The sequence below is a fragment of the Halichoerus grypus genome, chromosome 15 (genome assembly GCF_964656455.1).
Source record: "Halichoerus grypus chromosome 15, mHalGry1.hap1.1, whole genome shotgun sequence".
In the NCBI taxonomy this organism is placed as follows: Eukaryota; Metazoa; Chordata; class Mammalia; order Carnivora; family Phocidae; genus Halichoerus; species Halichoerus grypus.
Window position 1 is genome coordinate 41,686,345 of NC_135726.1, and position 72,089 is coordinate 41,758,433.

Consider the following 72,089-nt stretch of genomic DNA (forward strand, 5'->3'; position numbering starts at 1 on the left):
ATCCTCTGCTCTCAGGTCCCTCAATTTCCCTGGAGGTTCTGTCACCAACCCAGAGAAAGGAATGGATGCCCTGTCCCTTCCACATAGCTCTTACCCTTCAGCCTGGGGAGAGTGTTCACCTCTTCTCTTTTGGCATGTTGGGGAGGAAGAATTTACTATGCCTTTCAAGGTCCTTCTAGCTGGACCAAGAATCAAATTGACATGAGACAGGTTAACAAGAGAAAATCAAGTTTAGTTTCAGACATACAGGAAATCCACACAGACATGGCAGTCCGGTGACATGAGGCTTATGTGAGCTCAGGAGAGCTTCAGGGTCTGGGGAATGCAAAGGGGAGGAAGACCATTAGCAGGAAGGTGAGAGGAGATGTTTGGAAAATCAAGGTTTCCCTGTTATGCAAATAAGTTTCCTGGGTTAAAAGAGGAATCCCTGTGTTAGGGGCACCTGGGTGATCTCAGGGTCCTAGGATGGAGCCCCACATCAGGCTCCATGCTCAGTGGGGAATGTTTGTCCTTCTCCTTCTCCCTTTGCCCCTCCCCCTGTTCATAATCTCTCTAATAAATAAATAAAATATTTTTTAAAAGAGGAATCCCTGTTAATAACTCTCTGCCTGCTACAAGGCAGACAATTGAAGAGGAGGTAAAGAGCTTTTCCTGAACCTTCTGGGTTTTAATTGCATTTAACTCAAAATAATGCTTATGCCAAAGTGGCCCATCTTGGCACTGCCTGCCTTTGGTCCCTACAGAAGTGAGGACTGGGCCGAGCAAATTCTCCTTTACACTTATTTTTAGGCCAAAACATTGGCCCATAGAGGCTCGAAATCTAAGGAAATAACTACCTGAGGTTGCCATTGAATTCCTGTTCTGGATGTGTACATGGGTGTAGGGAGACACAGAAGGCCTGAGGGCAGTGGGGGATGGGAGAGCTAATGCCTGACAATATCATCCCCTGATAGTGAAATTGTGCGAGTTTCTAAGGACTCAGGGTGAGCAGGTAGAAGAATTTGGGCCAAAACTTAGGGGTCCTGACCAGGAGCTAGGAGTCTGTGGGCTAGTCCTCATCTTCAGTTACTTGTGCCTCTGTCTCTACCTTCCCTCTGGTGAGCCCTCCAGGGTAGGGCATTACTGACTCCCTCTGCACCATCAAAACATGTAGGATAGCAAGGAGGCTTCTTCTGCCCTAGACGGGCATTCTGGGTGAGTCCTGGAGAGTAGTAAGGGTACTGCTCCCTTTGTGAGCTCAAACAAGCTGCTCAGAACAAGGGCCCCTGCAGGCTCACCACCTCCACCATGTAGAAAGTCAGCTCGTGATCAGACACCTCCTGCCTCCCCATCCAGGAAGACTGACAGGCCTCACATACTGCATGCTGGCCAGGTGAGAATGAGTGACAGCTGGCTCTGTCAGGAGATTAATTCTGAGCTAGGTGGTATTCACTTTTTGCTCTGCCACTCACTTGCTCTACAGTGCCACCATCGACTGACAGAGCACATTGTCCTGATCTTGCATATCACTGGGTAAAATTGCCAGGGTCTTATTAATCATTATCATTCATGCTTGTGTGCACAGAAGGGAGTGCCTTTTGCCCCAACTCACTCATTATAATAAAGGCGGCAACTGTGAGGGGACTCCTAAAAGACTGGCATCTGGGACTTAGTAGTGACTTTTGGGGCCAGGCTGTGGAAAGGCTGAAGCCACTTTCTAGAATTTGAAAGTCCCTCAGAAGTATTCATTACACTTAAATTTTCAAAGTAAGAACTGTTTTCTTTTGTTATTGTTGCATTTATTGTTTTTTAATTTTATTTTCCAAAAATTGGGAATTATTATTTGTTGTTTTGTTGTTTTTAAATGCATACAGTTTGCCAGATGCTATTTTAGGTACTTAACCTTTTTTTTTTTAAAACTTTGTTTAATCCTCCTGGCAATTCTGTAAGTTATGTGCTATTCTCGTTTCATACTATTTATATCATTTTCATTTCATGAAGCAACTGAGGCACAGAAATGATAAAAGACTTGCCCAAGGTCATTGAATTACCAAGTTTGCATAGACAGAATTAAATGCAGGCACTCTAGTTTCAGAGTCTGCACTCTTAATCATTACCTTATATCGTCAGAAGAGTAACATCTATTAATTTAATTAATAAACAACTGTATGTATGGGTCATCTGTTGTGTGGATGTTAGTCTATATGATGGGAATACAGTGGAAAACAAGATAGATAAGATCTCTGCCCTCATGGAACTTGTATTCTAACAAGGAAGATTGAAAATAAATAAATTAATAAACATAAATAACAATTTCAAAGAGTGAGAAGTATCTAAAAAGAATAAAACAAGGTGATGTGACAGTAACTCCAAGGAAATTCATTTAGATACAATTATTAGGAGAGGTTTTGTTGAAGAAATGACAAAAAGGAGACAACCACATGAAAAGTCAAGGAAAGAGCCTTCCAGAAAGAGGAACAGCAAATGAAAGGATCCTAAGTTGATAATGAGGTTGGCAAGTATGATGACCAAGAACAGATAATAGAAAAATCAGTGGATGGACGGACAGATGGATGGATGGATAATAGATATGAACAGGGGATGAACTTAGAATCTCAGAACACCTTCATCCTCCTCTTCCTCCTAATCATCATCTAAACATCATCACCATCCCATAAAATGAAAAGCAGAGGCAATTATCTAAATATCTATAGCCAAAAGAAACCATTTTCAATAAAGAGGGTGTAACCATAACCTTAGTTAACAATTGCTGTATTTGAGTTGTGAATGTTGCTCAAATGTTCACATCTCCAAATCAGTAGCCAAGTACCACCACAATCTCATAATCTGCACCCTCAATACCCTATAAGAACATTTGTTTTCAGCAATTTATGCTAACGGGGCAGAATTCAGAATGGGAGACACAACAACACAGTGAGTGAAGGGATTTGCGGGCTCTGGGTCCAGGAAGACCCTGCACATGAGTACAGAGTATGGTGCTCTGGGAAAGACGATGAGCAATGTTTTGAACAACTGAATGACTGAATGAGTGGATTTATTAATGCTCCTAATTGAGGGATGTCTAAGAAGTAAAGGAAGCAAATGTTTCCCTTGGGTTTCTTTTAGAGGTATTCCTGTATTCATGTAGATTTCCCAAGGGTATGTAAAACCCTTATGTGAGCATGAAGGCTTATATCATTACTTTCTCAAAGCAAACCTCGCAAATTTTCTATTTCAAGGAGTCAATACATTTTTCCCTCCAACCCGCATTTGGAAATTAAACATACTTCTAAATTCCATGGGTCAAAGAAGTCTTAAGAGAAATTTAAAATACATAAAAATGAATGAAAATTAAAATATAATATATCAAAATATGTGGTATCAGCTAAAGCAATGCTGAGATTTTACTGCATTAAATTACTTTAGAAAAGAGGAAAAGTCACAAATCAAAATTCCTACCTCAAGAAAACAAAAAAGGAAGAGTAAACACAAAGCAAACAAAAGGAAGGAAATAATAAAGATCAGAGCAGAAATCAATGAAATTAAAAACAGGAAAACAATAATGAAAAGCAACTACATGATCTGAAGGGGTACATGCACCCCAATGTTTATAGCAGCAATGTCCTCAATAGCCAAACTATAGAAAGAGCCAAGATGTCCATCAACAGATGAATGGATAAAGAAGATGCGGTATATATATACAATGGAATATTATGTAGCCATCAAAAAAAAAAAAAAAAAAAAAAAACGAAATCTTGCCATTTGCAATGACGTGGATGGAACTAGAGGGTATTATGCTAAGCGAAATAAGTCGATCAGGGAAAGACATGTATCATATGATCTCACTGATATGAGGAATTCTTAATCTCAGGAAACAAACTGAGGGTTGCTGTAGGGGTGGGGGTGGGAAGGATGGGGTGACTGCGTGATAGACATGGGGGAGGGTATGTGCTATGGTGAGCGCTGTGAATTGTGTAAGACTGTTGAATCACAGACCTGTACCTCTGAAACAAATAATACATTATATGTTAAAAAGAAAAAAAAAAAAAGAAGAAGATAGTAGGAAGGGAAAAATGAAGGGGGGGAAATCGGAGGGGGAGATGAACTATGAGAGACTATGGACTCTGAGAAACAAACTGAGGGTTTTAGAGGGGAGGGGGGTGGGGGGATGAGTTAACCTGGTGATGGGTATTAAAGAGGGCATGTACTGAATGGAGCACTGGGTGTTATACGCAAACAATGAATCATGGAACACTACATCAAAAACTAATGATGTAATGTGGTGGCACCTTGGTGGCTCAGTCATTAAGTGTCTGCCTTCGGCTCAGGTCATCATTCCAGGGTCCTGGGATTGAGCCCCACATCTGTTCCACGGGAAGCCTGCTTCTCCCTCTCCCACTCCCCCTGCTTGTGTTCCCTCTCTCACTGTGTCTCTCTCTGTCAAATAAATAAACAAAATCTTAAAAAAAAAAAAAAAAACTAATGATGTAATGTATGGTGATTAACATAACATAATAAAATAAAATTTTAAAAAAGTGGTAAAATTAAAAAAAGCAACTACAATAGAAAGCTATTTCTTTAAAAAAAATTTAATGATAAACCTCTATTAAGACTGACCAAGATACTAGGACACCTGGGTGACTTTTGGCCTTTGGCTCAGGTCATGATCCCAGGGTCCTGGGATCGAGTCCCACATTGGGCTCCCTGCTCAGCGGGGAGCCTGCTTCTCCCTCTGCCTGCCACTCCCCCTGTGTGTACTCATTCTCTCTCTCTCTCTCTGACAAATAAATAAAGTTTTTAAAAAAATTTTAAAAAAAAGACTGACCAAGATAAAATTTGAGAAGACACAAATCATCAATATCAGGAATGAAATGGGGTATTACAATAGATCCTGTGGCCATTAAAAGAACAAATGGAATACTATGAACAATTGTACACTCATAAATTCAGTAGGTTAGAAGAAATAGACCAATTCTTTAAAAACTACAAACTACCAAAACCAAGATGAAATGGATAACCCAGCAGGTCCGCAAACCATTGAATAGATTGAATTTTTCATTATACATCTCCTAAAAAAATAAATGGTTGGTTTACTGGAAAATTCTACCAAATATTTAAAGAAGAATTAAAAACAATTTTATGTAATCTTTCCCAGAAAATAGAAGAGGAGCAAATACTACTCATTTTATGAGGCTAGTATTACCTTGATACTAAAACCGCTCCATGACAGTACAAAATAAGACAACGACAGAACACTATCTCTTTTGAATTTAGCAACAAAAATCTTCAACAAAGTATTAGCAAATCAACCCAGCAATATAAAGAACAGAATGAGACAGCATGTTCCCCTTGAATTTCTTCCAGATATGCAATGTGGGTTCAACATACAAAAATCAATCAATGTAATCTAGCATCTCAGCAGGCTGAAGAGAAAAATCACATGATCATATCAGTTGACACAGATAGGCCTTTTTTTTTTAACATAAGCTCCATGAGCAGCGTGGAGCTCAACATGGAGCTTGAACTCAAGACCCTGAGATCAAGACCTGAGTTGAGATCAAGAGTTGGACACTTAAGCGACTGAGCCACCCAAGCACCCCAACACAGATAGTACATTTGACAAGAGCCAACACCCATTCATGATGCAAATTCTCAGCCAAATAGAAGCAAGAGACCATCCTCAATCTCATAAAGGCAACCACAAAAAAATTTACAGGTAAGTGAACATAATGCTGACCATGAAGGATGGACTGCTTTCCCTCTAAGGCTGGGAACAAGGGCAGGAAGGTCTACCCTCACCATTCATAGTCAGTACAGTGCTGCAAATTCTACCCACTGCAAGGCAGGAAAAATGGAATAGACAGTGGATAGAAAATAAAACTGTTCCTCTTTGCATATGACATATTGCCTACATAGAAAGTCCCAGGATATCTTAAAAAAACAAACTAACTAACTAACTAATAGCTAGAATGAGTAAGCAAGATCTGCAAGGTGCAGAGTAGGAGATTCACACATAAAAGTCAATTCCCATTTTGTAGAGTGAACATGCATGAACCAAAATAAAAATTAAAATACCTCTGGTGCTTGTTCCAAAGAAAATGAGATACTTAGGTGTAAACTTAAAAAAACCATGTACAAAATCTAAAAACTACCAAATGCAGATGAAAGAATCCCAGGAAGATCTAAAGAAAGGGGGAGACATGCTGTGTTCACACACTGGAAGACTAAACATAGCAAAGACGTCAATTTTCCCCAAATTGATTTTTCCCTTACAAAAAGCACATATGGACAAAATATTTGAATTAGGCACTTCACCAAAGACATATAAAAGGCATAGAAACATGTAAAAAATATTCAATATTGTTAATCATCAGAAAAATGTAAATTAAAATCACGATGAAAAACCACTGAATACCTACTAAAATAGCTTAAAAAAATAGCAATCAAGGGCTGCCAAAGAGATGAAATCACTGGAAATCCCATAAATTGCTGCTCAGAGTATAAAATGGCATGGTCATTTTGTAATTTAGCATCTCTCCTAAATTCAAAGATGCATGTATTATACAACCCAGCAATCCCATCCCTAGATATTTATGTATCTATAAAGCAACCTTTTTGTAAATGCTTATAGCAAATTTATTCATCATTTCGTAAAACTGGAAATAATACAGATGTCCATCAATTTGTAAATGGATAAATCATGATCTATCCATACAATAGAACGCTACTCAGCCAGGAAAAAAGAATAAGCCGCTGATAGACAAGAAACATGACTTGTACATCTGAAATTGACATAATGTTATGTGTCAACCATACGTCAATTAAAAACTAATTAATTAATCATTTTAAAAGTAGCAAATTAAAAAAAAAGAATCAGGTGAGTCTCAAACACATTATAATAGGCATTTCTAGTGAAAAAAGCCAGACACAAAAGACTGCCTACTGCATGATTCATTCTATGTAAAATTTTAGAAAAGGTGAAATTATAGCAACAGAAAACCAAACAGTGGTTGCTAATGACTAGGTCTGGGAGGGGGAATGGCTTTTAAGAGACACAAGGGAACTTTTAGGGGGTGATGTAAATGTTCTACTGTATGACTAAGGAGGTAAATGTATATTTGACTGTATTCATCTACCAAAACTCATTAAAGTAGGCTCTTGCATTCAACAAATTATAAATTTACTTCAATTTAAGGTAAATTATAGTTCACTAAAACTGATGTGTCATTTACAATTTACATAAAATGAAGACAAAGAATTTTTAGGAAATCTGTACACAATGACACCAAGTTGGGAAGAGAGAAAATGGTGCACAAAAGAGACAATTTGATAATGGGCAAGAAGGAGAAAGTTCTGGAGTCACACTGGCCTTCGTGGGTCAAGGCAAGTGTTCATCAGTATTGCATGCACTCCAGCCGGGGTTTCCAGGAGCCAGGTTGCCTGAATCACTTGAGGGACTCATAGAATCAGAATCTACAGACTCCAGGCCCTAGACTGGAGCTTTGGGAAGTTCACCAGGTGATTCTGTGGCACGGCCCAGAATCAGCTCTAACTATGCAAAGGCTCATGCATGGGATGCTATCGACCCAAATCCACTTAGTGAAGTTTTCCTGACATGATCTGGTGCTAAAGCTGCTGGATGAAGATAACCAGCATTAAGTGGTTGGGAATTTCATGTGCATGGCAAGAAGGCTGTCGGACATGTCTGAGGATGTGGATGATGATTCTTGGTGAAGAATGGGGTCAGCCTACAGGAGGCCCATGCCACCTCCATGCTACCCTGTGATCCTCCAGCACATGGGTCCTCTTTGTGCAGAAAGGCCATCTCTAAACACAGTAGAAGTGTCAGAAAACTTATGTTTTCTTAGAGGGCGACTTACTGACATACCATTTGTTGTGTTTCTTCTTTTCCCTCAGTTGCAAGTAGATCTTTTCAAAGCAGAAGCTCCTGGATGTGTTCCTGAGTCTTGCTAGCAGGGTTGTTGGTAATGAGCCATCTGCTGGCTGTGTGAATGTCCACCCAGTCCTCCCGACAGGGGGGTTTGCCTGATGGGAGAACTTGCATAAAACACTTGGAAGTTAGAACAGCAAATATCATTCAGACACAAATAGTTGCTATTGGGAAAGTCATTTTCTGAAATGGATAGATCTCTTCAAAAGTATTTTTACCGACATAAAACCTCCATCCCCTTCCTTCACTGCTGCTCTTTTAGGTATGGCTAATCAGTGCATAGAAAAGTTGCAAGCAGAAGCCAAGTTTCTGATCACTTGTTAATAGCTGCTCAACCCTGGAACTAGTCCTACAGGAAACAGTGGCTCTTTAAAACACGCATATGTTAGCTGTGCCTGGGGCAAGGATCTCAATCCTTCCTGCCCGTTGGAACCATCTGGAAGCCCCATCCAGAGAGGTGCAAATTTCATTGCTCTGACATGAGACCAGGCATGAGAATCCTTTTTTTTTTTTTTTAAAGATACATGTTTTCTTATGTGCATCTGGGACTGAGGACCACTGGCCTAGAGATATGAGACAAGATGAGAAGTATTCATCAAGCTAACTTTATCGAGCACTTACTACGTGTCAGGCAGAATGGTTGAAGGTGGCGGGTTTCCCACAATGGAATTCTAAGACCTATGTTCTTTGGCTGGTACTACGATCAGACAAAAGACAAAGCCATTTTGAAACCCATCTGTGCACACACTTCTTCAGGAAGGAGCTGAATGAACTCCTAGAGGTTCTATTTTATTCAAGCAAGGCTGTGGTGCTTGACACAACGTGCAGCAGCAAAGAGTAAATCTGCAAGCGACAGGGGAGGATCAGCGACAGGGAGAGACCTGAGCACAGAGATTGTACATTAACGAAATCTCTACAATTCCAGGATATTGACAAAGGTACATGCTGATAGCCAAAGAGCATGTAAGGATTTTAATACCGCATTTCCAGTTATGACTAGAGAAGCATAATTAGGTACTAAATTACAATGTTAATATTCATTTGAACACATAAGTACTTGTAGTGGTAGCATCAGGGCCCTGGGAGGGCAGCAGAGGAGTTGATTAAATGGACAGAGAGTTTCTTCGAACAAGTTTCATCCTGGGTTCTGTGAGGTCAGCTCCCAGTAAAGTCTTCAGGGGTCAAGACGTGGACTGTGAATGGTGGCTTTTCTCCTTTTGTAGCTGCGCTCAAGGGGTTCAGAACTAAGCAAGTAAATAGACAAGTCACTGCAAATTACGGTTCAGAACACACGCTAGAACAGAATGGGGAGAGAGCCCCCAGAGGGGAGCTTGCTGGGGAAGGCCACCCGGGACACAGACGCTCAGTGCGGGAGGAAGTGGTGGGCTCTACTCTGCACACAATTTTTCTAGCAAAAATAGAAGGAAAGGCTCTTGCTTAGGTCTCCTATTACTGGGGACTTATCTATTTATACCTCCATTTCATCCAAAAAGAGTCTGAGGTGGGGCTTACCTGTCATCTGCAAGAAAATTAAAGTCGTTTCCTAAAAGGGGCAAAAGCAAATTGAAGTAATGAGAAGGAAGGGAGAGGGAGGAGGCTTAAGAGAGAACGAGAGAGAAATAAAACACACACACACACATGCACGCACACGCACACACATGCATGCATGCAGCTACACATGTGAGTGCCTTTTGGAAGTCCAAATCTTAAATAGAGCATGGATCCCCCTTTTGCCCATCTCCCCGGGTCTCAGTTGTCTTCCTACAGAATTTCCCTGGGCTTTATACAAAAGGTAAGATTCCAGATTGAGCAATCCTAATTAGCTGGGGCCATCTCCAGCACGTAACAGAAGCAAATCTGTCACCAGCTGTGGAAAACAACAGTCCTCAGCTCCCCCAAACCCCAAAACACATAAGCTCAGCATTTTAACTGGCTGGGGTAAGAGCCATTATTTTCATTAATGGAGCTCATTTTTATTTTATTGGGCTTTTTTACTATCAGATTAAAAGCATGTTTTTATTGTAGTTTTTTCTAATGCAATCTTGGATGATGTGCTCAGAATGAATGGAATAGTTATTGTTTTAATTATTTTTTCATTTTGTGTTTTTATTTCGTTTGTTCCTTTTATTTACTACTCTTAAGTTTGCCGTAATAACACGGACGCAGGGTGCTCGGAGGCCTCCCGTCAGCACCCTGCGGCGGTTTGCCTCAGCTAAAGGCCAGGGAAGAGGAAAAGCACCAGCACAATGATGCTTTCAGAATCGAGGGGCAGCAAAGCCCTCCAGTCCAATCACAGTGACACAGGGCACATGGGCAAATCCAAGGGCATGGGCCCCTCAGGGCTGAGAGGAACAACACAAGACATCATTGCAGGTCACTTCTGTTCCTGTTCCTTTGCTAAAGCCACCCTGGTTCACTGGGTGAAGAAAAGGTTGGAAAGAGTCTCAAGGTAGAAAAGCCACAGGGCACGTTCCTCACTCCCAGCTACACATCACCGATGCCCAGGTCCACAGAGGCTGCCTATAAGAACCCACAGGTATTAACATGCAGAGACACTCAGCTGTACCTGGACACCTGTTCCCTGCCCATGAAGAGGAGGGGACAAAAACAATGCCTTTCCCAGAGGTCCAGATGTCTCTGCAACCCTGTGGGCTTGGGCAGGATAAGATTTCTAGATTCCTCACTTAGCACTAGAAGCTGAGCATGTGAGTTTGCTGTCCAGAAAACTTGCTGAAAAAATATTGCACACATAGAAGCCCATACCTGTTGATGAAGAGCTCCTTTGGGCCACTCGTATGCCAATACTCTTGATCTCCCTGGATCTTACTGAAGAAAGTATCCGTCCCCTGCAGAGAAGCTGAGACCCGTGCTTGGGTTTGCCACGGCCCCATGCTCGCTCTCTGGCCTCACTCCTTCTTCTCTTGACTGATTCCCTTTGCCTGCCCAGCCCCCATTCTCAGGGTGGTCCCCAGAGTGTTCTCTAGGTTCCCAAACTGTTTGGCCTGTGAAGGTAAATCTAGCAAAGGTCCAAAGATCATGTTAGTACCCTCCTCAAAGGGCTTCCCATCACATTCACAATAAAATCCAAACTCCTTGCAGACCCCATGAAGTCACTATGATCTGACCCGTCCTGTCCTCTGGGCTCATCTGCCCTGTCTCTGCCCCACCGGCCTCACTCTGGCCAAACCAGTCAGCCCCGAAGGAACCCAGGCTGTCCCCTGCCTGGGGGCTCCCCCACACTTTTCATGACTCCGTTCCTACAGGGGATTCCCAGAGAGGCCACCCTGCTCACCCTCTGCCTCCCCCTATCACTCTCTGTGTCCTCACCTGCCTTCACTTTCACTGTGACAAGTGTCACTGCTGAACTTACATCACTTATGCTCTTGCTGATTGCCTCTCCACCTGAGAATGAGCACAGTGAAGGGAACTGCTGTGTTGCTAGGCCCAGCATGGCAGCCCTGGGCACTTGGCAGGTAGTCAAGAAGTTTTTGGTAGCAGACATCTCAGACTCTTTTTACTGCTGTATCCCCAGCATAGAGAAAGTTTTGGCATATAGTAGATAGTCAATAAATGCTTGCTGCCTGGGGAGAAATGCATGAAAAAACACACATCAATGCCCAGAAGAGCCTGATCAAGGACCTGTTCACTGCCACTTGCGTTCCAATGGATGAATCAGGAATTTCCAGAGTGAGGGTGAGCTCAGGACTCATCTGTCTCCTTCCAGCCCTCCTGAAACCAATAGAATACTGCCAAGACCACTTTATTTTGTGTCTAAACAAAGATAAGGTGGATAATGCTTTCGAAACCCACAAATGTTTACTTCTTAATGAATGTTGAATCACTAACTCTCTTGCATCCTTTGCTTCATATATGTGCTGTTTCTCAAAACATATTCTATGGATAGATAAACAAAATGTGATACACAGAGAGAGAGAGAGAGAGAGAGAGAAATATTACTCAGCCATAAAAAAGAATGAGATCTTGCCATTTGCAACAACATGGATAGACCTAGAAGGGATTAAGCTAAGTGAAATAAGTCAGAGGGAGAATGACAAATACCATATGATTTCACTTAGATGTGAAATCTAAAAAAGCAAAGCAAATGAACAAAGGAAAAGCAGAAATAGACCATAAATAAGGAGAACAAACGGGTGGTTGCCAGAGGGTAACGGGGTGTGGGGATGGGCAAAATGAGCGAAGGGGAGTGGGAGATACGGGCTTCCAGGTATGGAATGAGTAAGTCAGGGGACAAAAGGCACAGCAGCACGGGGAACATAGTCAATGGTATTGTAACAGCATTGAGTGGTGACAGATGGTAGCCACCCTTGTGTTGAGTGCAGCTTCATGTATAGACTTGTCCAATCATCATACTGTACACCCCAGAACTAATGCAACATTGTGAGTCAACTGTACTCAAGTAAAAAATAAATAAAACAAAGACTGATCCATAGTGAAAGTAAGAAGATTCAGGTCTTATCCAAGGCTATGCCATTCAATTTTCAACTATTTTTTAGAAATAGAAAAATAAAATATCAAAGAAGTTATTTTCGGTTATGAATGAAATTATTGGGGTGGAAGGAATGAGAGGCAGAAAACCAACACAAGACCTTTCACTGCATCCCTTTTTTTTTTTAATTTTTTTATTGTTATGTTAATCCCCATACATTACATCATTAGTTTTAGATATAGTGTTCCATGATTCATTGTTTGTGCATAACACCCAGTGCTCCATGCAGAACGTGCCCTCCTCAATACCCATCACCAGGCTAACCCATCCTCCCAACCCCCTCCCCTCTAGAACCTCAGTTTGTTTTTCAGAGTCCATTGTCTCTCATGGTTCTTCTCCCCCTCCGATTTCCCCCCCTTCATTCTTCCCCTCCTGCTACATTCTTCTTCTTTTTTTCTTTCTTAACATATATTGCATTATTTGTTTCAGAGGTACAGATCTGAGATTCAACAGTCTTGCACAATTCACAGCGCTTACCAGAACACATACCCTCCCCAGTGTCCATCACCCAGTCACCCCATCCCTCCCACCCCACCCCCCACTCCAGCAACCCTCAGTTTGTTTCCTGAGATTAAGAATTCCCTTTTTATATCATTTTATCTTTGAACTCTGTGATGTTACACAGAGTACATTCATCAAATACAACTTAAAGGGCTTAAGAATCAAGAAATGGTGAGTAAAACAAAGAAACAGAGCAGGGAGCACAGTTGAACAAAATCCCAGCACTAAATTCTAGAAACAACACCTCACAAAAGATGTTGTTCCCTTAAGGGAAGTGAATGCTGCATCTAAAGAACTTTTTTTTTTTTTTTTTTTTGCCTAAAGACAATTTGGAAGGAGCTCTCCTGCCTTGGAGAGAACACCCAGATTTAAGTTATGTAAACAAAAGAAGTCCATTTATCACGACCCACACTCAAGTGCCAGGGCTCCGTGGCATCCTGAGCATGAGACATGAAGTCGCCAGCGCCGCGCACTGCTAAATTGTCCTTCCCACGCTGCACTTGTGAATCCCATAGCCAACGCAATTATATTTCTCAGAGAATTTTGGAACAAAATGGAGCCAGTCAGGCAGGGGGTTCTTGACTTAAGTTAGGTAGACGGTGGGTTACTTTTGCCAAATATCCCTTCATTTTAAAAAGTGCTGCAGGGGATAACAAAGTTGGGGGTCATACGTTTATAAAAAGATAATATTCCACACTCATGCAAAATCGTGTGTCATTTGGCTGGCACGACATGGAATATAGGTTGGGATGTGCGGTTCCATCCCTAGTTTGAGTTGCGTGCAGGCTTCAGCTTTGGTTCATAGGAAATAACATACTACTACTAATCAGTATTACATATTAAAGGTATACTATACACATTATATAATTACATATTATATAAATGTAATCATAAAAAAGTTAATGATTCTCTCTGCCAAATGCCATTCTAAGCCCTTTACAGGTGTTGTCTCTTTTGATCCCTTATACCCACGGTATGAGACAGTACTGTCTTCTCTCATTTCAGATGAGGAGAGTGGGACATGGAAGGGCTAGGTGACTTGCTCAAGATCATAGAGCTGGAGGGGGGCAGACTTCCATCAGAACCCCCAGTCTCGGGCCTAAGGTCGGCAGTGGCAGGTGCCGTGATGGCATGAAGGCAGGTGAGGGCACACAGAGCCATGGGGGTGAGCAGGGTGGCCCCTCTGGGAATCCCCTCTAGGATCTGAGTCATGAAGAGGTGTTGGGGAGCCCCCAGGCAGGGCACAGCCTGGGCTCCTTAAGGGCTGGCTGGTGTGGCCAGAGTGAGATCAGTGGGGCAGAGACGGGGCAGATGAGCCCAGAGGACAGGACGGGTCAGATCACAGTGACTTCATGGGGTCTGCAAAGAGTTTGGATTTTATTGTGAATGTGATGGGAAGCCCTTTATGGAGAGTATTAACATGACCTTTGGACCTTTGCTAGATTTACCTTCACAGGCCAAACAGTTTGGGAACCTAGAGAACACTCTGGGGACCACCCTGGGAATGGGGGTCAGGCAGGCAAAGGGAATCAGTCAAGGGAAGGAGGTGTGAGGCAGCAGAGCTTCAAGGTAGCGTGGCACTTGTTGAGAGTATGTGGCGGCTTACTGAGGCAAACTGTTGTGCCAAATGCCCAACATCCAAACCCTGCCTGGTTTTGCGCTCTCAGAAACAGTGGCTCATCTGGGGTCTTACCTTTTATTTCTCACTCACCTTCTATGCAGGAACTGTCCACTCTAAGCTGAAGAAGCAAAGCTGGGCTGGTCAGTGGGCTCAGGGCAGCTCTTGTATCTGGGGGTAGGAGCTTTAGGTTTCATTCAGGGGAAGGATTGTCCCCGTGGGCCATATGCTCAGGCATCTAGCTCTGAAGACCCTGCAGTGATGATCCAGGGAGCCCCATGGACTGGAATTCCCATTCTCTTCACACTTGTCTTCTTCATCTTTAGGGCCTTCTCACTCTCAGCCCCTGGCCCTGCCCCAGTGTAAAGGAATGAGAACATGGGTGTGCACACCCAGAACATGACACCATGTGTGTGCATGCCCATAACATGAGGACATGTGTGGGCACACCTAGGACATGAGGACATGTGCATGCACACCCAGAACATGAGAGCATGTGTGTGCACGCCCAAAACATGAGGACATGTGCATGTGCACCCAGAACATGAGAGTATTACATGCACACCCAGAATGTGCGTGCACACCCAGAACATGACAGCACGTGCATGCACATCCAGAACATGAGAGCATGTGCGTGCACACCCAGAACGTGAGTGTGTGTGTGTGCACACCCAGAACGTGAGAGCATTGCGTGCACACCCAGAGCGTGAGAGCATTGTGTGCACACCCAGAATGTGAGAGCATTGCGTGCACACCCAGAACCTGAGAGCATGTGTGTGCATGCCCAGAACATGAAAACAAAGTTAGCTGGTGCATTCATCACAACTCAGAGATATGTGTTGGAGAGAATGTGAGGTCTCCATTCAGGGAACATGGCAGAATGGGCCAAGCTCACCCCATATCTACCTGAAAGATGAAACTGGCTTGGAGGTCAGTATTTGTTCCTCTATGCTGCTCCCTCCTTATTTCTATCTTCTGATTGGATCTGTTTATTCTGACCCAACGGGAAACAAGCAGGAGATAAAAACAGAGCATATTGCTTATCCTGTTTTGAACTGGCATCTCAAGTCCTGCTGGGCTACAAAGCACATGCCCAGGGCCACAGAGGACACTTGATGAAAGAGAGCTTCTCTCCCAAAGAATGCTGCTCCACACCCTCCCCCACATCCACACACACACACACACACACGCGCGCGCACACACACACACACACACACACACACACACTGCTGTAGAGCCTCTAGCACAAACTACTACCTCATGCACACAGGAAGTCCTGGATTTAATGGCTGGGCTTATCTTGTGCGACATTCCCAAGGCTCCATTTTTCATTAAGCAATTTTTAAAGAGTTTTATGACCCCATGAACAATAATTTTTTTTAGTGAAAGCAGACTGAATTGTAAGTGGCGGTAATTACACCAAACTAATTGTAGGCAAAATTAGTAAGAGGTCAGATCCGTTTGGTCGCAAAAGAAAATATATGCCTGGATCACACCTTAAATGATCTCTAGGAAATTAATTCATCATGGAAAAAAGGAATCTTCCTAAATTAACAGTGGGTCTCTCCTAGAAGCTGGACTTGTAATCCCAAAGGCCCTTAGGGGTCAGAGACACTTTTTGGTATTGCTTTTGGCTCTCCTCATAAAGGATGTTATTGGGGTACACATTAGCCATTTATGCCCCCTGCAGTGGCAGATCTCTCTTATTAGTCCCACCCCTCACCCCTAGCTTCCAACAGCCATTATCTGAGCATCTAGACACTATCAGGGCACCATGCGTCCCTCTAACAGACCCACAAACCAAGGTCTTCCCCACTGGAACCCCGGGGCTAATTCAAAGTAATCACATGGAAATGGAGGTCAGAGATGCCAGTCTGTGCCAGGATTTCAATAGGACCAGGGACCGGGGAATTTAGTCCAATGCAAGGAGGTACCCATGACTTTTTCCCATGACAGAGTCATTAACTGAGCCATTTCCTTCAGTTTCGTTCATAGGATCCTTCATGGCCCAGCCTGCCGATTGCATGTGGTTTCATTTCCCACCACACTCTGTCACCTGAGACCACCTCTTTCCCTTTGACTTGAACATGGTTTTCCTTTTGGAACTCCCTGCTTCGTCTCCACCCACCTAAATAATTCCCCCCTCTCATCCTTCAAAACAACTCAGGTACCGGGGCACCTGGGTGGCTCAGTCGGCTAAGCATCTGCCTTCGGCTCAGGTCATGATCTCAGGGTCCTGGGATCGAGCCCCGCACCAGGCTCGATCAGAGAGCCTGCTTCTCCCTCTCCCTCTGCCCCTCCTCCACCCCTGCTCATGCTCATGCTTGCTCTCTCTCACTCTCTCTATCTAAAATAAATAAATAAAATATTAAAAAAAACAATTCAGGTATCATAGGCTAAGGTGGAGGTAAGTGGAGGTAGATATTTCTCACCTCTTACATGGGATGGGTGTCATGCTCTGTTACTCATAGGACACAGAGGTTTACCCCACAGTGTACTCTAACTATCTGTTCCATGGTTGCCCCACATGCGCCAGACCTTGAGTCTCCACTCCCAGCAGGTATGTGTCTGTGAACCCACCATCCAGCCTCAAGCCTGGCAGGGTGGGCAGTCAATACATGTTTGTTAAATGAAAGAATGGGTCCTGCTATCTCCAAGTTACTGCTGTGGCCACATTTGACATGGCCAGTTTTCTCTGTTCAAAGATAAGCAGTCCTTACAGGAAAGCACCCCCTAGCATGTCTGCACTTCTAGAAAATGCCACACCAGGGTTGAAAGCCTGGTTTTGACCACCATTCTGGGCCCCCAAATCAGGGTGATACCCAAGACTCGACATCAAGGAAGAAGAGGAGGAGGGAAAAAGAAGGAGGAAGGGGAGGAGGGAAAAAGAGGGAGGAAGGGGAGGAAGATGAGGGGTAGAAGCAGCCAGACAGACACACAAAGAAACTGACCTTTGTACTTCAGGGGTACAAGGTGTGCACGCACATGCTGTCACGTTCTGGGTGTGCACGCACATGTCCTCATGTTCTGGGTGTGCATGCAATACTCTCATGTTCTGGGTGTGCATGCACATGTCCTCATGTGCATGTACAACCTGAGCTTCCCAGGCAGTGAAGGCAGGGATGGCAGCAGACCCCCAGGCCCAAGGGAGAAAACCCCCAGCAAGTCCAGAACATGGGCTCTGGCTGAGAAAGGTTCCCAGTCAGAAGCTCAAGTTTTGCAAGAGACAATATGGCTGCAACGACTCAGATCCATTCTGCAATCTTTTAGCAGTGGCTTCAGCCAAGTAGCTACAAGAAGGGCCCTCAGAGATACAAAATCTAAGAAAAATAGTCCTGGCATCTAATTACAACAGTGCAGTTTGCTGCTTTTATCTGTAATTGGACTGTATAGTCTTTCATTCTAATTTACTTTACATCTAAACTGTGATAATCAAGACAAGCAGAACAGAATGGTCTCTAACTGGCTATCGTACTGACACCCGTTAATGCCTAATTATAACAACTAAATTAAAGATGCGACTGTAAAGAGGTGGAATATCAGTTTGAAGCATTTAATTCTGTGGAAAGAAGTAGAGATTTTAAATCCTAAGTAAGAAAATCAATATTATGCCTCATTATATTGGTATTGCTAAACAGATTAATGAAATTAAGCATTTTGTTGTGTTGCTTTTCTGTTTTCCAATGTTATCCTGATGCAATGATGGTTTGTAATGAAGGAGTACTGCAGAGGAGGAAGTCTAAATGGAGAGCCAATTTATACACCGAAATTGGGAGATAGCTAATCTTGTTTATAGAGCAAAGGTTTTCTTTTGATATGGTTAGATTTTTAGATAGGCATTATGGGTCTAGACTTTTGCAGCTCATAGGACAAAAATACATTCAACTCAAAGCTAAGGGAAGGTGCTGTCTTTCCTCTTATGGGCGGATGTGTCAGCCGGGACAACCTTGGCAATGCCAGTGTTCACAAACACTCTGGCTCAGGATGAGCATCCTTGGAGCTTCTTGCGTCAGTGGCCACCCAGTGAAAATGCAGAACAAAAGGGGCAGAGGGAAGCTGGGCAGACGAATGGAAGTTGTGCCAGGTCCCCAGAGCCTTTCAGTGCACTGGAAGCTGGAGGAGAAGCTGTGAGAATAAGCTGTGGTTCAGGTTTGACAACAAAGCTCAGAAGTAGAAGGACCGAGGTTTGCAGAGAGAGGGAAGGCGTGCAATTCCTGGGATCAGTGAGGCAGCGCACACATGTCCCTGACTAGGCGGCAGCATATGCCCACCCAACCTGCCCAATGAAATTCTAGACTTTTCTTCATTTGCTCGTTTCTTTGATTGATTTTCACTGCTCATCCTGACTTCTAATTCTTTTAACTCATAGTTTACATAGGACTCAAAAAACTAAAAAGTGCCAAATGCTGACAGTGTGAGTCATCATGTGGGTCACCCCCTGGGTCCCCCTGCCGCAGAGGTGCACAAATGCAGATCTTTGAAGAATCAGAAGACCTTGCAAGAGACACTGACCGTTTGAAGGAATCTCTAGAAATCCTCTGGAGTTGAGTTTACTGACCAGTGAGTTACTGAATGAATGACCTGAGGACAGTGGAGCTCCAGACCTCTTCCGAGGTGGGGGGACCCGTTCAAGTACAAAGCAGGCTGAGCTCCTGCACCGCCGAGCTGCCCCATTTACAAATGTGTGGGCCGCACAGGGCTGCAAGCAAGGAAAGCACAGCTGTAGTGACCTTACCCAGAACGTCCAGATCCCCAAATCAGGAAGGAAGACATGTTAATTCCAACTTACATTTGCATGGTTGTTTTTGGAAAAGAGAACTTGATTTTGAATTTTGTCTCATCATCTTTGCGGATTCCCAGGGACCTTCCCCATCTTGTAAGCCTGTGCACAATGTGAAGGCAGGGGTGATGGTGCCCTGGGGGCAGCAATCAGCTGGGGCCAGGGGCAGGTCACCAGCCCCCTCAGAAAGGGCCGGTACGGCTCGTGATCCTGCAGGGCCGGGCATGGCTCTAATCGTCTCCTACTGCTGGCACTCAGGAAGCCAGCACTGTAACCTCCCAGCAGGCCCGCCTCTCAGCTGCACAAACAAAGCCAAATAAAAACTGCTGGCGGCCGCTTGTCCCACTGCGACAGATGTGGTTCCTCTGCACCATCTTGTCTGTTCTTAAGGGTTTTTCTTTTTATTACAAACAGACAGATGTAGCTGGTCCCTTCCATCTTGTTTACGATGCTGCAGGAGCACCTGTGGAAGCTGGGTCCCTGCAGAAATCCTTGACTTCCGTTCAGATGGCCTGAGACTAAGCCAGCCGGCTCTGCAACCCCATCTGCACATGATTCTGGGTTCTTCTGTACACATTTGCTCTAAGCCCAGAGAAACTTGAATCACCCAGAGTATAATCCCAGGCACCTTAGCATCACCACACCCCAAGTGCACATGATGTTTCCCATGTGTACGCATTCATCGACATGTGTAGAGGACCCACTGTGGACCACTTGGCCTTGAGATCAGTCTGTGAGCTGACTCTTGGTTCAGTCGGACTCCTCACTGTGCAGATCGCTTCCCTTACCTGGCCTCGTATCCACTTAGTCCTAGGACCCTCGCATGGAGAGCAGGGTCCTGACCATCCCCTTGTTGACCATCCTGTCCTCGGAGAAAGTGGCCCATAAACCCATGTGAAAAACAGACATAGGGCAGGAAGAAGAGGGGATGCCATAAAGGCTATGTCCTGCTCTTAGCCTGACCCTGGGCACCTGCGTAGAATTCCGTAGCCCATTAAAAGACCGTTTGCATAGCATCTCATTTCCTTAACACAGACAGTGCAAGAGCAATGACACCTGTGGACTTTCTGTGACAACTGCCTTTTCTTTTTACCCTTATGTTTTCATGCCACTGCCTTTGCTGTGCAGCAAACCACCCCAAGACACATGACTTAAATACAACCAGCGTGCATTGAGCTCACACTTCTGTGGGTTGGCTGAGTGGTTCTTCTGGTCCAGACTGTCTCAGCTCATCACCGCTCGGCTCGGTCCTGCATCTCTGATCGGCTGGTGAGTGGGCGGGTGTCTGGAAGATCTAAGGTGGCCTCGGTCATGTGGCTAGCAGGTGGCAGGCTCTTGGCCAGGGTGACGAGGTTGACTGGGCCACATGGTGGTCATCACGCAGCCGCCTAACCCTGGCCTCATTACATGGTGGTCCGAGCAAGACAGTGAGGCCGGATGTGCTTCTCAAGTCTCAGCGTGGAGCATATCTCCCACTGTCCATTGGCTAAAGCAGGTCTCGTGGCCGAGAGCAGCCAGCATGGGAGGACCCACCTGAGAGCGTGGACACCGGGAGGGGAGGAATTTGTGGCCATGTCTGCATGCACCACAGTGTTTTGTTTTTCTTTTTGCAATTTATAGCCTCTTTAATGGAATAACTCAATCGTTTACTTTCAACATTTAGTGTTTACAAATGAAGCATGCCTTCAGCTTGGGTTCCTTCTTTAATATATGAGGATTCAGAAAACTATTTTCAAATTGCAATCAGACTGAATTTTTTTCAGCCCAAAGTTTTCTTGTTTTCTGCTTTGACTACATCATGGTCTGATAATTTGGGTTGAATGGTTTCTATTCTTTAGGTTTTTTAAAGTTGTCTGCTGTGTGTGTGTTTAATTCTTAACATCCCACAGACATGTGAAAGTGAGTAATTTTGGTTATTTGATACAAATATACAGATACCGTCACATACAGGTTTTGATTTAGACACGGAATCAACCTTGTTGGTAGTATTTTAAGTGTTTCTCTACTGTTATTATCTGCCTGATCTGCTAATTTCTAAAAAGAAAATGCCATGTTATTGTCATGGAGTTTTACTTGATACATGTCTGCGATGTCATGGAAGGAATTAAAAAGTCATTAATTATATAAGAATTGTGTAATTCTTATACAATTATGGAGAAGTGAATTTGTTATCAGTACGAAACAACTTTCTTTTCCTGCTTCATGTTGGTTGCATAGAATTTCCTATCATATTAACATGGGCTAAGAATCGACAGAGCTGTAATAGCAAGCGAGCTGGTGAACTAACTCATTTATATGGTGAGTAGAAGTAAAAACTATTGTGTTCTTCTTGGAGTAAAATTTGTCTATATGTTTAAAAGTATAAAAATGCTCATCCCATTTTAAAATGGGAAGTTTTATTGAGATAAATGTAGACTCACATTCAGTTGAGAGTAATAATAGAGAGGGATCCATGTGCCTCTTCCCTAGTTTCCACCAGTGGCAACATCTTGCGAACTAATATCACAACCAAGATATTGACATTGATACAATCCACTAATGCCATTCAGATACTCCCAGTTTTACCTGTGTTCATTTGAGTGTAGATGTGTATTTAGTTCTATACCCTTTAATCACATGTATAGGTTTATATATCTATCCCCACAGTCAAGATACAGAATGATTCCAGCAACACCAGAATCCCTCATTTTGCCCTTTTACAATCCTATTCTTTTCCCCCCCATTCCCTGTTCCCCCATCCCGAACCCCTTGAAACTACTATGTTCTCCATTTATAAAATTTTGTCATCTCAAAAATGTTATATCAAAGAATCACATGGTGTGTGGCATTTGGAGATTAGATTTTTTTTCACTCAGAATAATTCCCTAGAGACCCATATAAGTCATTGCATGTATCAACAGTTCTCTTATTTGTATTGCTGAGTAATAGTCCATGTATATATGTACCACAATTTAACCATTCACTCACTGACAGACATCAGAGCTGTTTCTAGTTTGGGGCTATTATGAATAAAGCCACTCTGAGCATTGACCTACAGGTGCTTTTATGAATACAGTTTTTATTTCTCTGGGATAAATGTCCAAGAGTAGAGTTTTTTATTCATATGGTAATTTCATGTTTAGTTTTATAAGAAACTGCCAAACTGTTTTCAAGAGTGGGTATATCATCTTATATTCCTACCAACAATGTATTAGTAATCGAGTGCCTCGGCATGCTTGCCAGCATTTGGTAATGTCACTGTTTTTTATTTTCTCCATTCTGATCCATATGTAGTGATATCTCATTATGGTTTTAATTTGCATTCCCTGATGGCTCATAATGCTGAACATCTTTCATATGTGTGTTTGCCATCTGCATATCATCTTCATTGAAAAGTCTGTTTGTGCCTTTTGCCCATTTTCTAATTTGATTTTTTTTTTCTACTGAGTTTTCAGTGTTCTTTATATATTCTAGATACTATTCCTTTGTGGGACATGTGATTTATAAATATCTCCTCCCAGTATGTTGCTTGTTTTCATCTTCTTCACTTAGACTTTCACAAAAGATAAATTTTTAGCTTTGATGAGGTTTAATTGATCTTTTTTTTTTCTTTCTAGACTGTGCTTTTGGTGTCAAGTCTAAGAACTCTTTGATAGTCCTAGATGCCAAAGTGTTTTTCTTTCTGTTTTTCCTAAAGGTTTTATAATTTCATGTTTTTAATTGAAGTCCAGCAACCATTTTGAGTTAATTTTTTGTACAAGACATGAAGTTCAGGTTGAGGTTCATTTTCTTACTTATGGATGTCCCATCACTACAGCACCATTTGTTGAGAAGACTATCCTTCCTCCACTGAATTGCTTTTAGGGCTTTGTAAAAACTATGGAACACTTTATGAATTTGCATATCATCCTTATGCAGGGGCCATGTTAATCTTCTCTGAATCATTTCAAGTTTTTATTAGATACACTACTAAAGTGAGCACCGCTCGTACCTTTAGACTCAGCTCCACTTCTGGAAATTCAGTTCTGAAGATAAAGAAGATGTGCCCAAGGCTATTTACTTCAGCTTTATTTATTTATTTATTTATTTATTTATTTATTTATTTATTTTTGAGAGCGAGAGAGCGAGCCTGCACATGAGCAGGAGCAGGGGCAGAGGGAGAGGAAGAGAGCGAATCTTAAGCAGGCTCTATGCCCAGTGTGGAGCCCAATGCACTGCTCGATCTCACACCCTAAGATCATGACCTGAGCCAAAATCAAGAGTCAGATGTTTAACTGATTGAGCCACCCAGGCACCCCCTCAGCATTATTTTTAACAGCAAATAAAACTGTGGGGAGTTATCTATTGTTGTGTAACAAATTATCCCAAAATTTAGTGAATTAAGGCAACAACATTTATAATATCACAATGTTTGTGAGATCTGGTCATGGCTTTTCTGGGTTCCCTAAATGAGAGTTTCTCATAAGACTACTCTTAGATGACAGCTGAGGCTGAGGTTTTCTTTGAAGGCTCAACCAGAGAAGGATCCACGTCCAAGCTCTCTGATATGGTTGTTGGGAAGATTCAGTTCTTTGCAACCTCTTGCAAATGGAGCTTCACTTTCTCTTTGGTTGTTGCTAAAAGCCTACCCTCGGTTTATTGCCATATGGGCCTCTCTGTAGTGCAGTTTACTTCATCATAACAAGCAAGCAGAGGAAGTGCAAAAGAGTGCTAGGAATTCTTTGTAAACTAATCATAGAAGTGATTTCCCATTACCCTCCTACACTGTTGGTGGGAATGCAAGCTGGTGCAGCCACTCTGGAAAACAGTATGGAGGTTCCTCAAAAAGTTGAAAATAGAGCTACCATATGATCCAGCAATTGCACTACTGGGTATTTACCCCAAAGATACAAAAGTAGGGACCCGAAAGGGTACGTGCACCCCGATGTTTATAGCAGCAATGTCCACAATAGCCAAACTGTGGAAAGAGCCAAGATGTCCATCAACAGATGAATGGATAAAGAAGAGGTGGTATATATATACAATGGAATATTATGCAGCCATCAAAAGGAATGAGATCTTGCCATTTGCAACGACATGGATGGAACTGGAGGGTATTATGCTGAGCGAAATAAGTCAATCAGAGAAAGACATGTATCATATGACCTCACTGATATGAGGAATTCTTAATCTCAGGAAACAAACTGAGGGTTGCTGGAGTGGGGGGTGGGGTGGGAGGGATGGGGTGACTGGGTGATGGACACTGGAGAGGGTATGTGTTCTGGTAAGTGCTGTGAATTGTGCAAGACTGTTGAATCTCAGATCTGTACCTCTGAAACAAATAATGCAATATATGTTAAGAAAGAAAAAAAGAAGAAGAAGAATGTAGCAGGAGGGGAAGAATGAAGGGGGGGAAATCGGAGGGGGAGAAGAACCATGAGAGACGATGGACTCTGAAAAACAAACTGAGGGTTCTAGAGGGGAGGGGGGTGGGAGGATGGGTTAGCCTGGTGATGGGTATTGAGGAGGGCACGTTCTGCATGGAGCACTGGGTGTTATGCACAAACAATGAATCATGGAACACTATATCTAAAACTAATGATGTAATGTATGGGGATTAACATAACAATAAAAAATTTTAAAAAAAAAGAAGTGATTTCCCATTAATTTTGCTGTATTTTATTCATTCAAAGCAACTTGTTAAGTCCAGCTTACACTCAAGAGTAGGGGATTACATAAAAGTGTGATACCAGGAGGGAGAGATTTGGAGGATTTATATAAGAAGTTGCCCACACAATAAGTAAATTATTATACACTCAGTCAGTTAAAAATCATACATCCAATGATTTTGCTACACTAATTACTTGGAGTATGGCATTGCTGTCATGGTTGACAAGGGCCTCAGTGACAGCCACATGTAAAAACTATGAAACTGGACCACTATCTTACACCATACACAAAAATTAACTCAAAATGGATTGAAGACTTTAATGTAAGACTAGAAACAATAAAAATCCTAGAAGAAAAAAAAGCAATAAACTCCTTGGCATCACTTCTGGAGATGTTCTTTTGGTTCCTACTCCAAAGGCAATGACAACAAAAGCAAAGAAAAACAAATAGGACTACATCAAAGTAAGACACTGTATACAGCAAGTAAATCATCAACAAAATAAAAGGGCAACCTACTGAAAGGGAGAAGATATTTGCAAATCATACATATAATAAGAAGTTAATATCTAAAATATATAAAGAAATCATATAGCTCAATAACAAAACAAAACAAACAAGCAAAAAACAATCCAATTAAAAAATAGGTAGAGGACCTGAATAGACATTTTTCCAGAGAAAGCATACAGATGACCAACAGGCACATGAAAAGATGCTCAACTCATTAATCATCAGGAAAATGCAAATCAAAACCACATCTCACACCTGTCAGAATGGTTATTATCAAAAGGATAAGAAATTGCAAGTGTTGGCAAAGAGGTGGAAAAAAGAGAACTTTCATGCAGTATTGGTGGGAGTGGAAAATGATGTAGCCCCAATGGAAAACAGTATGGAGATTTCTCAAAAACTAAAAATAAAACTATCATATGATCCATCAATATACTTCTGGGTATATATCTGAAGAAAATGAATACACTAATTGAAAAGATATATGTACCCTTATGCTTATTGAAGCATTATTTACAATAGCCAAGATGTAGAAACAACCCAAGTGTCCATTAATGGATGAACAGATAAAGAAAATGTGAGATAGATACACATATAGGTACAAGGAAATACTACTCAGCCATAAAAAAGAATGAAATCTTTCCATTTGAGACAACATGGATGGACCTTGAGAATAAGTGAAATAAGTGAATGCTATGCTAAGTGAAATAAGTCTGACAGAGAAAGATAAATACCATATGAATTCACTTACAGATGGAATCAGAAAACAAAACAAAAAAAATGAATAAACTAAACAAAGTAAAACTTATGGATACAGAGATTAGATTTGTGGTTGCCAGATGGGAGAGAGTGGGGGTGGTGAAATGAGTGAAGGCAATCAAAAGGTAAAACTTCTAGTTATAAAATAAATAAGTCAAGGGGATATAATGTACAGCATGGTGACAATAGTCAATAATATTGTATTGCAAATTTGAAAGTTGCTAAGAAAATCTTAAAAGTTCTCATCACAAGAAAAAAAACCTGTAACTTGTATAGTGATAGATGGTAACTAGACTTATAGTGGTGATGATTTTACAAAGTATACAAATGTTGAATCATGATGTTGTACACCTGAAACTAACATTATATGTCAATTATACTTCAATTAAAAAATGAAACCCTATATTATGCTGAGCGAAATAGGTCAATCAGAGAAAGACATGTATCATATGACCTCACTGATATGAGGAATTCTTAATCTCAGGAAACAAACTGAGGGTTGCTGGAGTGGGGGGTGGGGTGGGAGGGATGGACTGACTGGGTGATAGACACTGGGGAGGGTATGTGCTCTGGTAAGCGCTGTGAATTGTGCAAGACTGTTGAATCTCAGATCTGTACCTCTGAAACAATAATGCAATATATGTTAAGAAAAAAAAAAAAAAGAAGAAGATAGCAGGAGGGGAAGAATGAAGGGGGGAAATCGGAGGGGTAGACAAACCATGAGAGACGATGGACTCTGAAAAACAAACTGAGGGTTCTAGAGGGGAGGGGGGAGGATGGGTTAGCCTGGTGATGGGTATTAAAGAGGGCACGTTCTGCATGGAGCACTGGGTGTTATGCACAAACAATGAATCATGGAACACTACATCTAAAACTAATGATGTAATGTATGGGGATTAATATAACAATAAAAAAATTTTTAAAAAAATGAAACCCTAAAAATTCTCAATTAATCCAAAAGTGGAAAAAAATGAACAATTAGCAAATTAAAAAATACATTGGTAGACTTAAACCCAACATCAATAATACCACTAAATATAATTAATGTTAGAGTAAAATATTGAGGGCAAACTATATGCTGCCTATAGGAAACACTGTTTAACATGACACAGATAAGTTAAAAGTAAAAGTGAGAAAAGATATGTAAATAATAAGAATGAGAAAGATGATGCAACTATATTATAATCAGATAAAGGTTTCAAAATAAAAAATATTCCTAAAGATAAAGAAAGACATCTATTAGATAAAGGGTCAATTCATGAAAAAGATACCCTGAATGAATGTGCACATAACAACATATTTTTAAAATACATGAAACATAAATTTACAAAACTAGTGGGAGAAATAGACAAATTTAGAAATATAACTGAAGACTTTTATTCTCTCTCAGTGGTTAATAGAACAAGTAAACAAACAAACAAAAACTATAAGGAAAATTAATATCTAGATATGATCAACCAATTTAACCTGAACTGTATAAAACACTACATCAAATAGCAAAATGCATATTCATTTCAAGTACACATGGAACATTCACCAAGATAGATCATTTGTTGATTTAAAAAGACTCAGGAAATACTATACATTGAAATCATAGTGTATTTTCCCTGAATATAATAGAATTAAATTATTAGAATTAAATTAGAAATTAACAAATATAAAATATGTTTTTTAAGTCCACGGTGTTTAGAAATAAAACAAAATCTTCTAAATATGTCATGGATCTATTCCCAAAAAACAAAGAGGAAGGAAAACTTCCAAATTCATTCTATGAGGCCAGCATTACTCTGATACCAAAACCAGACAAAGATACTACATAAAAAGAAAATAAAAAACTACAAGCCAACATCCCTGATGAACATAGATTCAAAAGTCCTCAACAAAATACTAGCAAACTGAATTCAGCGATACTTGAAAAGAATCATTCACCACAATCGAGTGGGATTTATTCCAGGAATGCAAATGGTTAATAGTCACAAATCAATTGATGTGATACAACACATTAACAAGAGGAAGAATTAAAAACCATATGATCATCACAACAGTTGCAGAAAAAGCATCTGACAAAGTACAACATCCATTCATGATAAAAACTCTCAACAAAGTAGGTTTAGAGGGAACATACCTCAATATAATAAAGACCATATATGAAAAACCCACAGCTAACATCACACTCAATGGTAAAAAACTGAGAGTTTTTACTCTAAGATCAGGAACAAGACAAGGATATCCATTCTTACCACTTTTATTTGACATAGTATTGGAAGTCAGTAATCAGACAAGAAAAAAAAAAGCATCCAAATTGGTAAGGAAGAAGTAAAACTTTCACTATTTGTGGATGACATGACATTTCCATAGTTCTGAATTAGCAGAAGGAGAAATTAGGAAAACAATCCCATTTAAAATTGCACCCCCCAAAAAAAATCTAAACCTAGGAATAAATTTGACCAAGGAGGTAAAATACTCTGAAAATTATAAGGCATTGATGAAAGAAATTGAAGATGATGCAAACAAATGGAGATATATACCATGCTCGTGGATTGGAAGAATTAATATTGTTAAATTGTGACTTTATTTTACAGGAAATAATGTCCATATTACCCAAGGCAATCCTTATCAAAATACCAATAGCATTTTTCACAGGACTAGAACAAATAATCCTAAAATTTGTATGAAACCACACAAAAAACTCAAATATCCAAAGCAGTCTTGGGAAAGAAGAACACAGCTGGAGGTATCACAATCTCATATTTCAAGATATACTACAAAGCTACAGTAATCAAAACAGTATGGTACTAGCACAAAAACAGACATAGATCAATGAAACAGAATAGAGAGCCCAGAAATAAACCCACACTAATATGGTCAATTAATCTACAACAGAGGAGGAAAGAATCTACAAGGGGAAAAAAAACAGTCTTTTCAATAAATGGTGTTGGGAAAATAGGACAACTACATGCAAAAGAATGAAACTCGACCAATTCTTACACAATACACAAAAGTCAACAAAATGGATTTAAAGACCTAAATGTGAGACCTGAAACCATAAAACTCCTAAAAGAAAACATAGGCAATAATCTCCTTGACATCAACCTTAGCAACATTTTTATAAATATTTCTCTTCAAGCAAAGGAAACAAAAGCAAAATTAAACCATTAGGACTACACCAAAATAAAAGGCTTTTGCATAGCAAAGGAAACCAACAAAAGAAAAATGCAACTTACAGAATGGGAGAAGCTAATTGCAAATGATATATCAATAAGGAGTTAATATCCAAAATATGTAAAGAACTTATACAACTTATACCAACAGCAACAACAACAAAGAATAATTTTTTTTTTTTTATTTGAGACAGAATGAGAGAGAGAGAGCACATGAGAGGGGGGAGGGTCAGAGGGAGAAGCAGGCTCCCTGCCGAGCAGGGAGCCCGATGCGGGACTCGATCCAGGGACTCCAGGATCATGACCTGAGCCGAAGGCAGTCGCTTAACCAACTGAGCCACCCAGGCGCCCAACAAAGAATAATTTTAAAAATCCAATTAAAAAAATGGGCACTGGACCTGAATAGACATTTTTCCAAAGAAGACATCCAGAGGACCAACAGGCACATGAAAAGATGTTCAACATCACTAATCATCAGGGAAATGCAAATCAAAACCACAGGGAGATATCATCTCATACCTCTCAGAATAGCTATCATCACACAACTAACAAATAGCAAGTGTTAGTAAGGATGTGGAGAAAGGGAAACCCTCATGCACTTGGTATGTAAATTGGTGCCACCACTATGGAAAACTGTATGTGGGTTCCTCAAAAAATTGAAAGTAGAAAGTAGAAATACTATACGATCCAGTAATTCCACTACTGAGTATTTACCCGAAGAAAATGAAAACACTAATTCAGAACGATATATGCACTCCTATGTTCACTACAGTATTACTTACAATAGCCAAGATATGGAAACAACTCACATGTCCATAGATGAATGAATAAAGAAGATGTAGTGTATATATACATACACACATACAATGTAATATTTACTAAGCCATGAAAGAGGAAGAGATCTTGCCATTTGGGAGAACATGAATGGACCTAGAAGGTATTATGCTAAGTGAAATAAGTCAGATTGAGAAAGGCAATTACCGTATGATTTCACTTATATGTGAAATTTAAAAAACAAAGCAAACAAACAACCACAAAAACAGACTCATAAATGCAGAGAACAAACTGGTGGTTGCCAGAGGGGTGGGAGGAGAGGGTGAAAAAATAGATGAGGATTAGGAGGTATGAATTTCCACTCATAAAATTAAAAAGTTACAGAGGTGAAAAGTACAGCATAGGGAATATAGTCAGTAATATTATAATAATATTACAATTACAAAAGATGACTACACTTACCACAGTGAGCACTGAGTAATGTATAGAATTGCCAAATCACAATGTGTACACCTGAAACTAATATAACATTGTATGTGAACTACACTACAATAATAATATTTTTAAAAGAATTATACGATTACTTTTTGTAAAGATTCCTAAAAATATAAGCCAACTAAGGGGACCTACCTTAATGTTCCCCATCAAGCTCTCAAATTTACCTGCATCTGATTCCTCCTTCCTTCTTTCCTGTTACAATGAGCAGCTTTCCTCACACCTAAGGCAAACTGCTTCTTCTATGATTAGGATCCCAGGTCGTATCTTCCAGAACAATGGTTCCTTTTTTATTTTTTTTTTAGTATAATTGACACACAATGTTCAGTGTTACATTAGTTTCTGGTGTACAACATAGTGATTTGACAAGTTTGTACATTATGCTCTGCTCACCACAAGTGTAAGCTACCATCTGTTACCATACAACACTATTACAATATCATTGACTATATTCCTTATGCTGTGCCTTTTATTCCTGTGACTTATTCACTCCATAACTGGAAGTCTGTACTTCCTACTCCCCTTCACTCATTTAGCCCATCCCCCAAGGACAGTGGTTCTTAACCATGGTTGCACATTTGAATACCTGGTGAGCTTTTATGTAAAAGGAAAAGAAAGAAAGAAAAGAAAAGAAAGAAGAAGAAAGAAAGAAAGAAAGAAAGAAAGAAAGAAAGAAAGAAAGAAAGAAAGAAAGAAAAAGAGAAAGAAAGAGAGAAAGAAAGAAAGAAAAAGAAAGAAAGAAAGAAAAAGAGAAAGAAAGAAAGAAAGAGAAAGAGAAAGAAAGAAAGAAAGAAAAAGAAAGAAAGAAAGAAAAGAGAAAGAAAGAAAGAAAAAGAAATGGAGGGAGGGAGGGAGGGAGAGAGAGCGAGAAAGAAAAAGAAAGAAAGAGAAGAGAAGGAGGGAGGGAGGGAGGAAGGAGGAAGGAGGGAAGGAAGGAAGGATTCCCAGACTCATTCCAGGAGGGAGTGATAGCTTGGGGAGGGGGCGGGGAGGGATAGGGACAGTGGCTGGGGCATCAGCATTTTTTCAAAGTTCTCCAGGAAATTTGAATGCACAACCAGAGTTGAGAAGCTCCACTCTAGAAAAGATTGGGTCATGTGTTATTCCCTCTGTGGGTGGTGGTTCTTTCCCATTGGTATTTAGACACAATTAAGTCTCCCATTACAAAAATTCCTCCCTCAACACTGCTCCCCTCAATATATCCCAAATCTCTCCTCACGATGTATTACCCTTTATACTTTTGAATTCTATTTACTAAAAAATTTTAATAACCTTTGCATCTATGTTCGTGTGGAATATTGGACTGTAATTATCTTATATATTCTTGTCTGTGTAGTATCTGGGTCATTCTGGTCTTATGGAATATGTTGGGAAGCATCCTCTCCTCTTCCATTTTGTACAGACACTTGTATACAATTGGTACCATTTCTTCCTTCAATGCCTGGTAGATCTTACAAGTGTAACTGGATGGCCTGAAGTTTTCTTGACGGAAAGGTTGTTAACTAAAATTTTCTTTAATAGATATAGGGCTATTCATGCTCTCTAATTCTTCCTGAGTAATCTTTGGTGGTTTGTGTCTTTTTAGAAATCCATTTCATTTAAGTTGGTTAATTTATTTATAGTTATTTATTTATAGTTATTTATATATAGTTATTTATAATTGTCCTTTATTAACTTCTTAATATCTATAGAAAGTATATTCTCACTTCTGATATTGATAATTATTGCCTTAATTATTGCTTTTGCTCTTTATTTTTTCCAGACCAGAATAGCTGGAAATTTACTGATTTTATTCAACTTCTCAGAGAAACTGGTTTTTGTTCCATTTATTTTTTTGTATACTTTTTCTGTTATCTGGTTATTGATTTCCACTCTGATTTATAGTATTTCATTTTTTCTGCTTACTTTGAGTTTCATTTGTTTTTCTTATTCTAGTTTCTTAAGCTGAAAATGAGGTAATTTGTTTGAGATCTTTCTTCTTTTCTAAATATAGATGTTTAATGTTATAAATTTCCCTCTAAATGCTGTTCTATTTTTTCCTCTAAGTGCTGTTTTAATCAGCTTCTCACAAACATTCATATACTGTGTTTTTATTCCATTCAGTTCAAAATCCTTCCATGTTTCTATTTTTATTTATTTTCTGACAAATAGGTTATTTAGAAGTGTGTTGTTTATTTTCCAAATATTGGGAGATCTTTCACATATTTGTCTGTTGTTATTTCTAATTTACTTCTACTGTGGTTAGAGAACATGTATTTGACATGATCCAAATCCTTCAACATTCACTGGGCTTATTGTTGTGGCCCAGCATATGTTCTGTCTTGGTAAAGTCCCATGTACACTTAAAAAGTGTGTTCCACTGTTGTTTGATGGAGTGTTCTATAGATGTCAACCACGTAAAGTTCGTTGGTAGTACTGTTCAAATCTTCTACATCCCTAATGATTTTCTCCCAACTTCTCTTATCAACTACTGAGAGAGGGGTGTGAGATCTCTGATTACATTTATGGATTTGTCCATTTTGCCCTGCTGCTCTCTTTCCCTTCACCATGGCCTGGAACCTCTTCCCAGGCAGCAAGCTGGGGCATCTCATTTAGGAATCATCTCATTTACTTTCCATCTCTTAGCAGGGAGTCTGCTTGAGATTCTCTCTCTCCCTCTGCCCCTCCCTGAATACTCTCTTTCTCAAATAAATAAATAAATCTTTAAAAAATTCCATAATGCTTCTGTTCATTCAAAGACACCATAAAAGGATGAGTAGATAAGCCACAAACTAGAAGCTATTTCTAGTATCTGTCTAATATATGTCTAATCAGCAAATACTTATTCACAGAATATTGGAAGGTTTAAAAAAAAATCAAAAAGAGAACAAAATCAACCCCAAAGAAAAACTGTAAACCAGCCATTCACAAAAATGACTCCATACATATGAAAAGAGGCTCTACCTCTTATTAACCAAGGAAATGCAATTTGAAAGTATAATGACACCTCCCAGTAAAAAGGAAGGTATTAGAAAGTCTGACAATATCAAGTGTTGGCAGGATAGAGAGCAAAAGGAATCACAAAATATCATATGATACAGCATATCATTTGATACAACCACGCTAAGGAACAACTGAATTTGAAAATTTGTATTCCCCTCGAACCCAACAATTTCTACTCTTAGGTTTTTAGCCAAGAAAACCTTGCACATAGATATATAAAGACACAAATATAAGAATGTTCATAGCGGTATTGCTTCAAAAAGCAAAAGAAATGTTTATGGGCTCATCAAAGGAGAATGACTACTCACGCAATGGAATATAATGCAACAGTGAAAAATGAACGAACTACAGAAACTGATACCATTATGGGTGAATCTAGCAAACATGATAGAGAGCAGATGCAAGTTACAGAAAATTACAGGTGGTGTAATATCAATTCTATAAAGCCTATAAGTAAGTATAATACTGTGTTTGCTTATAGACACATCCATCTTATTGCAGTTTCCACAAAAGGGAATGTGAGATAAAATTAAGAGCTGATCTTACAAAACACTAGTTGGGGAAGGGAAGTGGGAGGGATGGGGAAGCAACCAGTGAGAGGTACAATGTCAAGCCAGCTTCCATCATGGATAGGTAGAGTTGAATCCTACAAAGAAACCCTGTGCCCCAGGATATCTCATCAGAGAGGTGAGGGAGCTTGAGTATTTATGCACCAGCTCCTGTCCATCTTTGTTTGAAGGCTGCTGGGAGGAGGTATTAATTACCTGGTACTTCTGGCCTGGGGACCAGTGATGGGGACAAAGTAGACTTTGATGGCCAGAGAAAGTCCTTGGGCAAAACAAAAACGTTATTGCTGGAAACTGGGAGTTGATATCAAGACCGCACCAAACTAGAAAGGGCAGGGCAGAGCACTGGCAGTGGCTGCTATAAGGAAGGGATTAAGAGCATAAGACCGAGCAGGGGACTGAGAACACAGCATGAAGTATAGTGGTTACTTCTAAGGGATGAGAAGAGCTTTAACCAAGGAGAGGTACACAAATGCTCTGGTCTTTATTCCTAAGGACAGGAGGTGGGTACCTGCTGTCTCCGACTGAGTAAGTTGTGCGGTCCTGTTCACAAAGGTGAGGTCATCATGCTGGGATACTACAGGGGCCCTCGGGATGCTTCCCACTGGCTGAGCTAAGGAGGCAAGGGGGAAGCCGTTACAGGAACCTGGGGCCAGGAAGAACACAGCTGCAGAGACAGAGCCGGGCCCTAAGCAGGCCCTCACTCCCTGCATCCTCCAGCCTCCTGCTGGAACTCCCCCTGAACGGACCCAAGAGGACACCAGCTGGAGGTGAGGAGGGGTCAGCCCTCTGGAGCCCAGGTCAGCCCAACAAGAGTAGAGACTCCACCTGGAGGCAAAGAGATGTCGAACACAGGTGGGGTGGGTTCTATTATTTCTCATATTTTTGAATACCTCAAATACTGCCGACTACATATTAAAAACATAGCTCTCACATGTTAAATTGCCTTGTATATAAACACCAAAGCCTGATATGGCCTCCTGGTCTGCATCCCGACCCAGCCCTTCAGTCTCAGCTAGTGTGGACTCACTGTCTCTCTCTTTTGTCACCACTTGGCTCCTTGGAGGTCCTATGCATCCTCTGTCCTCTCCTGCCTTGGGGTTTCCATGCATGCTGTTCCTTTGGCATGAAACAGTTTTCTCACCCCATCTTTGCTCATCCACTGTTACGTACACCTTAGGCTCCAGTTTCAATGTCCCTGTGCCCTCAGACCGCCGAGGTCCACTGGTGGATACACCCACGTGTGTGAGCCTCCTTGCTAGGTACACTTTCACAGCTTGTTTATGAAATCACCAGCACCGGCACCATGCCCCCAGTGGCCATGATCTCCTTGGGTTCTGGGGAAACACAGGCAAAACAAGAAACCTGATTTTATTCATCATAGAGTATTTGCCGCCCCCATGGAGACAGACACCATGAGTGAGCCTCACTCAGAGAGGGAAGATGGCCACTCTGGAATTAGCATTGTATTGTACTGGAACCACTATTTTATGAGTGTTGGGAACCCTAGTATTAAAATATCTTGTCCAGATGTCTCACCTCATGATTGCCACACAACAATGCTTATTCAGCTCCAGCACCTTTGCTCCTTCTAGAATCAATACCTATCATCACTACCCCCAAGAAAGGCAGCAAGGAGCTGGGAAGGTCTCAAGTTACCAAAGCAATGCTTACCTCTCAGGGAATCTGGGTTGCCATTGGAAGGTGAGCAGCGTGGCTCTGGGAGTCCAGAAGATCAGTTAAGGTACCAAGCAAACAGAACAAATTATAAAGCCAGAATGTGAATGCCTACTCGTTTGTGCTCTTCGGCCTCCTGGAGGTGATGTGTGAGAATATGGGAGACAAAGTGTGCCATCCTTAACTGCAATTCTGTTTGAGGATTATGCATCATTGTGGCTAATAGTCTTATCGGGTCGGCCCTCTGCAATTGTAAATAATGAATATATTTCAGTAGTTCAGAGCCTGCTTTTCCCCTGATCTACTGCCATTTTCCTAGAGCCTAGCACAGTGCCTGATTCACAGCCGGTGACTATTTACTGAAATACAGAGTCTGAAATTGGGTGCCTGCCCACAGTTGAGGGTCTGTTGAATCCAGGCACAGAAATAATCATGGAGAATGAGAGGGGGATTCAAAGTTCCTCTAGGGCCATTAATAGGCACATTCTCAAAGGTCGGTGAGAGGACAGAGGACACTGTAACAGCTTCAGTGAAATGAAGTGGTAGGAAAGTGATAGGGGCCACGTCAGGGTGGTGGGAGTGAGGCAGAGGCCCTGCAGGGAGCCAGAGCCTGGGACCTCCTACCCTGGCATTCTTGGAGCCAAATTAACTTTGGGGCCAGGCAGATGGTGGGGCCCAAGGCTGAGTGATACCCTCTCAGAAAATCCCTGGATTCCTCAGGCCACTGGCTCCTTCCTCTGACAGGATCCCAACATGATGGGCATCAGGCCACCGATCCACGGGGGCCGGGGACTGCCACAGGAAGGAACCATCGGCTTGCAAAATGGTGATCCTCTTTTAAAGTTGCAAATCAATACCTGTTCCTGTGTAGGAAATTGAGACAATGCAGAAAAGAACCACAAAGAAACTGACAATTACCCAAAATACCACCACCTAAAGGTGATTCCTGCTCGCATTTGGAGTTTTCCTTACACATTTCTTTTTCTTAAGCGTGTGGACGCTGTGTGTGTACGCATGCACATTGCATGTGCTGTGACCTGTGGTGTCTGTGGCTGGGTTGTACGTCAGTGTTACAAGAGTTAGGTGGCTGTGTGTTCTGTGTGCCACAGCATTAAGTGCATGTGTGTTGTGTATGGAGGGTGTGAGTGTGAGCATGGCTGTTGCACGTGAGTGTGTGTTGTGTCTACTGCACATACCCTGTGTGCATCATGTGGGATGTGTGGGATGAGTGGGTCTCGTACACGCTGTACTACCCGGGGTGTGCATGCAGGACTCTGCGTGTGGCTGGAGCCTCTGCGGGCAGCGGAGTGGGCAGATGGGCCAGGCATCATGGCCATTTCAGAACTCCCCCCCTCTTTATGGCAAATGCTAGGGATCCAGGTACCAAATTGGCATATATTTTCCTTTAAAACTAAATGTAAACATTTAAAAGGAAGTTCAATTTTAAAAAAATATAAAGTGAATAATCCTTGAGGGGTAAGTTTGGACAAACTGCCCTAGAGGAACTTTGAATCCCCCTCTCATTCTCCATGATTCAGTGATACCAATTCTGAGTGTTTCTTCCAGAAACTTAAGATCTATGACAGGAGGTTACTATCAATATTCATAAATAGATCAGACGGATCTACAACCCTCTGAAGAGCCAGCCTGGAACTGGATCGTCCTCTGGCCTCTGGGCAGGCGGAACCCAGGAGCACATCTAACTTGGGGTGCATCCCGATGGGATGTGGGAACAGCCCACGCCCTGGCACCGATACCCTGCTAACTGGCGTCTCCTGAGAGGCCCACAGGCAGCCGGCCCCCTCTTGGGTGAAAGCCCATGACCCTGATGACCGCACAGAGCCTCTCCACACTCTCTCTGCCTTTGCAAGGGGAAGAGATGGTTCAGGGGCTGTGGGAAAGAAGCATCGCAGGCTTTGACCTCAGTGTGACCCTGAGGTGCCCTGCCCAGGGCCACAGTCACCTGGACACCACCACTGGTGCTCCTCAGACTTCTGTGCATGTCACTGTCCAGACCCCACAGCAAACACTGTATAGGATGCCTGGCAGCGTACACACTGCTTTTATCCACATGCATGAATCCCCCTGAGCCAACCTGCGTGGGAGATGTGCTCATCATTTTGCCAAACCAGAGGCCACATGTGTGTCTCGGGAGAGCTGAGGCAGTGGGCGACTCCAGATGACTTTGGGTATCTGGAGAACTGGGTCAGGTTGGTTTACGTGGGAGTTTCTGATGTTTTAATTGCCAGGTAAGACCCTTCTCTAGCATCACATGGTTATTTGGGGACAGAACTGGCATTTAACCCAGGTGTTCTGATCCCCACACCCTATACCTTCTGCTCTTCCAAGGCCACCCCGAGTGGGTGTGGGCTCCTGGTGGTACCCAGCGCCCACATTCTCCATTCGCCCAAGTGCAACCCTGCATCCACCAAGAGTCCCCAGCTCCATGGAGACGCCAGCTCCCAGGTGCTCCCTCTGGAGAGCTCTGAGCCAGCCACACCTTTCCAGGTGGAGAGCAATTTCTCTCCGAGACAGGCAGGGAACATAATGAATGAACAAGACCTTAAGGAAAAAGGAGAGCAAACCATATTTTTCTTTCTTTCGAGATAAAAATAATATGCCTACATGTCAGAATATCCCATGACAGAGCTAATGTCCAGGAGCAAAACAAGAAAAAAAAAAAAAAACCTGCTCTTGCTAATGCGAACATAACGACAGACCCCTCTGACAACCACAAAGCTCCCCAAATCCCTCCCGAGTAGAGCTGAGCCGGGAGACCTCTGAAAGCTCTAGAGGAAATTCTTTCTTTTGCTTCATCTTGCCCCTCTTCGTTAAGTGTGGCGGGAAAATATCTGTAAAAATTAACCTAAAACTTAATGGCTTATGTAAGAATGCCTTAATAAAAATATGTTGGCAAGGTTATTGAACTGTACAGTTAAACTCCTCCCACTCGGTTCTTTTCAGTCTAATTTCTGTCTAAAGCTTATTCAGCAAACCAAAATGCCAATGTCCTCTTTCAATTTCCACTTCTTTGAACCTGCTAATTTACGAAGAAGAAAGGATTTATTTGTGTTATTAGCTACTTGCAACCTCTTGTTGAAGAAGTAGTTTTAAATACTGAAATCCTGAGATGCCCCAAGATCCACCAAATATCTGAAGAATGACTTTGATTTTTTTCTGCAAGCTGTGTTTGATTTACATCAATTAGGGCCTCCACATAAGGTATCATATAACAGGAAGGCTAATAACCCAGAAATAACCTCATTAAATGAGACAGCATATCAGTCTAAACAGAATGAACTCTAAGCAGAAAAATTAGTGACCTGGAAAGTAGCAGGAAGAGGTAATAGCAGTACCAAGAAAAAAATACATTCCCGTTAGCGAGTCAAAGGAGAAATCACCAGCAATAAAGTAAAAATACAATAGAAGCAGAAGCAGAACATTTTTTTTAATGTTTTTAATCTATTCAAATCCTGGAACATACAATCTATTTTGCCCCAGTCAAAATTAATCTCTGAAATCATGCGTGTGTTCCTCGTAGCCTCAGGCAGAGACTCTACACCCAGGGTGCTCGTGTGTTGGGTCCGCTGCCTGCATCACCATGGCCCAGCAGGTGCCGGGGCTCTGAGTGTTCCCACCATCATGAACAGCTTTGCAGGTTGGCAAGCCTTTCTTTGACTGTTACCCACCTGATCCCAGCCCATACAAGGTCTTTTTTCTCACACTGTGCTCTGTTCTACAGCACAAACCATCAGAGAAACAACGTTCTCCCCTCTGCCTGTCCATATGGATTCCAAGTGCCCTCCCCTGGATTCCCACACTGTGGTAATTTTATGAATAAAAAGTTTGCCAAGAAAATGACTGCATGAAGTCTCACACATGTGGTTTGGCTGATGAGAGAAAGAAAGAGGAAAGAAGAAAGAAAGAAAGAAAGAAAGAAAGAAAGAAAGAAAGAAAGAAAGAAAGAAAGAAAGAAAGAAAGAAAGAAAGGAAAGGAAGGAAGGAAGGAAGGAAGGAAGGAAGGAAGGAAGAAAGAAAGAAAGAAAGAAAGAAAGAAAGAAAGAAAGAAAGAAAGAAAGAAAGAAAAAGAAAGAAAGAGAAAGAAAGAAAGAAAAAGAAAGAAAGAAGAAAGAAAGAAAGAAGAAAGAAAGGAGGAAGGAAGGAAGGAAGGAAGAAAGAAAGAGAAAGAAAGAAAGAAAGAAAGAAAGAAAGAAAGAAAGAGAAAGAAAGAAGAAAGAAAGAAAGAAAGAAAGAAAAAGAAAGAAAGAAAGAAAGAAAGAAAGAAAGAAAGAAAGAAAGAAAGAGAAAGAAAGAAAGAAAGAAAGAAAGAAAGAAAGAAAGAAAGAAAGAAAGAAAGAAAGAAAAAGAAAGAAGGAAGGAAGGAGAGGAAGGAAGGAAAAAAGAAGGAGGGAAGGAAGGAAAAAAGAAGGAGGGAGGGAAGGAGGGAAGAAAGGGGGGATTGCATCAGAGGTAGATCATTTCTAAGTGCAAGAATTGGAAGGAGGAACTAGACATGTCACCCTTGAACTACTGGTTTCTGGAGAGTCTGGCTCCCCATGGGCGATCCTACAAGACTGTATTCAAGCAGTGCCCAGGTCCTGAGCTAGCAGAGCCAGGCCTAAGCAGAGAAAAAGCTAAGCTTTCCATTGATAAGTTTTCTATGTAGCAGATTAAGAGTGTGATTGCAATTGAGTTAGTGAGAACATCCTAATCATCTCTTACTCAGAATTCCCAATGGCTATTCCTGGACAGGTAGAGCCACCAGACACAAGTCTCTTCTCTGGGACCCTTGGCTTTGGAGCAACTCCTCAGCAGCAGGAAACTCAAGACCCTACATCCTTGCTCAAGCCAAACAAAGAAAGAGGAGGGGCACCATGAAGAGCAGGAATCAGACACCACACTGGGGCCACCTCCAGGGCCTCTTGGTCTTGAGACCAATAAGGACCTCCCCTGGTCATTTAGTCCATGTCATTCCTCCCCTACACCACCCCTTTCCAGCAGGTGGGTCCATCAGCTGGCCCAGCCCATCCCTGCCTTCTCCCCTTTATCCTCATGCCCTTTCCTGACCCCAACATCCCCATCCAGAGCCCTCCTTCCCGGCCTCCTATCCCCATCGACACAACGCTCAAGCACCCGCTCCCCTCCCTTCCTGACCGCTCAGGACAACGTGCTCTCCATCACTTCCAGCCTCACCATCTGCCCTAACTCCTGAATCATGAGATCCCCTCCCTTCTTTTATTTGCCATTGTTGTTGCTGTCGTCGTTATTCCTTAACTATTCCCGAATGGTGGCTAAAGCAAATGCTGCTTCTCTAGGACAGCGACCACAGACTAGGGCCCTGGCGTGGGCTAGGCAGGGGGTTCCGTACAGGGGCCTGAGTGAGGACAGAGGGAGTGGAGGGGCTAAAGGGGGCAGCTGAGGCCAGGTGGTAAGGTTGGACCAATGCTGCCAAGTGTTCTCTTTTATGAAAAGAAAAAAAAAATTAAAACGACAAATCAGGATTTTTGAAATCTCCTAGGATTGGCAACGAATCCAATAGCGGCTTTATGCACATGTTGGCCAACGAGAGTCTGCTGGTGGCCAGCCCAGCCCTTGGCCTGGAGGCTGTATGCTCCCTCCCAGGAGACGGAGAGCAGCTCCCAAGGGGCGGCAGGTGCCCACCTCTCCCACAGCCCCCCTGGCGATGGCCCAGGGCTGGGCAGATGTCACAGGCTGGGGATAAGCGGGGGGTCAGGAGGAGACGAGGCTTCCTCCCCATGCTCCCACCCTGAGGGTGGGGCCATCTTGGCTTTGCTTGCAGCATCATTAAGGCAAAGAAAACAACCATAAAGTGTTTCATTCGACTCCGAGGATTGCCAGAAGAGCTAAGAGCTTCTTAAGTAGATCCCTTCCAAGCCATTTGGGCCCCTCTATAAATAAAGCTTTAGACAATTTCGGAAAGGCATATTTATTTATCTGATAGATCACAACAGCTCTTTCAGTGCTGTTAGCCCTGTGGTGTGATCCTCAAGCACTTAGCTCCCTTCCACCTAGTTAGGCCTCTTCCTGGGCAGCAAACATGGAGGTTAACCCCTCGGACGAGCAGGCGCCTGACATGAAGCAGTCCTCCTCACAGTGGGCCCCGCTCCGATCCGAGCCATTAACACGGAGGCGGCAGCAGATGCCAAGGGGAAATTATTAATAAGCAGTGGCTGAATGACTCCAAGCCAGCGAAAACATTTCGAAAGTGGCTAACGGCTAAAGGAAAGGGGCGGGAAGAAGGGAGGAGGAGACCAGGCTTGTGTTTTTCTCCAAACAGCGCGCGGGGGGGGGGGGGGGGGGGAAGGGGGGAGAAAAGGAAGTAGGAAAGAAGAACAGGGAGATGCAGACACTGATTACGAAGAAAAAATTCTCTCCCCCCTCCCCCGATCTGGGTTTCACCTGCCTCGATTTCTGGCACTGCAAGCTTTTCTTGGGTCAAATTGGGTGGAGGAAAGCCTTCTCAGCCTCAGCTACCCTGTACCCTCTAGATTCCAGTAGCAGCCCCCTCTCCTGGCAGGACAGCCAAAATGTCTCCGGACAGGGACAAACGTCCCCTGGGGAACAGAATCACCCCTGGCTGAGAACCACTGCACAGACTTAAAAGATAAACTTGAAAATGAATGCAGGAAAAATAAATAGTGGACCAAGGGCCTTGGAGAGAGCCGGCCTGGATTCAAGCCCCAAATCTACCACTTCCACAGTGACCTTGATCAAATTACTTCACATCTGGGTCTCGATTTTCTCATCCACAAAATGGGATGATACCTAGTATCATAAGCCATAAAGCAACCACATAAGGTTTTTGTGAGAGTGAAAATGTTTTTCATATCATGTCCTTAGCACAAAGTTGACCACACAATAAGAGATCAGATATCACCCACTATGGCTGTAATCCTTATCATCAGCATATGCAAATGGTCTCTGTCACAATCTAACACACTTTTTCCCATCCCAGTAGCCAGTCCTCCTCTGTCACAGGAGGCCTTTGCTGTGTTGGAGATTGATTAGTAATACCAAGCCCTCCCTTTCTTCCTCCCCCAAACAAAAAGTTATATTCAAACAAAGGTTTGCCACAGACCCTTAAAACATTTGTATTAGTCATGGAGTGGTCAGTTGTAAGCGACTAGAATCAACTCTTAGAAGAATGTTCCAGAATGCTGTGGGTCAGCTCCCAGATTCCAGAATCACAAAGGAAGGCTGTGGAACCAGGCTCAGCAAAGGGCAGGACCAGGGTGAATCTGGGGGCTCAGTAGCAGGGACTACTCCACACTCCCATCAGAGCATGGCCTTTGAAAATAATCTGTGCCAATTTTTTTTCCCCTCTGTTCTTGAATCACCCTGCTCAAGTTTCAAAATCCCAGGAGAGAGTGTAAAAATTGGCTAGGCTGGGGCCACATGCTCACCCCTGGCCTGGGTGGGATGCAGGGCACTTTGTTAAAAGGCCTGCTAAGGCTATCCACAGTGGGTAAGGGGAAGGGTCCTTTGCTGAAAGGAGATTAGAGAGTTGTTACCCTCTGAAAAACAACAGAATGGTGGGCACTGGGTGGGCTGAAGCAATGAATGTTTGCCCCACTCTGTACCCAAGGACGCACCCATCTGCCCTGCCCAGAAAGCAGAAGTATTCCACCTGTTCGGATTCACTGCACTCTTCATCAGGACCTCCCAGATAAGTCCCCAGCCTGAGACTGGCCTGACATCCCAACAAAAGCAGGGGGCATAGTCCGAGAAGGTCCTAGGCTAAGGCCAGCCTCTCAACTCAGCTTCCTCCCATCCCACTCCATCCTCCCCACACACTTCATTCTCATCTCCATCTACGAATAGGAGCTTGATGAAACCACACCCAGAAATAAGTCCCCGGAGCTGATTAATCCACTGTCTCCTGCCAGAAGTAAACCCACGGGGGGGGGGGGGCACAGGAACGAACACGGCCTCCGTGGGGCTGCAGCTAATACTAAGCCAGGCGAAAATGAGGGTTGGCAGGTTTGGAACTATTGATCCGTCAGGACGTGAAACAACCTGAGAGGCATCTTTCTGCTGAGGTTACCACTTATCCCGGAAGATGCTCTTGGCACTAAAGCATGGCATGAAAGCTTCCCTTAGACGGCAGGATAGGGGAAATGTTAGACACTCAGAGAGAGTAACTTGGCTCCCGAGATTTATTAATATTTTAAATGTGGAAGGCCTGCGTCCCAGGGCTTACTCATTGCTTGCTGGGGAAGAGTCCAGGTAAACAAATTCACAGCACCGAAAACAAAACCTCACCTCTGCATCTCGTTCCTCCATCAGATAACAGTGGTGAGCTAATTATTCAGATATAAGCACACTCGTGTCCTTCAGACAAACAAATGAAAGGGTTAAACTATGTATCTGTGGTTTCTCCATCGTAACATCCTTGGGGACAAAACTGAAATCATAATTTTATTAACGACCCACAGAAGAGATTGGATCAATTTTTCCATAGACTCAGAATTTGGCAATGAAGAGATCAGACCAAAAGTCGAAGAAAAGGAAAAAAAGTAAACTGGGGACGCTTTGTTCTCCACACAGAGCGTTTTCGACTCGGATGAATCTGAAAGAGAAATAAAAATAATCAGAGGTCATTTGGTGGGCAGATTCTGGCTCCAGGGTTCCCTGGGATTTGTTCAAAGGAAACCCATCCCTCCCACATGCCCCTTGCAGAGACGGCCGGGCCTGTGTGTACCCACGTCAGTCAGTCCAGGTGACAGGGACGAACGTCACTGAAGGCCGTGGCTAGTAACAGCCCCACGAGTTACTTGATCTCATGGTGAATGCTGAAGCCATCGGTCATGACAACCAAAAGGAGAAAATTAGAGCCAAATTTCAACAATCTTAGCCAAGAGGAGTGAAAAGTCAGGCACAAATCGGTCCGTTTAAGAATCAGTTTGCCTTGCCTTTTTTTTTTTTGAAACTATTTTTATCTGACTGTAGCAGAATCAGTTAAGATCCTTGAGGGCCTTTAAAGACCATCTACTGCCAGACTGTGGGCTGAAAGGAGGAGCCTTATTAAGGATCATATTTTAAAAGAACATTTACACTGTATTTCATAATTAGACTTTGCGTTTCATACATACTCTCCAAATGCATCTGAGAGCTTATTCTGGGCCTTAGGGCTGGGGCCACTGAGCCTGCGGGTGATTCTCCCCCCACATTCTCTCTCCAGTACAGACCTATCTACTGGAGAGCCTGGGTCGGGAAGACCTCCATCTCCAGCCCCTTGTTTTGTTCCTCCCTGCTCTGCCCCTGCACTTGGAGCAGGCATCTAGTACAGCTGTCCCCTACTGTCCACTCTGGTTGACACCCACTTCTTTGCCAGGTCACCACCACTGCCGCGTGCTAGAGACCTTGGCTCCACCCAGCATCTGGTCCACATGGATGCATTCTGGAGACATTGTAGGTGAGTGAAGGAAGCTGCTCGAGTGGGATCAGCCCCCAGGCAGGGACAGAGCTGAGGCCAGAGGACCCAAGGCAAAAAAGAACAGTCACCAGACATTTTCATCATGTTCCGTTATCTGCAAAATGGGGATGATCATCCATGGTGTTATCATCCATGGTGTTATCATATCATGTCGGTGTGGGATCTCTGTGGGAAACGGGAGATCCCAGCCCACCGGGCTGGGAGGGATGCTCCACATGCACATTTAGGCCACTGTGTTGGTTCCTATGGTGGGTTTTGCTTTGAACATAGAGCCAACGCAGACCTAGCCATGAGGCCTGATTCTCCCAGACCATGTCTTGACACTCAAGCTGAGAGATCCCCTCAATTTGCAGCTACCCCATTTGGTAGCTGCAAATTCCCCTGGGGTGTCCCTAACTAGCCCAGATGCTACTACTCCCCAAGGTCCTCTTCACTCAGACTGAGAGTGTCATGGAGAGAGAAATCAACTCCAGTGCCGAGAGAAAGAATGGTGATTAGAAAGATTTCGCAGAGGAGAGGCAGAGCTTGTCCATGCTGTGTTCCCACGGCATGGGTGCCCATGTCCACTAAGTGAGCCCACCGCCCCAGCAGACAGTGGCCCTCTCCAATGCAAGAGCACCTCCTTTGTCACCTGGGTCTGACACTTACCATGTGCCCCATAAACATGATAGAAGGGGCAAACAGCAGCTAGGAAACAAAACCTAGCCTGACTTTGCACTCTCTCGGGAGAGCCAGAACTTTTATACATTACATTTGATTGCCTTCCGGTGAGGCATCCTCTCTCGGGTTCCCCGGGATCTTGGCCGTGCTCCCTAGTCTTACTGCCCGCCCACTGTATTCATTTATATTACCTGAATGGCCCAGGTAGGCATGTGCATTTGCTACCCTGGGAATAAGTAAATGAAAGGTAGGATTCTTTTTTTTTTTTTTTTTAAGATTTATTTATTTATTTGACAGAGAGAGACACAGTGAGAGCAAGAACACAAGCAGGGGGAGTGGGAGAGGGAGAAGCAGGCTTCCTGCTGAGCAGGGAGCCCGATGCGGGGCTCGATCCCAGGACCCTGGGATCATGTCCTGAGCCGAAGGCAGACGCTTAACGACTGAGCCACCCAGGCGCCCCGAAAGGTAGGATTCTGATAAGAAGAAATAAATACAGAGGCAGTGCAGATGGAAGGAAAGCAAGAATGAAAGGCTCGGTGTAGGGGGCACTCCTTGATATGTTTGGGGACGGTGAGAAGTCAGCTAGGGCTGCCACAAAGGAAAGAATGTATGCAAGCAGGCAGGTGAAAGTCTGATTATAAATCGAGGTGGGATGGGACCTGCTCTCTGGGGCCAGGACATTGGAAATCTGACCTTGGCCCAAAGTTTCCCCAAACTATCATTTTCACTCCACCTTGGCATTTTTTGTCCCGTCTGCAAACCATCTGTTCTAAAATTTACTTTTTAAAAAATTTGCCTAACTTAAAAATAATTATCCTCATCCTAAGCAATGAGCTCTATCAAATTCATGATTCTCATATGCTAGCTATGTTTTTTCTGATATACATTAATGGAGCCCCTGGGTGGCTCAGTCAGTTGGGCATCTGACTCTTGATTTCAGCTCAGGTCATGATGTCACGGTCATAGGATTGAGCACCACATAGGGCTCCGCACTGAGTGGGAAGTATGCTTGAGATTCTCTTTCTCCCTCTGCCCCTCCCCTGCTCACGTGCTCTCACTTCTCTCTCTCTCTCAAATAAATAAATAAATAAATAAATAAATAAATAAATAAATATTTAAAAAATAAAAATATCACCACAAAAGTCCATCTGCTACCACCTGGAAGTATTTAACCCACTGAGCCAGGGATCCAGGTTCCACACTGGGAAGCACTTCTTAGTCTTTCTTTGGTCAAAAAGCAAGACTGTGACAATGACTTTCACTTAAATTAAGCCACGTTTTTTGGCAAACAAATCAACATTAATCAGTTGGTGTGTCTTTTCTCAGCTCTCCGAGTTTGGGATGTGGAATCCCTTTTGACTTTTCACCTCTCAATCCCACTGAGTCTCGAATTGTGTTTATTCTTCTGAGCCATTCTCCCTTCTTCCTTCAAGTTCTTCCAACCTTTCTCTGCCAACCTGGACATCATGAGGGGGGTGGGCCAGTATCACATGAAGCTCAACCTGGCAACAACTGAACTCCTTCTGAGTAGACTACGGAGCCAGCCCGTTGGGCTCAGAAGCCAGCCCCACCACTCAACACCTGTGTGACTAGGAGCACATTGTCTCTCTTCTTTGTGCCCCAATTTCACTATCTGTAAAACTGGGATGATAATACTATCTCCCTGATAGAGTAGTTGGGCCAAGTTAAATGAGTTAATGCATGCAAACAGTTAGAACCAGTGTCTAGAACACAAAAACATTCACTATGTATGAGTTATCATTACAGTTATTACCTATTATTATACCCTGCTAAATAGATTTCTTTCCCAAATACCTCATGCTTCAAAGTTTTCAAGTTCAATGACTTCCTTACTCTGACATCCAGCTTTGCTATCTTTTCCTGGGAGAAGACCATGGGATTCACCCTCTCTGTCTCACTGTATTCCCATTCCCAGACCATTCTCTGTTCACCTCATTCCCAGTTCAGGGCACCAGCCTCCAGCAAACTGTATCTCTTAGATCTCACCCCCATCCATCCAACTTGGCCTAGATTACCTTTCTGCTCCTCTGTCTAGAAGCCAGTATTTCCCTATTTCCTAACCACTCAAAAACAAACTTTCTGATAGGCTTTTAAGTCCCACTGTATTTGGCCTCACATAGTCCTATCACCCATATTTCTTTTAAGATTTTGTTTATTTATTTATTTATTTGAGAGAGAGAGAGAGACAGCATGAGCGGGGGGGGGGGCAGAGGGAGAGGCAGACTCCCCATTGAGCAGGGAGCCCCATGAGAGCCTCCATCCCAGGACCCCCACGACCTGAGCCGAAGGCAGATGCCCAACCAACTTAGCCACCCGGGTGCCTCCACACATATTCCTTAATGTCCCCACATACACTTTCCTCCTGGGTCTGATCTTCCCACCACTCCCCAGCTGGGTATGCTCAGACCACCTCTGTACATTTCCAATGCTCTGCCCCCTCCCAACTTTAAACTCCCTTCATGGTTATAGAACCAAATCCCCTTCTTCAAGTAGCATATGATTCTTATTGCTGCCCTTACATCCCAAAGAGCTGGCAGAAGACCTGGACTCATTTATCCTCCATCTCTGTTGTCTGAGGTTGTGGGAAAATAACCCAGTTAAGCTAATCACAGACTTTGGGCAGCCACAGTGATTGGTCCAAATGACCGGCTGAGCCAACCTGAGATACTCCTGAGGAGTTTCTAACTGGAACTCATGGGGTAAGCTGCCTTCCACTGGGAGGCAAGCTCAGAACTACCTAGGAAAAGGTGCCAGTCTTGTCAGGAAGGTAAAGACAGAAAGGCAAAGACAGAAAGTCCTGAGAGCATCAATTTCTCTGCTTCCAGATGTTCTTGGCCTCTCCATCATTTCACGTGAAAACAACTCCAGAATCCTGCCAATAAATAACCACCTGTCTTTTTTAAAAAACTATTTAGAGTTGGTTTATATTTTTGGAAAGTAAAGAAAGCTTATAATCCAGTCTTGATTAAGTGTGTATATTTTTTGCCTGTAGTTTTTCACATATATGAGTCATCTCTATCCGTAAGGGAATGGATGGTATCTCGTGCTTCTCTTATTTCTCTCGCAGTACCTAGCACAATCTTGGGCACAGCACTGATGCTCACTAAATACTTAATCCCACAGAGTATGTTACAGCTAGTTTGTAGGTCCAGTTGCAAACAGGAAAATTCTACATTATCTAGAGCTAGCCTACAGGAACTCTAGTCACAAGTGCACAAGAATTGAGTCACAGAGAATTATGGTTTTCTCAGTAAAGGTTGCTTAAAACAAAAGCCCATTTATCTGCCTGCAGAAGACATTTAATCAATTTACATGAGGGATTTCAAAATTAGTCAGACTGTAATGAACTATGAAATACTGATTAATGCATTTTTGTAATGTTTGATTAGAAACTTAACACGTATGCTAGCGCATTTTTACCATTACAGCATTTATATGTTAATATTTTGTTTCTTACAATTGCCAGAATAGATATTCTGAATTGCAGAACCAAAGTGTATTTCTGGTTAACAATATGTGAAGTCTTTCTACCAGGAAGTGCTTCTTGATGCTAACGAGGTATTTCACTTTTAGAGGATGGAGGGGAGTCGCTCATGAGGTACATTCAGTTTGGAGCTGATTATTAGCTGTTAAATTATTTGGAAATCCTCCAGAAACAGCTAGGAGAGGAGGCCACCCATCTCCCACCTGGCCCTCCCCTAACAACCAGGCATTCTCCAAAAGAGGGACCATCCCACTCTTACAATCCTGATTTTATGAGACCAAAGGAACTGAATTCTTTTGGCCAGAATTTGAATTAAGCACCACAGACCAAAATGTTTATTGGATTCCTCCCCAGGCCAAGAAAATTAATTGACTATTAGCCAGAAAGTTTTACAAAATCTCCTTGAACTTATAGAGACCATGGGTTTCATTTTGGATGCCTCCAAAGACTTTTGTGTCTTTGAAGGCAACTGAGTCTCTTTTATGTAACTTGAATGCCCTTTCTCCTGGCAAGATCAACCAACCGAGAATTTTAGGTGAAGCCGGAGTCTTGAAAGGGACAACACTTTGAATTGCAAGAATCCAATCAATTAGAAGTATGATCTTCCTAGTTTTTGTTACTTAAAACAAATCCCACTTGTACACATGCAGAAGACGTCAAAAGAGGCGGATTCACACACACATACACACACACACACACACACACACACACACACATACATAAAGTGTTAAAAAATAGCAACTAAAGAATTTGAAGATGGGTCCCCACAATAAGTTTCTAAAAGCACAAACATGCTGAGCATGGCCCCAGCCATGAGATGATCTGACAAATGCTGGTTCTGAAAGGTTCTCCAGGGGAAGTTCCATCTCCGCAGAGTGTGCTAACTCCAAAATAAAAATATACAGATGCACTCACATGGAGAAGAGGAAGAGGTCACACATGTGAGTGTGCACATGAGTGCACGTGGTGAAAGGAACACACTTCGTGATTATCACAAGTGCCAGCAATTATCTCACATTTAGATTTTAAACCTCCTTAGAATTTTAAAAATCATTATTTTGCAGGATCGCCATTATTCTGATTCATTAGCAAGGCATACTTATTAGGATCTTAAAATAACCAGGCTGCTGGACATGTAAAAACATGTTTCTTGCCGTCATGACAACCAAATAACAACAATAATGCTCACATCCGAATGACTATGGGGAACAAAGTTATTGTGCCTGAATATAGATAAGTTAATTATGGAATCATCAAAAGAACAACAGTTCCGTCAATGCAAAGATGATTCTAAAATAATCAATAATGACAATCTTGTTTGGTAATTGGCTATTTGTTTCCAATATGGGATCTACGTTTAGTCTGTATGGAAATGCAGCAGGCTCTTCAGCCAGGAGGAGAAGAAAAAAAAAAGGAAAATCTTTCAGTTTAGGGTTGGTGGTTGTCAGTAGCAACAAATAATGGAAAATTGCCATCTGGCTTCTTTTTTTAAATGAGATTTGAATAATCAATTTAATAATGGATAGAGCACTTGCTTACAGAAATAATCCATTGTCATCGCTGGGAAAAAAAAAAAAACTTTGGCACAGAAGACAAAGCTCTGCAGTATGACTATAAGGTAAAGCAAATAAACATCTATGTACATGCCACAATTTTTATTTTCACTGCTGACTTTACATAAACTAGAGAATAACTCTTCCTTCTATATGCTTAGCTCTTCACATTCAGTGTTTAATAATCGGGACAAAATCTACAGAGCAGTTGGCTTGCTATAGGCATTCAACTCTACTGATGGCTCATAGAGAAGATGACACACACAAACGGGAGATTTTTTTTTTTAACACATTTTTTTCCCCGTCGTCATGTGACATATAGTGGGAGAGGCCCGATTTCAGCAGAACGGGAGGAAATCAGAATGCATCTGGCTGTGGTGTGTGGGTGTGTACGCGTGTGTATTTCCTCTACACAACTGCATCAGAGGAAAAGACTATTTAGGAAAGAAGAGAAGGATGACACAGGGTTCAGGGTGACTCATTCATTTACATGATAACAATGAAAATAGCATGGAAAGGTATTCTTACCCCATGCAGAGCAGGAACGATGACACCAGAATATAGGGCTTGTGTCATATCGTTATATGCTTTTTTTAAATGAAATATGCTTGTGCTGTATCCCATTGGCCTGAAAAGATCCTTGAATCTTTTACTAAGAAATTCACTATGTGGTTTGAAGGAGAAATAGGGGAGGGATTCCAGGCCCTGCCAATTTTTGGAAAGCGGAATCCCGTCTCCACACAGCAGCATCCGGGGGCTGCTGACCTATCTGACTAGAAGGTGGGGGCTTCTCATCGCCTCCATCACTTGAAAACATGAGGGTATGAAGTGGGATTGCCCTGCTGAGCTCCTGTCTGGCTGTTCTTTCTCTGAAACTGTTAATCCACCCGGGGAAAGTTCTCTTTCATCCTGCACTGATTTTTCTCCTTGGTCTTTGTCATCCTATAACTCCCCCTCTGAGGTGCAGAGTGTTTGCCTCTTCTCTGAGGAAAAACTCTTTACTGTTCACCTCTGCCCCTCCCCCAGCCCAATCTCCTTTTAATTCACTCCCGGGAGACCTTCAGTGACTCCAGCCATCCCTGGGTCAGGGTCCCATTAACTCCTTTCCTTCATCAGGGAAGTTGAAGCTGCTCTACTTTCATGCCAGAGACTCCCTCCGGGATGTGACCCTGCACCAGACATATTGGGGCTTCCCTGACCCCAAGGCACGCCCACCCCACTTCTGCCTCGTGTCTGGCCTTGGACCAACGGGGTGTTTTGTGAAGTCTCAGATTGGATCCAGCCCTTGCACATCTCTGCTCTACAGCCCCATTCAGACTCTCCTCTGGCTGGGGCTGGTGACTGCCTTGACCAGAGCCCCACAGAGACCCCACACACCACCCCTGTGCTCCCTACTTCCAGAAAGAACAAAAGCAACACATGTAAGTCTTTCATTTACCCACAGCTGTCTGAGCCGTCTCCACTTGGACCAACTCTACCCAGATTTCTGTGGCAGAGTCGGGGACCTGGGACAATTCCAAACATGCTTTTGCAGCCCCCTGATCACAAACAGATTCAGTCCAAACAGAAGCTCTCATCCTAAAGAACCTTTCCGGGCCCAATGCCTTCCTCACACTTGATCCCTCTGTCATTCCCTCTCCAGATCACCAAATGTCCTCTAATTCCAGCACCTTCTGTCTCCTCCTCTCCACGGGCCCCTCCTCCTATCTCCTGGCATGCTCAGGTTAGCCCTGTCTGAAGAGGAATAAAAATTTTCCTCCATCGGCATTGTAGAGGCCCAAAGGGCCTGTGGATAACTCAGGTCAGGGGTCCAATAGAGACACTCACATTTCATACCCCCCGGGCCTGAGCGCTCAGAGGGTAGGTGTATTAGTTTGCTCCATCTGCTGTAACGAAATACACAGACTTGGGCTGGGGGGCTTAACAACAAACATATTTTCTCTCAGCTGGAGGCTGGAATTTCAAGATCAAGGTGTTGGCAGCCTTGGTCTCTCCTGAGGTCTCTCTCTTTGGCTTGCAAATGCCCATCATCCCCCTTTGTCCTCACGTGGTCTTTCTTCCATGGGTCTCTTAGTATGTCCAAATCTCCGCTTCTTCTAAGGACACCAGTCACATGAAATAAGCCCCACCCTAGCAGCCTCATTTTAACTTAATTGTCTCTTCTATAGGCCCTGTCTCCAAATACAGCCACATTCAGAGGCACAGGGTTTAAGGCTTCAACATATGTATGTGTTGGGGGGCACAAATCAGCCAGTGAGGAAAGGAACCCAGCAGGTCACATTCCTGGGGGACCCAGGAAGCCTGGGACAGGAAGGAGAAAGAAGGTTAGGTCCCTAAGGCCAAGATAAGAGGAGTGTAAGCAGGAGCACCTGGGTGGCTCAGTCAGTTAAGCATCTGCCTTTGGCTCAGGTCATGATCTCAGGATCCTGGGATCAAGCCCCACGTCTGGCTCCGTGCTCAGTGGGGAGCCTGCTTCTCCCTCTCCCTCTGCCGCTCCTGCTCATGCACTCAAGCTCTCTCTCTCTCTCTCTCTCTCTCTCAAATAAATAAAATATTTTTAAAAAAGAGGGATTTGAGCAGTAAAGACTGACCCCCAGAGACCAGAGCGGTGGGGCAGGCAGATGAGGCAGAGCAGAGAGAAATCCTGAGACCCGGGAAGCAGGCTGTCCCTGGTGCCCACAAAAAACAGAGTTGGCAGCGCTGGGCAAGGAAGCCAGATCAGCAGGCTCTGAGCAGCTAAGAGGAGACACGAAAGCAGAAGCCAAGGGCACAGAAAAGAGTCCTGTGAGAAGCTAAGCACTAAAAGAGAAAGAGGCCAGGGAGAGGGTCAGGTTGAGGATACTAAATTGGGGTGAAGGGGAATAATTGTTATAGAAGAAACAAAAGGGCCAAACCAATACTGTTTATTCAGTTTGTACCTACTACGGCTAAAAATCAAAAACATTGGTATAGAGAAAAGTAACTAGAAGTTCAAACCCGGTTTATCACAAAGATCACGGTAATATTTATTATTGCTTCTTCGTGTATCAGAGATCCGAGGAACACATGATAACCATCATGTCGTGAAAGTACCACCTCTACCGACTTCCGCTGTGACATGGGACATGGGAAAACTCAGACATGTTTGTAAGCCCCCACCATCACTGACGGATTCAGTTCAAGACACAGCTCCTACGTAACTAAGCAACTTCGCCGGGCAACGGAAACACAAGCAGGCTCCTGCACTTTAAGTGTGCTTGCTCAATGCTTCCTCCCAGATTTAAAGTACTATCCACGTGCCACTTTCCCTGCCCCAGGAGTACATAGCTTCTGTGTCACTGACGTCCCCGGTGGCTACCCAGGGAACCCCGGGTCCTGGTGACCCCATCTGCATATGGATTCAGGCTTGCAGCTTGTGAACTGTCCTGCTAGGTGTTTGATCCAGAATACCAATTACTAGCAGGTCTGGGGAATGAGGTAATCTTCCATAAGAGGACACCTCTCACAAGCAGAAAAGATTTGGTCTTTGCATATAAGGACAAGGTCTTTGTGCTGTCTTCACATCAAGCAAGGAGCCTTCATTATAGGAGATTTCTATGAGTATTGTAGCCCCTTTCTAGACTTAGGAAAGGAGACTTCTCGGTCTCAGAGCCTCCTTGTTTATAGAGGTTTATACAGTGGTTAGACCCATCAGCCCTACGGTGATGAACAGGTTGGAAGGGCATTGCTGGGGGTAAGAGTCTGAACTTGGCTCAGAGTTGGTGGTTTTACATGACGGCATTGTCAACCTTCAACCTTTGGCTCTCTGCACCTTGCTTGAAAATCTAAAACCTGCTCTTCACAAAGCAGGAAAAGCATTCCCTGAGGACAGGGTGATGACCAGCACCTCTCCTCGTAAAGACAATATGCAGAGTCATGTGGGAAAGAAAGGCACAAGCATGCTGCCATTCGGCAAGGAGAGGGTGATTGACTCCAGATGGGGTGATAAAGATCAATTACCGGGGCTTGGAGTTATGACACCAACAAAGTTACAATGACATTAGCACAAAGAGAGAGACACAAATCCATTACAAAGATACAATCAAATATTCAAAAAAGCCTGGCATACTCATTACTTATTCATGCTAATACAAGTATATTAAGAAATCTAAACAGTGTTAGCGCTCAATCACTCACAAACCAAATGAGGTTTTGCATTTATCAGACCCCAGTCATCAGCGCCCAGTATAGCTGTACAAAGGTGGTAATGTGACATAACTGGAGATATTTATATCAGCCTACATGGACTGAGAGATACACTAGGATTTATTAAACTGAGTAATGCTGTCACATTCAGCAGAGCAATAAAAGAAATAACTGTGCAGAAGTCATTTCCCCAGACAATAAGATTTACCTTTGCAATCTCTTAAAGATGTTGTATCTGTTTTCAAAGGGTCGTTGGCAGCATTTCCGACCTTAATAAACTATTTACAGATTAATTTTTTCAACAAAGGATGGGGTGCCCAAAAGTAGGTTCCATCCTTGAGAGCCAGTGACAGATTCTCAGCCTTTCCTTCCGTGATGACTCTGAGCCCAGGCAAGCATATTCCATTTTCTCAGGGACTCTGTCTTTTATTAAGTGACATGACCTCAATTTCCAATAAAAAGAAGTCCATTCAGGACTCTGAGGGGCAACCCCAGTCCTGCCCAAGCACACAGATTTGGGGGAGCCTGAGAGGACATTTAATAAGACACACAAGTTTTTCAGTGAGGAGCACAGCCTGGAACACAACAGAATATTCTTGAAAATGGATCAACCTCCAGCCTAAGAGTTTCATCGTAAGTTCTGCTTTCCTCTACCTTCTAGAAGATTTCTGCTACCCTGGCTTCTGAGATAAGCTTCTCTCCTTCCGTCTTCTCTGCCTGCTTTGGTGGTCCCTGCTGCCCAGGTGCTTAATGTGCGTGTTGCCTACATTTCTACTCTTCGTTCAACCTCTTGCCTCTCCGTGGCTGATCTCACTCATGCCCACAGCGCCCAGGACACATACACCCTGTAATTCTCAGAATTACATCTCTGGCCCAAATCTCTCTCTGGGATCTCTGAGCCTTGTACCTGGTTGCCCTACCATAACACCACCATCCAACCAGGTACCCAGAAGGCCTCAGTCTCTTTTGATTCTCCTTTCACTTAACAGTTAGTCACCTGTGAAGCATCTCCATCCGCTCCATCTTTCATCCTGGGAAATGCCCTAGAACAGACAGACCCTCAGCCTTTTTCTCGCCCATTGCTACAATCCCCTTCCATCTCTCCTGCCCCACCGAGTGATCTTTCTCACCTTGTCACTGGGATCTTGTTACCATCCCTGTCAAAATGGCTGTGAGTGACCTACAGAGTGAAGTCCACACATTTTCTCAGTGTGTACCCAGGCCTTCAGCTCTCAGTAAGCATGCACCCTTGTTGACCTTGAGGCATTTGCATGAAGCCTATATTGTGACTGCACCACAAGACACTCTGTGCCCCCAAGTGGTCTGTGCACTATCCTTGTGCTTGTCCATGTAACCAATAACTAGACATCCTTCTTTCTCCCTCCTTCGGGGCCTGGCTCAAATGCATTTCATGCGGTAACAGCCTGAATCAGCCACCCTCAAGCTGTGTTACTCAGGCCCTGTCCCCTCCTCTCCATGACTCCCCGTGAGATGTTTATTTGGCTTCTGCTGAGTCCCAAAACGAGCTGCTAAAGGTCTGGCACTGGCACGGTGCCTTCGTCACTCCAGCAATCCAAGCCTGGCCTGATTCCTGGCCCACAGCAGATGCTGCCCTACTCATTGCAAAAGTGCCCCCTTTCCCTCTGTTTCTCTTCAGTGTGCAATGGCCAGAATTGGGAATCAAAGCCTAACAAGCAGAATAGACAATTCTTTCCCAATAATCCATGTCATAATCGATGCAGGTCATCTGGAGGAGCTCTGCAATGCTGGGCTAATCACTCCAAAAGACACAAGAAAAGGACACCCCACTCTTGCCCCTGGGTGTTCAGAGTCTAAGTGGACAATTCTTTTTTTTTTAAGATTTTTATTTATTTATTTGAGAGAGCGAGCCAGAGAACGAGCACAAGTGGGGTAGTTGCAGAGGGAGAGGAGGAAGCAGACTCCCCACTGAGCACGGAGCCCAACATGGGGCTCGATCTCAGGACCGTGGGATCATGACCTGAGCTGAAGGCAGACGCTTAACTGACTGAGCCACCCAGGTGCCCCTAAGTGGACAATTCTAAGGAGTAATCCCAAAAGACATAAAAACCAACAGGTACCAGCATGGTCCAGTTGAGTCCACTTACTGGAGTAAAGGTTTGGGGACTCTGGGTCAGAATGCTGGTTCCATCATACCAGCGGTGAGTCCTTAATCTCTGGCTTCAGTGTCCTCACCTGAACATGTCTTCCAGGAGAGGACACTAGCATTGACAGCATGGGACCTTACCTAGGCTAGGACCTTACCTCCCCCACTCACGGGTGTAGCCCCACTTAGTGGGCACTCAGCAATACTACAGAGGGAAGAAATCAGTGAATGAGGAAATGGAGAACACTATGATATAAAAACAAGGGAATTTGGGGGGAGACACAAATCCTAATGTGAACCTTCAAAGGAGTTCGGAATATAATGTAAATTTGGTGTTTTTGCTTCCATGTTTCAAGAAAACTATTCCAACCCTTTTTCTACGTCCAAGTTCATATTTTTTGGTTCACATGTTCTAGTCCACAGCCTATAATAATTCAAAGCACCCTCCCCCCATCTCTTCTTCTTGTACAGGGGACATTCCTATTGAATGCCCAAGGGGAAACTTGCACTTTCCTCTATTAAGGGGCAGCAGTAGCCCTGTCTCCCTTCCTAACACACTCACCAAGCTCCTCTACACCCCATACTCCCCTCTGAAGGAACAACTCCTCTGCCAACTCTGGATGCCCCAAATCTGGGATGATACCAGCTGATCCAGACAAATGGAGGCAAAGGGAAGAATGGATAACCAACTGTTGTTGATTAGAATAGAAAGCCACAAACAAGAAATCAACAGAATATTACCAATATTATCATTATCAATACTCCAGCACAGGCCCTGCAGTGCATTCCCCAATTGATAGGAGAAGTTCTGTTAAACAAAACCCTAGTATAATTTGTGCCTTGAGGCCTGACTTTTCCCTTCCGGCATCACCAAGCCTTTGCAAAATTAAATGCTGTTTCCCAGTATCATGAGTTTCAAAACAAAACAAAATTAAATTGACAGTTTGTTTGAGTACCTTTCCAACTACAGAAGTTAAAGTGAAAACTTGTTTTGTAACTAGGATCACTTTTTTGATTTACTGATATTTTTTTAATCCAGTACCTCTTTGGGAGAAAAGAATAGAAAGTTTATTTAAAGAAATAATGGCTGAGAACTTCCCAAACCTGGGGAAAGATTTAGACATCCAAGTTTATGAAACTAATAACTCACCCCAAAATCTCAAACCAACAAGATCTTCTCCAAGATACATTATCATAAAGCTGTCTAAAATCAAAGACAAAGGGAGAATTTTAAAAGAAACAAGAGAAAAGAAATATCTCGTACAAGGAAACCTTTGTAATGCTATCAGTAGACTTCTCAGAGACCTTACAGGTCAGGAGAGAATAGGATAATATATTCAAAGTGCTAAAAGAAAGAAACTGCCAACCAAAAATACTTTACCCAACAAAGTTGTCCTTCAGGAATGAAGGTGAGATAAAAGCTGAGGGAATTCATCACCTTTTAACCTGCCTTACAAGAAACGCTAAGAGGAGTTCTTCAAGCTGTAACATGAAAACATAAGAAAATATACAACACACTAGTAAAGGTAAGCATATAGTCAGATTCAGAATACTCTAATACTGTAATATGGTGGTATGTTAACTACTTCACTATAAAGGCTAAAAGCTACTGAAATGTGTTCATGGATACACACTATAACAAGATGTAAATTGTCGGATGAAAGGATAGTTTTACACATGCAAATGAATTAATATGTTACACCACATTCATAGAATGAAAGATAAAAATCATATGATTATTTCAGTAGATGCAGAAAAAGCATTTGGCAAATGCCATTCTTTCATGATAAAAACACTTAAAATGGGTATAGAAGGGACATAACACAATAAAGGCCATATATGACAAAGCCACAACCAATATCACACTAAAAGGTAAAAAGCTTGAAAGCTTTTCCTCTAAGATCAGGAACAAGACAAGGGTGCCCACTCTCACCACTCCTATTCAACATGATACTGGAAGTCCTAGCCAAAGCAACAAGGCAAGAAAAAGAAAAAGGCATCCAAATTGGAAAGAAAGAAGTAAAATTGTCTTTTTTTGCAGATGATATGGTTTTATATAAAGAAAATGCTAAAGACTCCACAAAAACAACAACAACAACAACAACCTATGAATGAACAAATTCAGTAAAGTTGCAGGATACAAGATTAACATAAAGAAATCAGTTGCATTTCTACACACTAGCAACAAAACATCTGATAAAGAAATAAAACAATCCCATTCACATTAACATCAAAACCAATAAAAATACTTAGGAATAAACTTAAGATCTGTTCAGTGAAAGCTATAAGATTTTTACAAAAAAAAAATTAAAGAAGCCAAGAACAATAGGAAAGATATCTCATATTCATGGATCAGAAGAACTAATATTGTTAAAATGTCCATACTACCCAAAGTCATCTACAGATTCAATGTTATTCTTATTAAAATTCCATTGGAGAATTAGAATCAAAATAGAAAAAACAATTCTAAAGTGTATATGAAACCATGAAGGACCCCAAATAGCCAAAACAATGCTGAGAAAGAATAAAACTAGAGGCATCACACTTACTGATTTCAAACTGTATTACAAAGCTATAGTAATCACAACAGCATGGTTGTGGCATAGAAATAGACACATAGGCCAATGAAACTGAATCAAGAGCCCAGAAATAAACTCAAGCACGTACAGTCAACTAATTTTTGACACGGGAGCCAAGAATACTCAATGGGGAAAAGATAGTCTCCTCGTAACAATAAAAAAAAAAATTAAAAAAAAAAAAGATAATCTCCTCAATAAATGGTGATAGGAAATTAGATAACCACATGCAGAAGAATGCATTTGGAACCTTATCTTACACCAACTCACAAAAATTAATTCAGAATGGATTAGAGACTTAAACATAACCAAAACCATAAAACTCCTAGAAGGAAACACAGGGGAGACTGGCCTTAACATTGGTCTCAGTGACTATTTTTTGGATACAATACCAAAAGCACAAGCATCTAAAGCAAAACTTAAATGATACTACACCAAACTATAAAGCTTTTGAGTGGCAAAAGAAATGATCAACAAAATGAAAAGGCAACCTATGGAATGGGAGAATATATTTGCAAACCACCTGATAAGGGGTTAACATCCAAAATATATAAAGAATTTATAGAATTCAATAGAAAAAACTAAACTAAGCTAAACTAAAATACAATTTAAAAAATTAAAAAATGGGCAGAGGAAGTGAACATTTTCCATAGAAGACATACAAATGGCCAACAGGTACATGAAAAGTTGCTCAACTCACTAATCATCAGACATATGCAAATCCCAGCTCACACCTGTTAGAATGGCAATCATTAAAAAGACAAGATTTAAGGGTTGGTGAAGATGTGGAGAAAAGAGAAACTTTTACAGTTTGTAGAAATGTAAATGTAGAATATTTTTATTTAAAGTCAGTTAATTAACATACAGTGTATTATTAGTTTCAGAGGTAGAGAGTTCAGTGATTCATCAGTCTTATATAATACCCAGTGCTCATTACATCACGTGACCTCCTTAATGTCCATCACCCAGTTACCCCATCACCCCACCTCCCTCCGTTCAGTTTGTTTCCTATGATTAAGAGTCTCTTATGGTTTGACTCCCTCTCTGATTTCATCTTGTTTTATTTTTCTTCCCTCCCTTCCCCTATGATCCTCTGTTTGGATTCTTAAACTACATATGAGTGAAATCATATGGTAATTGTCTTTCTCTGATTGATTCATTTTGCTTAGCATAATACCCTCTGGTTCCATCCATGTCATTGCAAATGGCAAGATTTCATTTTTGATGGCTGAATACTATTCCATTATATATATCATATTTTATATATATATATACATATATATATCAGATCTTCTTTATTCATCTGTCAATGGATATCTGGGCTCTTTCCATAGTTTGGCTATTGTGGATATTTTTTTTAATTTAAATTCAATTAATTAACATATAGTGTATTATTAGTAGAAATTCTATTTCCATATGGAAAAAGTTATGGGAATACCTCAGAAATTAAAAATATAAATACTATGTAATCCATCAATCCCACTTCTGGTTGTGTATCCAAAGGAAATAAATGCAAGATCGTGAAGAGATACCTGTATCCCCATGTTCATTATAACACTATTCACCACAGCCAAGATATGAAAACAACCTAAATGTCCATCAACCAATGAATTGGTTGTGTGTGTGTGTGTGTGTGTGTGTGTGAATATTTTTGAGCCATGAGAAAGAAGGAAATCCTGCCATTTGCATCAGCATGGATGATACTTGAGGGCATTATGCAAGTGAAATATGTTAAAGACAAATACTGTATGATAGCACTTATATGTGGAACCTAAAAAAATCCAAACTCATAGAAGCAGAGAGTGAAGTGGTAGTAACCAGAGGCTGAGGGAGTGAGGAAAACGGGGAGATGGTCAAAAGGTACAAATATCCAGTTATAAGATGAATAAGTTTGGGGGGTCTGATGTACAGAATGATAATTATAGCTAATAATGCTGTATTACATACTTAAAAGTTACTAGGAGAGTATATCTTATGTATTCTCACCACAAAAGAAGATATGGTAATTATGTGATTTGATGGAAGTGTTAGCAAACAATAAGATTATAATTATTTTGCAAAACATAATTGCATCAAATCAACATGCTGTACATCTTAAACTCACACAATGTTATATGCCTATTATATTTCAAAAAAGCTGGAAAAAATACATTAACAAGCAAGCGCAGTATCTCTTTCTAGTATTTTTTTTTTGAGGTCTTACATTCATGTATTAGGTTGAGTTATACATAATTGCTGAAATTTGATCATTTTGACCTACAAACAATTCAAGTTTGTATCATTCAACCCACTGTTTTAGAGTATAATAGTTTTACACACAACAGGTCTGTAATAGAAAAACAGTAGTCCCTGTATACATACCCTCTCCTTTTCCCCTCCACAGAGACAACCACTTTCACCTCTTCTAGCTGATTATTTGGATATTTACCTTCATGTCTCTAAATAACAGGTCTGTATCTCTACTTCTTGACTTTTTCCAGGTAAATATTTTCTATGAACTTTTCACTTAAAAAACTTTTCACATTAAAATGAGATTTTAATTCTTTCTTCCCCCAGCCCCACCACACACATACCCTCTTTCCATTCCTTACCCTGCCAAAAATGTTGTATCATAATGTTGATGAGCTCAATATTTGGTGTTATGTTTTATAACCATGTAAATGCAATTCATAGCTGAGCTATGTATAACCAAACACTACATCTCGTTTCTTGAAAAAAACTTGTTTTCTTGGAGGTGAAGTTTTTGTTTGTGGAGGTGTTTATTGCTCCCTTAGTTTTCCATACACTTTTCACTAATTCAACCCAAATTTTTCTCTTCTTGCCTAAATCATTTCTCAAGAAGTTCAAACACATCACAAATTCTGTTTTCTGAAGAAATCTCACCCCTGTGGCTGGTGCACAGCCATCATCGTGGGATGGCTTTCACCTCCCTCCCATGTTGGATCTCCTGCTTCCTGTACACACGTCTTTCTCTCTCTTGGTTTAATCCCTCATTTTGGTGGAGCACATCTTCATGTAGCTTTCTGATAAACAGGAAGCAAATTATTTGAGACCTTTTATGTCTGAAAATGTCTTTATTCTGTCTTCATACTTGATTGTTTGCCTGGATAGAAAATTCCAAGGCAGATACCATTTTCCTTCACTCCATTGCCTTCTGGTTCCACTGCTGTTGGTGATAAGGCTGAAGGACTCTCTCTCTCTCCCTCTCTCTCTCTTCCCTTGTACATCTTTTTTCATTCTTATCAGTCATAACATTCACAGTGATGGGCTACACTGTGGACCTGCTCATCCATGGAACTGGGTTTTCAGTCTGGAAATTCTTATATCACAGTCAGGGGAAATTTTCTTCAATTATTTCTTCAATGACTTTCTACTTCCATTTTCTCTATTCTCTCTTTCTGGAACTCCTATTACTTAGTTTCAATGTTTTCTATAGTAGTCCTTTAATATTTTTTATCCATTATCTCCTATTTTCCATCTCTTGGTCTTTTGCCCATTTTTCTGGATGATTCCCTCATGGGTATCTTCTAGCTGCATTGGATTGAGGAGGAATCAGGAGGTCTGATACAGGGTTTTTATTTTATTTTATTATTTTTTAAGTAGGCTCCACACCCAGTGTGGACCCAGCATTGGGCCTTGAACTCTCAACCCTGAGATCAAGACCTGAACTGAGATCAAGAGTCAGATGACTGAGCCAGCCAGGTGCCCCTGAGATCTGATATGTTTTAAACAGAAATAGGCAATTGCTGAACCCCTGAGGTATCCCATGTTGTAAATTTATGGACCCTCAACCTTTCCTTTTGGCTTGGGAATTGGTACTCTCAACTTCTCCAAGCACTCTGCTACTCACCTATTTGCTTCCTACCTTCCCAAATCCTATTGCTGCTATTTTATCTCCCATTTGTCTTGTCCTTGTGCATTCAAAATACCATTTCCTGTCTTTTTAGTAGAGAGGCAGGAAGGAGACCAAAGCCCTACTTTATGTAATTTACAAAAGGTTGTCTAGGAGCACCTGGGTGGCTCAGTAGGTTGGGCATCTGATTCTTGATTTCAGCTCAGGTCATGATCTCAGGGTTGTAAGATTGAGCCCCACGTCAGGCTCTGTGCTCAGTAAGGAGTCTGCTTGAGATTCTCTCTCTCTCCCTCTGCCCCTCCCCCCACTGGTGCTTGCTCTCTCTTTCTCTCTCTCCCCCCCTTTCTAAATAAGTAATAAATAAAATCTTTTTTTAAAAAGGTTGTCTAGGGGCGCCTGGGTGGCTCAGTCATTAAGCGTCTGCCTTCGGCCCAGGTCACGATCCCAGGGTCCTGGGATCGAGCCCTGCATTGGGCTCCCTGCTCTGCGGGAAGCCTGCTTCTCCCTCTCCCACTCCCTCTGCCTGTGTTCCCTCTCTTGCTGTGTCTCTCTGTCAAATAAATAAATAAAATCTTTAAAAAAAAAAAAGGTTGTCTATAATATCTACGCTGCAAATATTTTCTTCCAGTCTGATACTTGTTTTTTGCCTCTGTGTATAGTGTCCCCATAGACAGAGTTTTTCTTTTAACCTTTATAGTGAGAAATATGGCAATCTTTTTGTCTGCTGAGTGTGATATCTCCTAAGAGAAGACCTTACTACCATGCTTTCTAAGCACTTCTCCTTTAGGGGTTCAAGGTATCCTCTGGCCAACACTGATTCTAATAAAGAAAGTCAGAACTCTAAAAGTCTACCCACCCTTTCCCTGAGAACCTTCATTCCACTAGATGGCAAGTCTCTGATAATTTGGGGGACTTGCAATTGACCTACATGCTCCACCCTCCCCAATCAGAAACGCAAAGCCCACTTCCCTAGACAAGATGCATGTTGTGTCCTCAGCAAGAGAGCACCCATCCCCCAATCACGACATGCTTCTGCCTTTTGGGGCAAAATCCCCTGTGTCCCTCTGCCCCTCTCCAAGTGGGCTTCATTAGCCATGCTACTCCAGGCCATGTTCCCACTGGATGCAGCCCTGTAGAGGAGAAAAGCCGGCTCCAGACGCACTCAGACAGGGCTTGGCTTGATGCCATTTGTAAGCAGTGACTGATAAATCCAAAGCTTTGGATCAGATAAAACTTTGATAAATGGTTTCTTAGTGCACTGGTAGCAATACCTACTCCTGTCTACTCTGAGCCACCTGCTACAATCAGCTTCATTTTGTTTAATCAACAACACAGGCAACAATGCTTGAAAGCCATCACGCTGGTGAGAGATGGTAGAGATAGTCCCCTGCTGAAGGGGACCGTGAGACAGAAAAGTACAAAAACTCACAGCCCTGTTCAGAGACCCCAGTGCCCAGCTAATGCAGCTCATATTTTTCCATCTTGGGTGTCTGAATAGGAACAAAGGTGGCATCATATGTTGGACCATAAGGGACCTCTGGACCTGTACACATCCCTTAGCTGGGTGCATCTCACCCAGCTTTGGTTCACCTGTACCCAGAGCAAGTGGCACAGCAGCCCTGGTTCTCCTCAGAAAGAGGAAAAGCCCACCCCATCTCCCTCATGTTGAGAAAAGCACAGCTCTGCCCTCATCTTATCCGTGACATCGGGCCTATTCACCCACATACCCCACTCCATGAATCAGAATCATCCAAATAAAGAAGCTGTGTTGGCCTAGCAAAGAGGCAAGAAATTTGTGCCTATTCATGAGGGAAAAAAGCATTTGAAAAGCCAAAAAGTTCTCAAAAAATGCAGGTACACAATTCAGATTTGCTCAGGCCGCACACCAATTAGGGCAACTCCACACACATGGCACCCCACCAATAATTTCAGAGCCTTCCCCCACAGACTAAGAATCTCGTCTCATCAGCCCTCATCACTTTCCATGCGGATGAATAAAAGGATACAGTTTTCCCAGGAAGGAAGTTACATGAGGAGATGAGGTGAGTAGACCTACTCAGTCTCCTATTCACAGTTCCTGGCAGACGTAATCTTGGACAGACCCAACACAACTCTGGCCCAACATCCCTGGGCTTGAAAATTCTCTGAATCTGTTGCTTCTTTTGTAAAATGGAGAGAGAGTAGCCCAGGCTCGGGAGACTGCAAAATCTGATTTCCAAAGCCCAGCTCTGCCACTGACTTGCTATGCAACTCTGGGCAAGTTAATATACTTCTCTGAGCTTGATTCCTTATCTGTAAAACAGAGATTTACATCTCAAAGTGTATTCATACACTTAGTCATTCAGGAAATACTTATTCAACTCCAGGCAGTGTTCTAGGTGCCGGTCGTGGTGGTGAACAAATATCTGAACCATACAGGGTGCAGTGCAGATTTTGCTAAGCAAATAATGACTGCTATTACTCTTACTATTGCTAATGAGTTTTGTCATGAGAAGCAACTGGGATTAAAGGATGTTAGTGCATTTTATAAGTATAAAGCTCTCTGCAGACATTAGCTAATATTATGTCTTCTATGGGTCAAACTCTAAGAGAAAGTCAATTGGTTACCCTCAGCTTCTTTCATTGTTCCAAGATAGCTGCCGTCAATTCTTGCTACATCTCCTGTCTAACTGAACACAGCCATCTTAGGATTCATGGCCTGAATGGGCAGAGGGAACATCAACTTTCCTCTCCCTCCCTCCAAGTCCCAAGGTGCCTTACATTTCTCTGCTCACTGTGGCTTTAAGCATAAATACCAGGATATAAATATATACATATACATATGTACATACATGATAAATGTGTGCATATATATGTAAATATATGTACATATGTATATATGTATATGTGTGTGAATGTATATGGGTAGATAAATGATAGATGGACTGATAGATGATGATAGATATAGATAGATGATAGATAGATAGATAGATAGATAGATAGATAGATAGATAAAGATCCATGATTCCTTATCTACAGTAAAGGCTCTTTAAGGAAAGCCCTAGGGTGTTGAATGCTCTACAAATCTAAACTGAACCAATCTTGCCCCTAAAAGAGGCTACAGAGAAGAAGAAAAGGGGGAAGAGAAGGGTCAGTTGGTATTGCTGTTTCCAACCCCAGCAAGCCATCAAGCTATATTAGCCAAACGCTGAGTAGAAGTGCCATAGCAAAATCAAGGTTGGGCCACAGTAATTGTGAATGGCTCAGGACTCAAGTTACTTAAGTGGTTGATCTCTCTTTGGAGAGAAGCACCTTGCCTGTGGGCTTTTGTCCAAGCATGACAAGTGGCTGGGACTAGAAAAGCATGCATGGGGGAGAGAGAGCAAGTCCGTGTTCTTGCAGAAGGTGAGTGGTCAGTCCCTGCAGGCCCTGGGGCAACACCAAAGGTCACCATTGCCGGATTCCTGTTGCAATGGCCAGCAAGTCACTGTGGAGCATCCTCCTGCCCTAGCCCCATGGTTCTCTGGGTCCTTCCAGCATCCTTCCAGTGCCCACAAACCTAGTAGCAACAGACACATCTGGGAGACTTTCAGGCACTGCTCCCTCCCTTGGAGGTGGCAGAGGGAACACGACCCTCACTCCACCCCCAGTCACAATGGTAAAGTCAGGATGGAAACCCAAAGACCCATTTTTTTACTTAATTTCCATTGATTAAAAAAATATGTAAATGCAAAGATGTTGACACTATTAAGCCATTATGGTCTATTGTGCAATTATTTCTTTGATAGTTCATGACGGCTCAATTGGAGGCATAATGGACTATTATGCAATGACATCTCTGCTGAGTTTTTTTGCTTGTTTTCCTCTTTTCCTTAATTTTCTTTCCTTCATCTTCCCTCCTTTAAAAAAAAGAGAGAGAATTTTTCATTTGCAGATCATTGACTTTTTAATGTCAGATTATTTACTCAATAGTCAATAACGATGCCTTTGGATTCATTATGGGCTATCGTGTAAATAGCTAATTGCATTAATTACAGCCTTTTTACAAATGTTTAGTTTGCAGCTCATCACACCCATGGTCTGTGTAATTGCTGCTAGCGGGGCTGATGGGCAGGCATAAGCCCTGGGTGTCTGCTTGGTGACAGGGAGACGTCTGTTGCTTTTGTTCCAACCTGACCAAGTGGGAACCATTAACCACATCTGTGTGTGGGGGGGGGGGGTGCACTTGTGTGAGTGGGGGGGGGCACATGCATGTGTATAGAGGAGAGCTGTGGGTGTGTGCATTTGTTGATTACCTCACTTCATATTTATAAAAAATGACAGGTGGTTATTCCTATGCAGCAGATAATTCAGCTTTGCAAAACATAATGTTAATTCATAAAAGACTCTTTCCACTTTTTCATGACTGGGAAAGACCAACATGTTAACAGATAGTGGCCATGAGGCCTTTTCCCTTTGCAGACTGTAGCTAGTGGAGAATGGACTCAGGCCCTGGCTATGTACAGAACAAACCTCTCAAGAACTGGGTGGCAGATTCATAAGTTCGCTGTCTGCTTGTAAATAGAGTTTTGCGTTTGTGAACTGAAATTCCTGTGAACAGAGTCTTTTTGGAAGCCATCTTGATATCTTCCCAGGGACATATTTTTCATGTACATTTGAGGTAAACTGAGGCACGAGATGGCCCAGGCTGCCCTGAGTCAGCTGGGATTCACTTGTGGCTCCTTAGATCAAAATGCCCATTCCCTGCTCTTGATGTGTTCTCCTTTCTAACCTCCCACACCTACCTGTTCTCTGAGCCCCAGATCCACTGCAGCCCTTTCCTTCATTGTCCCGTATGGTTCCCAATTTTTTCTGCTCTTACTCTTCCCCAGGACCACTTCATACTCCATCTGCTTGGGCTAGACAGTCCCTGACCAAGTTGTCAGCCAAATGGATTGCCTTGCATGTCAGGGATTCAGCAGCATGTTCAGAATTTGGCAAAACAAAAAATAAAAAGTCTTGGTCACTCTTTAAAGACAATTCATAACACCTCCCAGTTATCAGATTGCGTTAGTATCTTGAGTAAGGAAACACAGAAGTGATGGTGCCCTACACCAGCAAAGCCATCCTCCACAAATAAGGCTAGTGCCCCCGCAAGTGCACTGGGTATGAGGCTTACCTGCAAATGAACCACTAGCAAAATATCCATCCAGTCCTCATCTCCACCCAGTACGGACCTATGAAAGAACCACGACCAATCTTCATAAGCCACTGAACCTGAAAAGAGCATTCATCAATCAGGCAAACACTATCTCATGCTCATTTTAATGTATACCTTCCAAAATCTCACTGAACTGGACATCGCTAAAAAGAGTTCAAAATTAACAAGACTTCCTGAACATGACAGATAAAAATGATTTTCTTTCCTACCTTTAAAAAAAAAAAAAAAGCTGGTGTTGGGGATTTATACAAAAAGCCAATTTCTGGGTTAGGTACTAAAGGCCAATAAGGTGATTTCGTCCAGTACCCCCCTCCTTCTGTGACTATGTCCATTTGTCTTAGACAATAAGATCTATCTTCCTAACTGGGAACGAGAACGTGATCCATAGACACACAATCCTCACGTGGATTCTGCTGTGCACTGAAGCAGGAAAATACATGCGGATACTAAAAAGCATTTTCAAAATTTAAAGTCAGAAATGCAAAGGTTTGAAAGGTTATCCTCCAAAGAACTAGAAAGTTTAGTTGCCCACAGAGACTAGTCCTCAAGCATTCTAGAAGCTAAAATTTTTTCAGGAATGTGGGGGGAAAGTCTCAGATGGTGTCTATCAGGGGTCACATGGCCCCAGCGTGGCCAGCATAAAAGTGGTCCCTTCTACTTGCTCAGTGGTGTCGACGTGTTGGAGGTCCTCAGGCCTAGCATTTGAGCTGAGCAGGCTGGTGCAATACCCCATAACTGACTCCTGCTATCCACATGCATTGTCCCTCCAGAATGTTTTCCTCTTTTATCTGATAACTTTTGAAATACTAATGGTTAGTGATAATTCTAACATAACTTTAAGAGCAAAAGAAAATAAATATGTCCAGCCTGGGAGACAAAGGAGAAAAATATACACAGGATTAGTTTAGATGAGATTGTGACCGTTATCATTCAACTGGGAAAAGAATCCAGAACCATAACGTAATAAAGTGCATTATGCTTTATACAGTCCCGTTGTTTTAACATAAGAGATAAATGTCACACCTCTCCTATATATCAACTCTAGGTGCTCAAATCTATTCAAATGGTTCCACTAAAATTTGGAGATTTGGAGGAAAGAGAGAAAGAGAAAGAGTGAGAAAAAGAGAAAGAGAGCAAGAAAGCTTGCCAACTAAAAGTTCATTGCACTTCTGAGTCTTTCTTGCAAGAGTCAGAAACAAGTGCCAAGATAGTTTAAGTTAAAAAGTGGATTTACCAAAGGGGGGAAAAAGTTAATTTATGAAGAACACCCTCTGTGTGTCTCATGGAATCAAATCCAAGAGTGGTCTGGGTCTCTGGATCCCTGGGAGGCAGAGCATTCAGGACCCTCACCCTCTCATTGCTATTCCTTCTGCTCACTGCTTCCCTCTCCCTCTCTCTACCAAAGTGGGCTGCCAAGCACACCCACGTTTCCACCGCTGGAGAGAAACAAACTTGTCTCCCTGGATCCCAAATCCAAAAAAAAAAAAAAAAAAAAACCTCCAGTTGTCTTGTGCCTACCACTGAATCTATCAGCACTGTAATCATTAGAATCATAGCTGACCACAGGGCCATAGAATGATGAGAAAGAGAAAGGATGGAACAGATTCTGCAAGAGGGAGAGCGGGATGAGCAGAGAAAACAAGTATTCTCTACACACAGGCAGGACTTCTACCAGTAGTCATCCTGACCATCTGCCGATTATCCATGACCAGGTGTAGTTGATGAGCAGCAACAGGGACAACCTAAACCAGAGTTTCAGACAATCAGCAAGCTTTTGCCAAACCCTTGCAACATAGACCAGCAGGAAAGGTAAAACGGCTCCTGAGCTCATGGAGGTTGGGGTCTCTGGGTAGAGAGAGAGATTCCCACCTAGCGCTGCTAGAGACAGAATAGATTTAATTGGCACGTTTTGTGGTGTCAATTGGTGGTAACAGCCACATAATTGAGCCTGGTCAGAGGGTGGAGAGATAGCAGATGGTGTCCAAGGGGATTTGTATGTGCTGCTCTCAGAACAGGGGCTCAGGGGCAAAGTGAAAGGGAGGGGCAAGGGGGAGTTCCTGCCTGCAGATCTCCTGGAGTTTATGGTGTAGTAAGTGGGTCCACCCCCCCAAGGCCAATGCCACATGTTACCTAAAAATCCCTGATGAAAAGGTACTGGTCCCTCTACAAATCTCCTGGCAAGTGTACATAATACTATTTCCCCTAAGACCTTGGATAGTTCCTTATATAACTTCCCAGAAAAATGGGGCAAACTGGACTTGGAATTTGGGGGAGGTTTAGAGAAGTAAATATTCCTGTCCAAAGACATAGCTTGGGGACCCCTAAGGTTTCAAAACATCGTCTCTGCAAGTCACAGATTTTTCCCAGGTGCCCATCACCAGCTCAACACCAAGAAATTGAAATGGCTGCTTTGTGAAAATGGTCCTTCTCCTTACACACACCTGCTAGATGTGCTGGGTGATGGAGGGACCTCACTTGAAGAAAACCCAAAATTGATTTATCAGAGGCAAGTGGGGGCAGTACTCATATTATGCAAGATGAATCATACCATAAATAATTCATTTCAGAGTCCTCTTCAATACCAAGATCCCATGCAGCTTTTAAAATAAAAACCAGTTACCAAAAGTTTGTTTCTTCTACAAAGTTTCGGGAATATCAAAACACACCATATAATCATGGTATTTAGGACTCCAGGAAGACTGGAGCTGAAAGGGGCCATAAGAATATCCCAGCTCGGTGCAACCATTCTGGAAAACAGTATGGAGGTTCCTCAAAAAGTTGAAAGTAGAGCTACCATATGATCCAGCAATTGCACTACTGAGTATTTACCCCAAAGATACAAATGTAGGGATCCGAAGGGGTACGTGCACCCTGATGTTTATAGCAGCAATGTCCACAACAGCCAAACTGTGGAAAAAGCCAAGATGTCCATCGACAGATGAATGGATAAAGAAGATGTGGTATATATATACAATGGAATATTATGCAGCCATCAAAAGGAATGAGATCTTGCCATTTGCAACAACATGGATAGAACTGGAGGGTGTTATGCTGAGCGAAATAAGTCAATCAGAGAAAGACATGTATCATATGACCTCACTGATATGAGGAATTCTTAATCTCAGGAAACAAACT

The 72,089-nt window shown here is 42.5% G+C and overlaps 1 non-coding gene across 1 annotated transcript; it reads right to left on the minus strand.

The window, feature by feature from the left end:
* Positions 1–23,188: 23,188 nt before the first annotated feature.
* On the minus strand, positions 23,189–23,293 carry LOC118538132 (U6 spliceosomal RNA). The gene has a single exon (XR_004918461.1). It is a non-coding gene; the product is annotated as a U6 spliceosomal RNA (small nuclear RNA).
* Between the last annotated feature and the right edge of the window lie 48,796 nt (positions 23,294–72,089).